Consider the following 72,089-nt stretch of genomic DNA (forward strand, 5'->3'; position numbering starts at 1 on the left):
ACGAAAGCTTGACACACGTGTCTAAAGAATCCACTCTGGTAGAAGGGACTGTTCTTATTCCCTTTTTTTTGTTAAATGAACAATTGTTCAAGTGAGCCGTTCCACATTGTTGATTTGCTTGGACTCGGATGTCACGCAGGTAGCTATAATCTCCCACGTGTTAAGGTCAATTGCTGCTGTAACCACAAATGGACGGCTGACTTCTGTTGTTGATTTCATTTCTTTGTTATTTCCTTCAATGTTTCTCACTCTAACACTTTTTATCGTATAGCAGAGGCACGAAAGCTTGACACACGTGTCTAAGGAAACCACATTGGTATAAAGGACTGTTCTTATTCCCTTCTTTTTGTTTAATGAACAATTATCCAAGTAAGCCATTCGACATTGTTGATTTTCACGGACTGGGATGTCACGCAGGTAGCTATAATCTCCCACGTTGTGAGGACAATTGCTGCTGTAACCACAATTGGACGGCTGACTTCTGTTGTTGATTTCATTTGTTTGTTATTTCCTTCAATGTTTCTCACACTAACACTTTTTGTCGTATTGCAGAGGGACGAAAGCTTGACACACGTGTCTAAGGAAACCACATTGGTATGAGGGACTGTTCTTATTCCCTTCTTCTTGTTTAATGAACAATTATCCAAGTAAGTCATTCCACATTGTTGTTTTTCTTGGACTCGGATGTCACGCAGGTAGCTAGAATCTCCCACGTGTTAAGGTCAATTGCTGCTGTAACCACAAATGGACGGCTGACTTCTGTTGTTGATTTCATTTGTTTGTTATTTCCTTCAATGTTGCTTATTTTAACACTTTTCATCGTAATGCACAGGGACGAAAGCTTGACACACGTGTCTAAGGAAACAACATTGGTATAAGGGAATGTTCTTATTCCCTTCTTTTTGTTTAATGATCAATTATCCAAGTAAGCCATTCGACATTGTTGTCTTTCTTGGACTTGGATGTCACGCAGGTAGCTATAGCTCCCACGTGGTAAGGTCAATTGCTGCTGTAACCACAATTGGACGGCTGACTTCTGTTGTTGATTTCATTTGTTTGTTATTTCCTTCAATGTTTCTCACACTAACACTTTTTGTCGTATTGCAGAGGGACGAAAGCTTGACACACGTGTCTAAGGAAACCACATTGGTATAAGGGACTGTTCTTATTCCCTTCTTCTTGTTTAATGAACAATTATCCAAGTAAGCCATTCCACATTGTTGTTTTTCTTGGACTCGGATATCACGCAGGTAGCTATAATCTCCCACGTGTTAAGGTCAATTGCTACTGTAACCACAAATGGACGGCTCTGACTTCTGTTGTTGATTTCATTTGTTTGTTATTTCCTTCAATGTTTCTCACACTAACACTTTTTGTCGTATTGCAGAGGGACGAAAGCTTGACACACGTGTCTAAGGAAACCACATTGGTATGAGGGACTGTTCTTATTCCCTTCTTCTTGTTTAATGAACAATTATCCAAGTAAGCCATTCCACATTGTTGTTTTTCTTGGACTTGGATGTCACGCAGGTAGCTATAGCTCCCACGTGGTAAGGTCAATTGCTGCTGTAACCACAATTGGACGGCTGACTTCTGTTGTTGATTTCATTTGTTTGTTATTTCCTTCAATGTTTCTCACACTAAAACTTTTTGTCGTATTGCAGAGGGACGAAAGCTTGACACACGTGTCTAAGGAAACCACATTGGTATGAGGGACTGTTCTTATTCCCTTCTTCTTGTTTAATGAACAATTATCCAAGTAAGCCATTCCACATTGTTGTTTTTCTTGGACTTGGATGTCACGCAGGTAGCTATAGCTCCCACGTGGTAAGGTCAATTGCTGCTGTAACCACAATTGGACGGCTGACTTCTGTTGTTGATTTCATTTGTTTGTTATTTCCTTCAATGTTTCTCACACTAACACTTTTTGTCGTATTGCAGAGGGACGAAAGCTTGACACACGTGTCTAAGGAAACCACATTGGTATGAGGGACTGTTCTTATTCCCTTCTTCTTGTTTAATGAACAATTATCCAAGTAAGCCATTCCACATCGTTGTTTTTATTGGAGTCGGATGTCACGCAGGTAGCTATAATCTCCCACGTGTTAAGGTCAATTGCTGCTGTAACCACAAATGGACGGCTCTGACTTCTGTTGTTGATTTCATTTGTTTGTTATTTCCTTCATATTGCTCATTCTAACACTTTTTATCTCATTGCACAGGGACGAAAGCTTGACACACGTGTCTAAGGAAACAACATTGGTATGAGGGACTGTTCTTATTACATTCTTCTTGTTTAATGAACAATTATCCAAGTAAGCCATTCCACATTGTTGTTTTTCTTGGACTCGGATGTCACGCAGGTAGCTAGAATCTCCCACGTGTTAAGGTCAATTGCTGCTGTAACCACAAATGGACGGCTGTCTTCTGTTGTTGATTTCATTTGTTTGTTATTTCCTTCAATGTTGCTTATTTTAACACTTTTCATCGTAATGCACAGGGACGAAAGCTTGACACACGTGTCTAAGGAAACAACATTGGTATAAGGGAATGTTCTTATTCCCTTCTTTTTGTTTAATGATCAATTATCCAAGTAAGCCATTCGACATTGTTGTTTTTCTTGGACTTGGATGTCACGCAGGTAGCTATAGCTTCCACGTGGTAAGGTCAATTGCTGCTGTAACCACAATTGGACGGCTGACTTCTGTTGTTGATTTCATTTGTTTGTTATTTCCTTCATATTGCTTATTCTTACACTTTTTATCTTATTGCACAGGGACGAAAGCTTGACACACGTGTCTAAGGAAACAACATTGGTACGAGGGACTGTTCTTATTCCCTTCTTCTTGTTTAATGAACAATTATCCAAGTAAGCCATTCCACATTGTTGTTTTTCTTGGACTTGGATGTCACGCAGGTAGCTATAGCTCCCACGTGGTAAGGTCAATCGCTGCTGTAACCACAATTGGACGGCTGACTTCTGTTGTTGATTTCATTTGTTTGTTATTTCCTTCAATGTTTCTCACACTAACACTTTTTGTCGTATTGCAGAGGGACGAAAGCTTGACACACGTGTCTAAGGAAACCACATTGGTATGAGGGACTGTTCTTATTCCCTTCTTCTTGTTTAATGAACAATTATCCAAGTAAGTCATTCCACATTGTTGTTTTTCTTGGACTCGGATGTCACGCAGGTAGCTATAGCTCCCACGTGGTAAGGTCAATTGCTGCTGTAACCACAATTGGACGGCTGACTTCTGTTGTTGATTTCATTTGTTTGTTATTTCCCTCAATGTTTCTTACTCTAACACTTTTTATCGTATTGCAGAGGGACGAAAGCTTGACACACGTGTCTAAAGAATCCACTCTGGTAGAAGGGACTGTTCTTATTCCCTTTTTTTTGTTAAATGAACATTTGTTCAAGTAAGCCGTTCCACATTGTTGATTTGCTTGGACTCGGATGTCACGCAGGTAGCTATAATCTCCCACGTGTTAAGGTCAATTGCTGCTGTAACCACAAATGGACGGCTGACTTCTGTTGTTGATTTCATTTGTTTGTTATTTCCTTCAATGTTTCTCACTCTAACACTTTTTATCGTATAGCAGAGGCACGAAAGCTTGACACACGTGTCTAAGGAAACCACATTGGTATAAAGGACTGTTCTTATTCCCTTCTTTTTGTTTAATGAACAATTATCCAAGTAAGCCATTCGACATTGTTGATTTTCACGGACTCGGATGTCACGCAGGTAGCTATAATCTCCCACGTTGTGAGGTCAATTGCTGCTGTAACCACAATTGGACGGCTGACTTCTGTTGTTGATTTCATTTGTTTGTTATTTCCTTCAATGTTTCTCACACTAACACTTTTTGTCGTATTGCAGAGGGACGAAAGCTTGACACACGTGTCTAAGGAAACCACATTGGTATGAGGGACTGTTCTTATTCCCTTCTTCTTGTTTAATGAACAATTATCCAAGTAAGTCATTCCACATTGTTGTTTTTCTTGGACTCGGATGTCACGCAGGTAGCTAGAATCTCCCACGTGTTAAGGTCAATTGCTGCTGTAACCACAAATGGACGGCTGACTTCTGTTGTTGATTTCATTTGTTTGTTATTTCCTTCAATGTTGCTTATTTTAACACTTTTCATCGTTATGCACAGGGACGAAAGCTTGACACACGTGTCTAAGGAAACAACATTGGTATAAGGGAATGTTCTTATTCCCTTCTTTTTGTTTAATGATCAATTATCCAAGTAAGCCATTCGACATTGTTGTTTTTCTTGGACTTGGATGTCACGCAGGTAGCTATAGCTCCCACGTGGTAAGGTCAATTGCTGCTGTAACCACAATTGGACGGCTGACTTCTGTTGTTGATTTCATTTGTTTGTTATTTCCTTCAATGTTTCTCACACTAACACTTTTTGTCGTATTGCAGAGGGACGAAAGCTTGACACACGTGTCTAAGGAAACCACATTGGTATGAGGGACTGTTCTTATTCCCTTCTTCTTGTTCAATGAACAATTATCCAAGTAAGCCATTCCACATTGTTGTTTTTATTGGACTCGGATGTCACGCAGGTAGCTATAATCTCCCACGTGTTAAGGTCAATTGCTGCTGTAACCACAAATGGACGGCTCTGACTTATGTTGTTGATTTCATTTGTTTGTTATTTCCTTCAATGTTTCTCACCCTAACACTCTTTATCGTATAGCAGAATCACGAAAGCTTGACACACGTGTCTAAGGAAACCACATTGGTATAAAGGACTGTTCTTATTCCCTTCTTTTTGTTTAATGAACAATTATCCAAGTAAGCCATTCGACATTGTTGTTTTCCTTGGACTTGGATGTCACGCAGGTAGCTATAGCTCCTACGTGGTAAGGTCAATTGCTGATGTAACCACAATTGGACGGCTGACTTCTGTTGTTGATTTCATTTGTTTGTTATTTCCCTTAATGTTTCTTACTCTAACACTTTTTATCGTATTGCAGAGGGACGAAAGCTTGACACACGTGTCTAAAGAATCCACTCTGGTAGAAGGGACTGTTCTTATTCCCTTTTTTTTTGTTAAATGAACAATTGTTCAAGTAAGCCATTCCACATTGTTGATTTGCTTGGACTCGGTTGTCACGCAGGTAGCTATAATCTCCCACGTTGTAAGGTCAATTGCTGCTGTAACCACAATTGGACGGCTGACTTCTGTTGTTGATTTCATTTGTTTGTTATTTCCTTCAATGTTTCTCACACTAACACTTTTTGTCGTATTGCAGAGGGACGAAAGCTTGACACACGTGTCTAAGGACACCACATTGGTGTTAGGGACTGTTCTTATTCCATTCTTCTTGTTTAATGAACAATAATCCAAGTAAGCCATTCCACATTGTTGTTTTTCTTGGACTCGGATGTCACGCAGGTAGCTAGAATCTCCCACGTGTTAAGGTCAATTGCTGCTGTAACCACAAATGGACGGCTGACTTCTGTTGTTGATTTCATTTGTTTGTTATTTCCTTCAATGTTTCTCACACTAACACTTTTTGTCGTATTGCAGAGGGACGAAAGCTTGACACACGTGTCTAAGGAAACCACATTGGTATGAGGGACTGTTCTTATTCCCTTCTTCTTGTTTAATGAACAATTATCCAAGTAAGCCATTCCACATTGTTGTTTTTCTTGGACTTGGATGTCACGCAGGTAGCTATAGCTCCCACGTGGTAAGGTCAATTGCTGCTGTAACCACAATTGGACGGCTGACTTCTGTTGTTGATTTCATTTGTTTGTTATTTCCTTCAATGTTTCTCACACTAAAACTTTTTGTCGTATTGCAGAGGGACGAAAGCTTGACACACGTGTCTAAGGAAACCACATTGGTATGAGGGACTGTTCTTATTCCCTTCTTCTTGTTTAATGAACAATTATCCAAGTAAGCCATTCCACATTGTTGTTTTTCTTGGACTCGGATGTCACGCAGGTAGCTATAATCTCCCACGTGTTAAGGTCAATTGCTGCTGTAACCACAAATGGACGGCTCTGACTTCTGTTGTTGATTTCATTTGTTTGTTATTTCCTTCAATGTTTCACACTCTAACACTCTTTATCGTATAGCAGAGGCACGAAAGCTTGACACACGTGTCTAAGGAAACCACATTTGTATAAAGGACTGTTCTTATTCCCTTCTTTTTGTTTAATGAACAATTATCTAAGTCAGCCATTCCACATTGTTGATTTTCTTTGACTCGGATGTCACGCAGGTAGCTATAGCTCCCACGTGGTAAGGTCAATTGCTGGTGTAACCACAATTGGACGGCTGACTTCTGTTGTTGATTTCATTTGTTTGTTATTTCCCTCAATGTTTCTTACTCTAACACTTTTCATCGTATTGCAGAGGGACGAAAGCTTGACACACGTGTCTAAAGAAACCACTTTGGTAGAAGGGACTGTTCTTATTCTCTTTTTTTTTGTTTAATGAACAATTGTTCAAGTAAGCCATTCCACATTGTTGATTTTCTTAGACTCGGATGTCACGCAGGTAGCTATAATCTCCCACGTTGTAAGGTCAATTGCTGCTGTAACCACAATTGGACGGCTGACTTCTGTTGTTGATTTCATTTGTTTGTTATTTCCTTCAATGTTTCTCACACTAACACTTTTTGTCGTATCGCAGAGAGACGAAAGCTTGACACACGTGTCTTAGGAAACCACATTGGTGGAGGGACTGTTCTTATTCCCTTCTTCTTGTTTAATGAACAATTATCCAAGTAAGCCATTCCACATTGTTGTTTTTCTTGGACTCGGATGTCACGTAGGTAGCTAGAATCTCCCACGTGTTAAGGTCAATTGCTGCTGTAACCACAATTGGACGGCTGACTTCTGTTGTTGATTTCATTTGTTTGTTATTTCCTTCAATGTTTCTCACACTAACACTTTTTGTCGTATTGCAGAGAGACGAAAGCTTGACACACGTGTCTAAGGAAACCACATTGGTGTGAGGGACTGTTCTTATTCCCTTCTTTTTGTTCAATGATCAATTATCCAAGTAAGCCATTCGACATTGTTGTTTTTCATGGACTTGGATGTCACGCAGGTAGCTATAGCTCCCACGTGGTAAGGTCAATTGCTGCTGTAACCACAATTGGATGGCTGACTTCTGTTGTTGATTTCATTTGTTTGTTATTTCCTTCATATTGCTTATTCTAACACTTTTTATCTTATTGTACAGGGACGAAAGCTTGACACACGTGTCTAAGGAAACAACATTGGTTTGAGGGACTGTTCTTATTTCCTTCTTCTTGTTTAATGAACAATTATCCAAGTAAGCCATTCCACATTGTTGTTTTTTTTGGACTTGGATGTCACGCAGGTAGCTATAGCTCCCACGTGGTAAGGTCAATCGCTGCTGTAACCACAATTGGACGGCTGACTTCTGTTGTTGATTTCATTTGTTTGTTATTTCCTCCAATGTTTCTTACTCTAACACTTTTTATCGTATTGCAGAGGGACGATATCTTGACACACGTGTCTAAGGAAACCACTTTGGTATAAGGGACTGTTCTTATTCCCTTCTTTTTGTTTAATGAACAATTATCCAAGTAAGCCATTCCACAGTGTTGTTTTTCTTGGACTCGGATGTCACGCAGGTAGCTATAATCTCCCACGTGTTAAGGTCAATTGCTGCTGTAACCACAAATGGACAGCTGACTTCTGTTGTTGATTTCATTTGTTTGTTATTTCCTTCAATATTGCTTATTTTAACACTTTTCATCGTAATGCACAGGGACGAAAGCTTGACACACTTGTCTAAGGAAACAACATTGTTATAAAGGACTGTTCTTATTCCCTTCTTTTTGTTTAATGAACAATTATCCAAGTAAGCCATTCGACATTGTTGATTTTCTTGGACTCGGATGTCACGCAGGTAGCTATAATCTCCCACGTGGTAAGGTCAATTGCTGGTGTAACCACAATTGGACGGCTGACTTCTGTTGTTGATTTTATTTGTTTGTTATTTCCCTCAATGTTTCTCACTCTAACACTTTTTATCGTATTGCAGAGGGACGAAAGCTTGACACACGTGTCTAAAGAAACCACTTTGGTAGAAGGGACTGTTCTTATTCCCTTTTTTTTTGTTTAATGAACAATTGTTCAAGTAAGCCATTCCACATTGTTGATTTTCTTGGACTCGGATGTCACGCAGGTAGCTATAATCTCCCACGTTGTAAGGTCAATTGCTGCTGTAACCACAATTGGACGGCTGACTTCTGTTGTTGATTTCATTTGTTTGTTATTTCCTTCATATTGCTCATTCTAACACTTTGGTATAAAGGACTGTTCTTATTCCCTTCTTTTTGTTTAATGAACAATTATCCAAGTAAGCCATTTGACATTGTTGTTTTCCTTGGACTTGGATGTCACGCAGGTAGCTATAGCTCCCACGTGGTAAGGTCAATTGCTGGTGTAACCACAATTGGACGGCTGACTTCTGTTGTTGATCTCATTTGTTTGTTATTTCCCTCAATGTTTCTTACTCTAACTTTTTTTATCGTATTGCAGAGGGACGAAAGCTTGACACACGTGTCTAAGGAAACAACATTGGTATGAGGGACTGTTCTTATTCCCTTCTTCTTGTTTAATGAACAATTATCCAAGTAAGCCATTCCACATTGTTGTTTTTCTTGGACTTGGATGTCACGCAGGTAGCTATAGCTCCCACGTGGTAAGGTCAATCGCTGCTGTAACCACAATTGGACGGCTGACTTCTGTTGTTGATTTCATTTGTTTGTTATTTCCTCCAATGTTTCTCACTCCAACACTTTTTGTCGTATTGCAGAGAGACGAAATCTTGACACACGTGTCTAAGGAAACCACATTGGTATAAGGGACTGTTCTTATTCCCTTCTTTTTGTTTAATGAACAATTATCCAAGTAAGCCATTCCACATTGTTGTTTTTCTTGGACTCGGATGTCACGCAGGTAGCTATAATCTCCCACGTGTTAAGGTCAATTGCTGCTGTAACCACAAATGGACGGCTCTGACTTCTGTTGTTGATTTCATTTGTTTGTTATTTCCTTCAATGTTTCTCACACTAACACTTTTTGTCGTATTGCAGAGGGACGAAAGCTTGACACACGTGTCTAAGGAAACCACATTGGTATGAGGGACTGTTCTTATTCCCTTCTTCTTGTTTAATGAACAATTATCCAAGTAAGCCATTCCACATTGTTGTTTTTCTTGGACTCGGATGTCACGCAGGTAGCTATAGCTCCCACGTGGTAAGGTCAATTGCTGCTGTAACCACAATTGGACGCCTGACTTCTGTTGTTGATTTCATTTGTTTGTTATTTCCCTCAATGTTTCTTACTCTAACACTTTTTATCGTATTGCAGAGGGACGAAAGCTTGACACACGTGTCTAAAGAAACCACTCTGGTAGAAGGGACTGTTCTTATTCCCTTTTTTTTGTTAAATGAACAATTGTTCAAGTAAGCCGTTCCACATTGTTGATTTGCTTGGACTCGGATGTCACGCAGGTAGCTATAATCTCCCACGTTGTAAGGTCAATTGCTGCTGTAACCACAATTGGACGGCTGACTTCTGTTGTTGATTTCATTTGTTTGTTATTTCCTTCATATTGCTTATTCTAACACTTTTTATCTTATTGCACAGGGACGAAAGCTTGACACACGTGTCTAAGGAAACAACATTGGTATGAGGGACTGTTCTTATTCCCTTCTTCTTGTTTAATGAACAATTATCCAAGTAAGCCATTCCACATTGTTGTTTTTCTTGGACTTGGATGTCACGCAGGTAGCTATAGCTCCCACGTGGTAAGGTCAATCGCTGCTGTAACCACAATTGGACGGCTGACTTCTGTTGTTGATTTCATTTGTTTGTTATTTCCTCCAATGTTTCTCACTCCAACACTTTTTGTCGTATTGCAGAGAGACGAAATCTTGACACACGTGTCTAAGGAAACCACATTGGTATAAGGGACTGTTCTTATTCCCTTCTTTTTGTTTAATGAACAATTATCCAAGTAAGCCATTCCACATTGTTGTTTTTCTTGGACTCGGATGTCACGCAGGTAGCTATAATCTCCCACGTGTTAAGGTCAATTGCTGCTGTAACCACAAATGGACGGCTCTGACTTCTGTTGTTGATTTCATTTGTTTGTTATTTCCTTCAATGTTTTTCACACTAACACTTTTTGTCGTATTGCAGAGGGACGAAAGCTTGACACACGTGTCTAAGGAAACCACATTGGTATGAGGGACTGTTCTTATTCCCTTCTTCTTGTTTAATGAACAATTATCCAAGTAAGTCATTCCACATTGTTGTTTTTCTTGGACTCGGATGTCACGCAGGTAGCTAGAATCTCCCACGTGTTAAGGTCAATTGCTGCTGTAACCACAAATGGACGGCTGACTTCTGTTGTTGATTTCATTTGTTTGTTATTTCCTTCAATGTTGCTTATTTTAACACTTTTCATCGTAATGCACAGGGACGAAAGCTTGACACACGTGTCTAAGGAAACAACATTGGTATAAGAGAATGTTCTTATTCCCTTCTTTTTGTTTAATGATCAATTATCCAAGTAAGCCATTCGACATTGTTGTTTTTCTTGGACTTGGATGTCACGCAGGTAGCTATAGCTCCCACGTGGTAAGGTCAATTGCTGCTGTAACCACAATTGGACGGCTGACTTCTGTTGTTGATTTCATTTGTTTGTTATTTCCTTCAATGTTTCTCACACTAACACTTTTTGTCGTATTGCAGAGGGACGAAAGCTTGACACACGTGTCTAAGGAAACCACATTGGTATGAGGGACTGTTCTTATTCCCTTCTTCTTGTTTAATGAACAATTATCCAAGTAAGTCATTCCACATTGTTGTTTTTCTTGGACTCGGATGTCACGCAGGTAGCTAGAATCTCCCACGTGTTAAGGTCAATTGCTGCTGTAACCACAAATGGACGGCTGACTTCTGTTGTTGATTTCATTTGTTTGTTATTTCCTTCAATGTTGCTTATTTTAACACTTTTCATCGTAATGCACAGGGACGAAAGCTTGACACACGTGTCTAAGGAAACAACATTGGTATAAGGGAATGTTCTTATTCCCTTCTTTTTGTTTAATGATCAATTATCCAAGTAAGCCATTCGACATTGTTGTTTTTCTTGGACTTGGATGTCACGCAGGTAGCTATAGCTCCCACGTGGTAAGGTCAATTGCTGCTGTAACCACAATTGGACGGCTGACTTCTGTTGTTGATTTCATTTGTTTGTTATTTCCTTCAATGTTTCTCACACTAACACTTTTTGTCGTATTGCAGAGGGACGAAAGCTTGACACACGTGTCTAAGGAAACCACATTGGTATGAGGGACTGTTCTTATTCCCTTCTTCTTGTTCAATGAACAATTATCCAAGTAAGCCATTCCACATTGTTGTTTTTATTGGACTCGGATGTCACGCAGGTAGCTATAATCTCCCACGTGTTAAGGTCAATTGCTGCTGTAACCACAAATGGACGGCTCTGACTTATGTTGTTGATTTCATTTGTTTGTTATTTCCTTCAATGTTTCTCACCCTAACACTCTTTATCGTATAGCAGAATCACGAAAGCTTGATACACGTGTCTAAGGAAACCACATTGGTATAAAGGACTGTTCTTATTCCCTTCTTTTTGTTTAATGAACAATTATCCAAGTAAGCCATTCGACATTGTTGTTTTCCTTGGACTTGGATGTCACGCAGGTAGCTATAGCTCCCACGTGGTAAGGTCAATTGCTGATGTAACCACAATTGGACGGCTGACTTCTGTTGTTGATTTCATTTGTTTGTTATTTCCCTTAATGTTTCTTACTCTAACACTTTTTATCGTATTGCAGAGGGACGAAAGCTTGACACACGTGTCTAAAGAATCCACTCTGGTAGAAGGGACTGTTCTTATTCCCTTTTTTTTTGTTAAATGAACAATTGTTCAAGTAAGCCATTCCACATTGTTGATTTGCTTGGACTCGGTTGTCACGCAGGTAGCTATAATCTCCCACGTTGTAAGGTCAATTGCTGCTGTAACCACAATTGGACGGCTGACTTCTGTTGTTGATTTCATTTGTTTGTTATTTCCTTCAATGTTTCTCACACTAACACTTTTTGTCGTATTGCAGAGGGACGAAAGCTTGACACACGTGTCTAAGGAAACCACATTGGTGTTAGGGACTGTTCTTATTCCATTCTTCTTGTTCAATGAACAATTATCCAAGTAAGCCATTCCACATTGTTGTTTTTCTTGGACTCGGATGTCACGCAGGTAGCTAGAATCTCCCACGTGTTAAGGTCAATTGCTGCTGTAACCACAAATGGACGGCTGACTTCTGTTGTTGATTTCATTTGTTTGTTATTTCCTTCAATGTTTCTCACACTAACACTTTTTGTCGTATTGCAGAGGGACGAAAGCTTGACACACGTGTCTAAGGAAACCACATTGGTATGAGGGACTGTTCTTATTCCCTTCTTCTTGTTTAATGAACAATTATCCAAGTAAGCCATTCCACATTGTTGTTTTTCTTGGACTTGGATGTCACGCAGGTAGCTATAGCTCCCACGTGGTAAGGTCAATTGCTGCTGTAACCACAATTGGACGGCTGACTTCTGTTGTTGATTTCATTTGTTTGTTATTTCCTTCAATGTTTCTCACACTAAAACTTTTTGTCGTATTGCAGAGGGACGAAAGCTTGACACACGTGTCTAAGGAAACCACATTGGTATGAGGGACTGTTCTTATTCCCTTCTTCTTGTTTAATGAACAATTATCCAAGTAAGCCATTCCACATTGTTGTTTTTCTTGGACTCGGATGTCACGCAGGTAGCTATAATCTCCCACGTGTTAAGGTCAATTGCTGCTGTAACCACAAATGGACGGCTCTGACTTCTGTTGTTGATTTCATTTGTTTGTTATTTCCTTCAATGTTTCACACTCTAACACTCTTTATCGTATAGCAGAGGCACGAAAGCTTGACACACGTGTCTAAGGAAACCACATTTGTATAAAGGACTGTTCTCATTCCCTTCTTTTTGTTTAATGAACAATTATCTAAGTAAGCCATTCCACATTGTTGATTTTCTTTGACTCGGATGTCACGCAGGTAGCTATAGCTCCCACGTGGTAAGGTCAATTGCTGGTGTAACCACAATTGGACGGCTGACTTCTGTTGTTGATTTCATTTGTTTGTTATTTCCCTCAATGTTTCTTACTCTAACACTTTTTATCGTATTGCAGAGGGACGAAAGCTTGACACACGTGTCTAAAGAAACCACTTTGGTAGAAGGGACTGTTCTTATTCCCTTTTTTTTTGTTTAATGAACAATTGTTCAAGTAAGCCATTCCACATTGTTGATTTTCTTAGACTCGGATGTCACGCAGGTAGCTATTATCTCCCACGTTGTAAGGTCAATTGCTGCTGTAACCACAATTGGACGGCTGACTTCTGTTGTTGATTTCATTTGTTTGTTATTTCCTTCAATGTTTCTCACACTAACACTTTTTGTCGTATTGCAGAGAGACGAAAGCTTGACACACGTGTCTAAGGAAACCACATTGGTGGAGGGACTGTTCTTATTCCCTTCTTCTTGTTTAATGAACAATTATCCAAGTAAGCCATTCCACATTGTTGTTTTTCTTGGACTCGGATGTCACGTAGGTAGCTAGAATCTCCCACGTGTTAAGGTCAATTGCTGCTGTAACCACAATTGGACGGCTGACTTCTGTTGTTGATTTCATTTGTTTGTTATTTCCTTCAATGTTTCTCACACTAACACTTTTTGTCGTATTGCAGAGAGACGAAAGCTTGACACACGTGTCTAAGGAAACCACATTGGTGTGAGGGACTGTTCTTATTCCCTTCTTTTTGTTCAATGATCAATTATCCAAGTAAGCCATTCGACATTGTTGTTTTTCATGGACTTGGATGTCACGCAGGTAGCTATAGCTCCCACGTGGTAAGGTCAATTGCTGCTGTAACCACAATTGGATGGCTGACTTCTGTTGTTGATTTCATTTGTTTGTTATTTCCTTCATATTGCTTATTCTAACACTTTTTATCTTATTGTACAGGGACGAAAGCTTGACACACGTGTCTAAGGAAACAACATTGGTATGAGGGACTGTTCTTATTTCCTTCTTCTTGTTTAATGAACAATTATCCAAGTAAGCCATTCCACATTGTTGTTATTTTTGGACTTGGATGTCACGCAGGTAGCTATAGCTCCCACGTGGTAAGGTCAATCGCTGCTGTAACCACAATTGGACGGCTGACTTCTGTTGTTGATTTCATTTGTTTGTTATTTCCTCCAATGTTTCTTACTCTAACACTTTTTATCGTATTGCAGAGGGACGATATCTTGACACACGTGTCTAAGGAAACCACTTTGGTATAAGGGACTGTTCTTATTCCCTTCTTTTTGTTTAATGAACAATTATCCAAGTAAGCCATTCCACAGTGTTGTTTTTCTTGGACTCGGATGTCACGCAGGTAGCTATAATCTCTTACGTGTTAAGGTCAATTGCTGCTGTAACCACAAATGGACAGCTGACTTCTGTTGTTGATTTCATTTGTTTGTTATTTCCTTCAATATTGCTTATTTTAACACTTTTCATCGTAATGCACAGGGACGAAAGTTTGACACACTTGTCTAAGGAAACAACATTGTTATAAAGGACTGTTCTTATTCCCTTCTTTTTGTTTAATGAACAATTATCCAAGTAAGCCATTCGACATTGTTGATTTTCTTGGACTCGGATGTCACGCAGGTAGCTATAATCTCCCACGTGGTAAGGTCAATTGCTGGTGTAACCACAATTGGACGGCTGACTTCTGTTGTTGATTTTATTTGTTTGTTATTTCCCTCAATGTTTCTCACTCTAACACTTTTTATCGTATTGCAGAGGGACGAAAGCTTGACACACGTGTCTAAAGAAACCACTTTGGTAGAAGGGACTGTTCTTATTCCCTTTTTTTTTGTTTACTGAACAATTGTTCAAGTAAGCCATTCCACATTGTTGATTTTCTTGGACTCGGATGTCACGCAGGTAGCTATAATCTCCCACGTTGTAAGGTCAATTGCTGCTGTAACCACAATTGGACGGCTGACTTCTGTTGTTGATTTCATTTGTTTGTTATTTCCTTCATATTGCTCATTCTAACACTTTGGTATAAAGGACTGTTCTTATTCCCTTCTTTTTGTTTAATGAACAATTATCCAAGTAAGCCATTCGACATTGTTGTTTTCCTTGGACTTGGATGTCACGCAGGTAGCTATAGCTCCCACGTGGTAAGGTCAATTGCTGGTGTAACCACAATTGGACGGCTGACTTCTGTTGTTGATCTGAACAAATAACAAACAAATGTTTGTTATTTCCCTCAATGTTTCTTACTCTAACTTTTTTTATCGTATTGCAGAGGGACGAAAGCTTGACACACGTGTCTAAGGAAACAACATTGGTATGAGGGACTGTTCTTATTCCCTTCTTCTTGTTTAATGAACAATTATCCAAGTAAGCCATTCCACATTGTTGTTTTTCTTGGACTTGGATGTCACGCAGGTAGCTATAGCTCCCACGTGGTAAGGTCAATTGCTGCTGTAACCACAATTGGACGGCTGACTTCTGTTGTTGATTTCATTTGTTTGTTATTTCCCTCAATGTTTCTTACTCTAACACTTTTTATCGTATTGCAGAGGGACGAAAGCTTGACACACGTGTCTAAAGAAACCACTCTGGTAGAAGGGACTGTTCTTATTCCCTTTTTTTTGTTAAATGAACAATTGTTCAAGTAAGCCGTTCCACATTGTTGATTTGCTTGGACTCGGATGTCACGCAGGTAGCTATAATCTCCCACGTTGTAAGGTCAATTGCTGCTGTAACCACAATTGGACGGCTGACTTCTGTTGTTGATTTCATTTGTTTGTTATTTCCTTCATATTGCTTATTCTAACACTTTTTATCTTATTGCACAGGGACGAAAGCTTGACACACGTGTCTAAGGAAACAACATTGGTATGAGGGACTGTTCTTATTCCCTTCTTCTTGTTTAATGAACAATTATCCAAGTAAGCCATTCCACATTGTTGTTTTTCTTGGACTTGGATGTCACGCAGGTAGCTATAGCTCCCACGTGGTAAGGTCAATCGCTGCTGTAACCACAATTGGACGGCTGACTTCTGTTGTTGATTTCATTTGTTTGTTATTTCCTCCAATGTTTCTCACTCCAACACTTTTTGTCGTATTGCAGAGAGACGAAATCTTGACACACGTGTCTAAGGAAACCACATTGGTATAAGGGACTGTTCTTATTCCCTTCTTTTTGTTTAATGAACAATTATCCAAGTAAGCCATTCCACATTGTTGTTTTTCTTGGACTCGGATGTCACGCAGGTAGCTATAATCTCCCACGTGTTAAGGTCAATTGCTGCTGTAACCACAAATGGACGGCTCTGACTTCTGTTGTTGATTTCATTTGTTTGTTATTTCCTTCAATGTTTTTCACACTAACACTTTTTGTCGTATTGCAGAGGGACGAAAGCTTGACACACGTGTCTAAGGAAACCACATTGGTATGAGGGACTGTTCTTATTCCCTTCTTCTTGTTTAATGAACAATTATCCAAGTAAGTCATTCCACATTGTTGTTTTTCTTGGACTCGGATGTCACGCAGGTAGCTATAGCTCCCACGTGGTAAGGTCAATTGCTGCTGTAACCACAATTGGACGGCTGACTTCTGTTGTTGATTTCATTTGTTTGTTATTTCCCTCAATGTTTCTTACTCTAACACTTTTTATCGTATTGCAGAGGGACGAAAGCTTGACACACGTGTCTAAAGAAACCACTCTGGTAGAAGGGACTGTTCTTATTCCCTTTTTTTTGTTAAATGAACAATTGTTCAAGTAAGCCGTTCCACATTGTTGATTTGCTTGGACTCGGATGTCACGCAGGTAGCTATAATCTCCCACGTGTTAAGGTCAATTGCTGCTGTAACCACAAATGGACGGCTGACTTCTGTTGTTGATTTCATTTGTTTGTTATTTCCTTCAATGTTTCTCACTCTAACACTTTTTATCGTATAGCAGAGGCACGAAAGCTTGACACACGTGTCTAAGGAAACCACATTGGTATAAAGGACTGTTCTTATTCCCTTCTTTTTGTTTAATGAACAATTATCCAAGTAAGCCATTCGAAATTGTTGATTTTCACGGACTCGGATGTCACACCTGTAACCACAATTGGACGGCTGACTTCTGTTGTTGATTTCATTTGTTTGTTATTTCCTCCAATGTTTCTCACTCCAACACTTTTTGTCGTATTGCAGAGAGACGAAATCTTGACACACGTGTCTAAGGAAACCACATTGGTATAAGGGACTGTTCTTATTCCCTTCTTTTTGTTTAATGAACAATTATCCAAGTAAGCCATTCCACATTGTTGTTTTTCTTGGACTCGGATGTCACGCAGGTAGCTATAATCTCCCACGTGTTAAGGTCAATTGCTGCTGTAACCACAAATGGACGGCTCTGACTTCTGTTGTTGATTTCATTTGTTTGTTATTTCCTTCAATGTTTCTCACACTAACACTTTTTGTCGTATTGCAGAGGGACGAAAGCTTGACACACGTGTCTAAGGAAACCACATTGGTATGAGGGACTGTTCTTATTCCCTTCTTCTTGTTTAATGAACAATTATCCAAGTAAGTCATTCCACATTGTTGTTTTTCTTGGACTCGGATGTCACGCAGGTAGCTATAGCTCCCACGTGGTAAGGTCAATTGCTGCTGTAACCACAATTGGACGGCTGACTTCTGTTGTTGATTTCATTTGTTTGTTATTTCCCTCAATGTTTCTTACTCTAACACTTTTTATCGTATTGCAGAGGGACGAAAGCTTGACACACGTGTCTAAAGAAACCACTCTGGTAGAAGGGACTGTTCTTATTCCCTTTTTTTTGTTAAATGAACAATTGTTCAAGTAAGCCGTTCCACATTGTTGATTTGCTTGGACTCGGATGTCACGCAGGTAGCTATAATCTCCCACGTGTTAAGGTCAATTGCTGCTGTAACCACAATTGGACGGCTGACTTCTGTTGTTGATTTCATTTGTTTGTTATTTCCTTCAATGTTTCTCACTCTAACACTTTTTATCGTATAGCAGAGGCACGAAAGCTTGACACACGTGTCTAAGGAAACCACATTGGTATAAGGGACTGTTCTTATTCCCTTCTTTTTGTTTAATGAACAATTATCCAAGTAAGCCATTCGACATTGTTGATTTTCACGGACTCGGATGTCACGCAGGTAGCTATAATCTTCCACGTTGTGAGGTCAATTGCTGCTGTAACCACAATTGGACGGCTGACTTCTGTTGTTGATTTCATTTGTTTGTTATTTCCTTCAATGTTTCTCACACTAACACTTTTTGTCGTATTGCAGAGGGACGAAAGCTTGACACACGTGTCTAAGGAAACCACATTGGTATGAGGGACTGTTCTTATTCCCTTCTTCTTGTTTAATGAACAATTATCCAAGTAAGTCATTCCACATTGTTGTTTTTCTTGGACTCGGATGTCACGCAGGTAGCTATAGCTCCCACGTGGTAAGGTCAATCGCTGCTGTAACCACAATTGGACGGCTGACTTCTGTTGTTGATTTCATTTGTTTGTTATTTCCTCCAATGTTTCTTACTGTAACACTTTTTATCGTATTGCAGAGGGACGAAATCTTGACACACGTGTCTAAGGAAACCACTTTGGTATAAGGGACTGTTCTAATTCCCTTCTTTTTGTTTGATGAACAATTGTTCAAGTAAGCCATTCCACATTGTTGATTTTCTTTGACTCGGATGTCACGCAGGTAGCTATAGCTTCCACGTGGTAAGGTCAATTGCTGCTAAAACCACAATTGGACGGCTCTGACTTCTGTTGTTGATTTCATTTGTTTGTTATTTCCTCCAATGTTTCTTACTCTAACACTTTTTATCGTATTGCAGAGGGACGAAATCTTGACACACGTGTCTAAGGAAACCACTTTGGTATAAGGGACTGTTCTAATTCCCTTCTTTTTGTTCAATGAACAATTGTTCAAGTAAGCCATTCCACAGTGTTGTTTTTCTTGGACTCGGATGTCACGCAGGTAGCTATAATCTCTTACGTGTTAAGGTCAATTGCTGCTGTAACCACAAATGGACAGCTGACTTCTGTTGTTGATTTCATTTGTTTGTTATTTCCTTCAATATTGCTTATTTTAACACTTTTCATCGTAATGCACAGGGACGAAAGCTTGACACACTTGTCTAAGGAAACAACATTGTTATAAGGGACTGTTCTTATTCCCTTCTTTTTGTTTAATGATCAATTATCCAAGTAAGCCATTCGACATTGTTGTTTTTTTTGGACTTGGATGTCACGCAGGTAGCTATAGCTCCCACGTGGTAAGGTCAATTGCTGCTGTAACCACAATTGGACGGCTGACTTCTGTTGTTGATTTCATTTGTTTGTTATTTCCTTCCATAATGCTTATTCTAACACTTTTTATCGTATTGCAGAGGGACGAAAGCTTGACACACGTGTCTAAAGAAACCACTTTGGTAGAAGGGACTGTTCTTATTCCCTTTTTTTTTGTTTAATGAACAATTGTTCAAGTAAGCCATTCCACATTGTTGATTTTCTTTGACTCGGATGTCACGCAGGTAGCTATAGCTTCCACGTGGTAAGGTCAATTGCTGCTAAAACCACAATTGGACGGCTCTGACTTCTGTTGTTGATTTCATTTGTTTGTTATTTCCTTCATATTGCTCATTCTAACACTTTTTATCTCATTGCACAGGGACGAAAGCTTGACACGCGTGTCTAAGGAAACAACATTGGTATGAGGGACTGTTCTTATTCCCTTCTTCTTGTTTAATGAACAATTATCCAAGTAAGCCATTCCACATTGTTGATTTTCTTGGACTTGGATGTCACGCAGGTAGCTATAGCTCCCACGTGGTAAGGTCAATTGCTGCTGTAACCACAATTGGACGGCTGACTTCTGTTGTTGATTTTATTTGTTTGTTATTTCCCTCAATGTTTCTCACTCTAACACTTTTTATCGTATAGCAGAGGCACGAAAGCTTGACACACGTGTCTAAGGAAACCACATTGGTATAAAGGACTGTTCTTATTCCCTTCTTTTTGTTTAATGAACAATTATCCAAGTAAGCCATTCGACATTGTTGTTTTTCATGGACTTGGATGTCACGCAGGTAGCTATAGCTCCCACGTGGTAAGGTCAATTGCTGCTGTAACCACAATTGGATGGCTGACTTCTGTTGTTGATTTCATTTGTTTGTTATTTCCCTCAATGTTTCTCACTCTAACACTTTTTATCGTATTGCAGAGGGACGAAAGCTTGACACACGTTTCTAAAGAAACCACTTTGGTGTGAGGGACTGTTCTTATTCCCTTCTTTTTGTTTAATGATCAATTATCCAAGTAAGCCATTCGACATTGTTGTTTTTCATGGACTTGGATGTCACGCAGGTAGCTATAGCTCCCACGTGGTAAGGTCAATTGCTGCTGTAACCACAATTGGACGGCTGACTTCTGTTGTTGATTTTATTTGTTTGTTATTTCCCTCAATGTTTCTCACTCTAACACTTTTTATCGTATAGCAGAGGCACGAAAGCTTGACACACGTGTCTAAGGAAACCACATTGGTATAAAGGACTGTTCTTATTCCCTTCTTTTTGTTTAATGAACAATTATCCAAGTAAGCCATTCCACATTGTTGATTTTCTTGGACTCGGATGTCACGTAGGTAGCTATAATCTCCCACGTGGTAAGGTCAATTGCTGGTGTAACCACAATTGGACGGCTGACTTCTGTTGTTGATTTTATTTGTTTGTTATTTCCCTCAATGTTTCTCACTCTAACACTTTTTATCGTATTGCAGAGGGACGAAAGCTTGACACACGTGTCTAAAGAAACCACTTTGGTGTGAGGGACTGTTCTTATTCCCTTCTTTTTGTTTAATGATCAATTATCCAAGTAAGCCATTCGACATTGTTGTTTTTCATGGACTTGGATGTCACGCAGGTAGCTATAGCTCCCACGTGGTAAGGTCAATTGCTGCTGTAACCACAATTGGATGGCTGACTTCTGTTGTTGATTTCATTTGTTTGTTATTTCCTTCATATTGCTTATTCTAACACTTTTTATCTTATTGTACAGGGACGAAAGCTTGACACACGTGTCTAAGGAAACAACATTGGTATGAGGGACTGTTCTTATTCCCTTCTTCTTGTTTAATGAACAATTATCCAAGTGAGCCATTCCACATTGTTGTTTTTTTTGGACTTGGATGTCACGCAGGTAGCTATAGCTCTCACGTGGTAAGGTCAATCGCTGCTGTAACCACAATTGGACGGCTGACTTCTGTTGTTGATTTCATTTGTTTGTTATTTCCTCCAATGTTTCTTACTCTAACACTTTTTATCGTATTGCAGAGGGACGAAATCTTGACACACGTGTCTAAGGAAACCACTTTGGTATAAGGGACTGTTCTAATTCCCTTCTTTTTGTTTAATGAACAATTATCCAAGTAAGCCATTCCACAGTGTTGTTTTTCTTGGACTCGGATGTCACGCAGGTAGCTATAATCTCTTACGTGTTAAGGTCAATTGCTGCTGTAACCACAAATGGACAGCTGACTTCTGTTGTTGATTTCATTTGTTTGTTATTTCCTTCAATATTGCTTATTTTAACACTTTTCATCGTAATGCACAGGGACGAAAGCTTGACACACTTGTCTAAGGAAACAACATTGTTATAAGGGACTGTTCTTATTCCCTTCTTTTTGTTTAATGATCAATTATCCAAGTAAGCCATTCGACATTGTTGTTTTTTTTGGACTTGGATGTCACGCAGGTAGCTATAGCTCCCACGTGGTAAGGTCAATTGCTGCTGTAACCACAATTGGACGGCTGACTTCTGTTGTTGATTTCATTTGTTTGTTATTTCCTTCCATAATGCTTATTCTAACACTTTTTATCGTATTGCAGAGGGACGAAAGCTTGACACACGTGTCTAAAGAAACCACTTTGGTAGAAGGGACTGTTCTTATTCCCTTTTTTTTTGTTTAATGAACAATTGTTCAAGTAAGCCATTCCACATTGTTGATTTTCTTTGACTCGGATGTCACGCAGGTAGCTATAGCTTCCACGTGGTAAGGTCAATTGCTGCTAAAACCACAATTGGACGGCTCTGACTTCTGTTGTTGATTTCATTTGTTTGTTATTTCCTTCATATTGCTCATTCTAACACTTTTTATCTCATTGCACAGGGACGAAAGCTTGACACGTGTGTCTAAGGAAACAACATTGGTATGAGGGACTGTTCTTATTCCCTTCTTCTTGTTTAATGAACAATTATCCAAGTAAGCCATTCCACATTGTTGATTTTCTTGGACTTGGATGTCACGCAGGTAGCTATAGCTCCCACGTGGTAAGGTCAATTGCTGCTGTAACCACAATTGGACGGCTGACTTCTGTTGTTGATTTTATTTGTTTGTTATTTCCCTCAATGTTTCTCACTCTAACACTTTTTATCGTATAGCAGAGGCACGAAAGCTTGACACACGTGTCTAAGGAAACCACATTGGTATAAAGGACTGTTCTTATTCCCTTCTTTTTGTTTGATGAACAATTATCCAAGTAAGCCATTCGACATTGTTGATTTTCTTGGACTCGGATGTCACGTAGGTAGCTATAATCTCCCACGTGGTAAGGTCAATTGCTGGTGTAACCACAATTGGACGGCTGACTTCTGTTGTTGATTTTATTTGTTTGTTATTTCCCTCATTGTTTCTCACTCTAACTCTTTTTATCGTATTGCAGAGGGACGAAAGCTTGACACACGTGTCTAAAGAAACCACTTTGGTAGAAGGGACTGTTCTTATTCCCTTTTTTTTTGTTTAATGAACAATTGTTCAAGTAAGCCATTCCACATTGTTGATTTTCTTGGACTCGGATGTCACGCAGGTAGCTATAATCTCCCACGTTGTAAGGTCAATTGCTGCTGTAACCACAATTGGACGGCTGACTTCTGTTGTTGATTTCATTTGTTTGTTATTTCCTTCATATTGCTCATTCTAACACTTTTTATCTCATTGCACAGGGACGAAAGCTTGACACACGTGTCTAAGGAAACAACATTGGTGTTAGGGACTGTTCTTATTCCCTTCTTCTTGTTTAATGAACAATTATCCAAGCCATTCCACATTGTTGTTTTTCTTGGACTTGGATGTCACGCAGGTAGCTATAGCTCCCACGTGGTAAGGTCAATTGCTGCTGTAACCACAATTGGACGGCTGACTTCTGTTGTTGATTTCATTCGTTTGTTATTTCCTTCAATGTTTCTCACACTAACACTTTTTGTCGTATTGCAGAGGGACGAAAGCTTGACACACGTGTCTAAGGAAACCACATTGGTATGAGGGACTGTTTTTATTCCCTTCTTCTTGTTTAATGAACAATTATCCAAGTAAGCCATTCCACATTGTTGTTTTTATTGGACTCGGATGTCACGCAGGTAGCTATAATCTCCCACGTGTTAAGGTCAATTGCTGCTGTAACCACAAATGGACGGCTCTGACTTCTGTTGTTGATTTCATTTGTTTGTTATTTCCTTCAATGTTTCTCACTCTAACACTCTTTATCGTATAGCAGAGGCACGAAAGCTTGACACACGTGTCTAAGGAAACCACATTGGTATAAAGGACTGTTCTTATTCCCTTCTTTTTGTTTAATGAACAATTATCCAAGTAAGCCATTCGACATTGTTGTTTTCCTTGGACTTGGATGTCACGCAGGTAGCTATAGCTCCCACGTGGTAAGGTCAATTGCTGGTGTAACCACAATTGGACGGCTGACTTCTGTTGTTGATTTCATTTGTTTGTTATTTCCCTCAATGTTTCTTACTCTAACTTTTTTTATCGTATTCCAGAGGGACGAAAGCTTGACACACGTGTCTAAGGAAACCACATTGGTATAAAGGACTGTTCTTATTCCCTTCTTTTTGTTTAATGAACAATTATCCAAGTAAGCCATTCGACATTGTTGTTTTTCTTGGACTTGGATGTCACGCAGGTAGCTATAGCTCCCACGTGGTAAGGTCAATTGCTGCTGTAACCACAATTAGACCGCTGACTTCTGTTATTGATTTCATTTGTTTGTTATTTCCTTCATATTGCTTATTCTAACACTTTTTATCTTATTGCACAGGGACGAAAGCTTGACACACGTGTCTAAGGAAACAACATTGGTATGAGGGACTGTTCTTATTCCCTTCTTCTTGTTTAATGAACAATTATCCAAGTAAGCCATTCCACATTGTTGTTTTTCTTGGACTCGGATGTCACGCAGGTAGCTATAATCTCCCACGTGTTAAGGTAAATTGCTGCTGTAACCACAAATGGACGGCTGACTTCTGTTGTTGATTTCATTTGTTTGTTATTTCCTGCAATGTTGCTTATTCTTACACTTTTTATCGTAATGCACAGGGACGAAAGCTTGACACACGTGTCAAAGGAAACAACATTGGTATGAGCGACTGTTCTTATTCCCTTCTTTTTGTTTAATGAACAATTATCCAAGTAAGCCATTCGACTTTGTTGTTTTTCTTGGACTCGGATGTCACGCAGGTAGCTATAATCTCCCACGTTGTAAGGTCAATTGCTGCTGTAACCACAATTAGACGGCTGAATTCTGTTGTTGATTTCATTTGTTTGTTATTTCCTTCAATGTTTCTCATTCTAACACTTTTCATCGTATTGCACAGGGACGAAAGCTTGACACACGTGTCTAAGGAAGCCACATTGGTATATGGGACTGTTCTTATTCCCATCTTTTTGTTCAATGAAAAATTATCAAAGTAAGCCATTCGACATTGTTGTTTTTCTTGGACTTGGATGTCACGCAGGTAGCTTTAGCTCCCGCTTGGTAAGATCAATTGCTAGTGTAACCACAATTGGACGGCTGACTTCTGTTGTTGATTTCATTTGTTTGTTATTTCTCTCAATGTTTCTTACTGTAACACTATTTATCGTATTGCAGAGGGACGGAAGCTTGACCTACGTGTCTAAAGAAACCACTTTGGTATAAGGGACTACTCTTATTCCCTTTTTTTTTTTTAATGAAAAATTGTTCAAGCAAGCCATTCCACATTGTTGTTTTTCTTGGACACGGATGTCGCGCAGGTAGATATAGCTCCCACGTGGTAAGGTCAATTGCTGCCGTAACCACAATTGGACGCCTGACTTCTGTTGTTGATTTCATTTGTTTGTTATTTTCTTCAATGTTTCTTACTCTAACACTTTTTATCGTATTTCAGAGGGAGGAAAGCTAGACACACGTGTCTAAGGAAACCACTTTGGTATAAGGGACTGTTCTTATTCCCTTTTTTTTCGTTTAATGAATAATTGTTCAAGTAAGCCATTCCACATTGTTGATTTTCTTGGACTCGGATGTCACGCAGGTAGCTTTAGCTTCCACGTGGTAAGGTCAATTGCTGCTAAAACCACAATTGGACGGTTGACTTCTGTTGTTGATTTCATTTGTTTGTTATTTCCTTCAATGTTTCTTACTCTTTTATCGTAATACAGAGGGACGAAAGCTTGACACACGTGTCTAAGGAAACCGCTCTGCTTTGGGAGATTGTGCTTATTCCCTTTTTCTTCGTTTAACGAACAATTCCAAGTAAGCCATTCCTCAATATTGTTTTTCTTGAACTCGGATGTCACGCAGATAGCTATAATCTCCCATCTGTTGAAGTCAATTGCTGCTGTAACCACAAATGGACGGCTGACTTCTGTTGTTGATTTCATTTGATTGTTATTTCCTTCAATGTTGCTTATTCTAACTGTTTTTATCTTATTGCACAGGGACGAAAGCTTGACACACGTGTCTAAGGAAACCACATTGGTATAAGGGACTGTTCTTATTCCCTTCTTCTTGTTTAATGAACAATTATCCAAGTAAGCCATTCCACATTGTTGTTTTTCTTGGACTCGGATATAACGCAGGTAGCTATAGCTCGCACGTGGTAAGGTCAATTGCTGCTGTTACCACAATTGGACGGCTGACTTCTGTTGTTGATTTCATTTGTTTGTTATTTCCTTCAATGTTTCTCACACTAACACTTTTTGTCGTATTGCAGAGATACGAAAGCTTGACACACGTGTCTAAGGAAACCACATTGGTGTGAGGGAATGTTCTTATTCCCTTCTTTTTGTTTAATGATCAATTATCCAATTCGACATTGTTGTTTTTCTTGGACTTGGATGTCACGCAGGTAGCTATAGCTCCCACGTGGTAAGGTCGATTGCTGCTGTAACCACAATTGGACGGCTGACTTCTGTTGTTGATTTCATTTGTTTGTTTTTTCCTTCATATTGCTTATTCTAACACTTTTTATCTTACTGCACAAGGACGAAAGCTTGACACACGTGTCTCAGGAAACAACATTGGTATAAGAGAATGTTCTTATTCCCTTCTTTTTGTTTAATGATCAATTATCCAAGTAGGCCATTCGACATTGTTGTTTTTCTTGGACTTGGATGTCACGCAGGTAGCTATGGCTCCCACGTGGTAAGGTCAATCGCTGCTGTAACCACAATTGGACGGCTGACTTCTGTTGTTGATTTCATTTGTTTGTTATTTCCTCCAATGTTTCTCACTCTAACCCTTTTTGTCGTCTTGCAGAGGGACGAAATTTTGACACACGTGTCTAAGGAAACCACTTTGGTATAAGGGACTGTTCTTATTCCCTTCTTTTTGTTTAATGAACAATTATGCAAGTAAGCCATTCCACATTGTTGTTTTTCTTGGACTCGGATGTCACTCAGGTAGCTATAATCTCCCACGTGTTAAGGTCAATTGCTGCTGTAACCACAAATGGACGGCTAACTTCTGTTGTCGATTTCATTTGTTTGTTATTTCCTTCAATGTTGCTTATTTTAACACTTTTCATTGAATGCACAGGGACGAAAGCTTGACACACGTGTCTAAGGAAACAACATTGGTATAAGGGACTGTTCTCATTCCCTTCTTTTTGTTTAATGATCAATTATCCAAGTAAGCCATTCGACATTGTTGTTTTTTTTGGACTTGGATGTCACGCAGGTAGCTATAGCTCCCACGTGGTAAGGTCAATTGCTGCTGTAACCACAATGGGACGGCTGACTTCTGTTGTTGATTTCATTTGTTTGTTATTTCCTTCCATGTTGCTTATTTTAACACTTTTCATCGTAATGCACAGGGACGAAAGCTTGACACACGTGTCTAAGGAAACCACATTGGTATAAAGGACTGTTCTTATTCCCTTCTTTTTGTTTAATGAACAATTATCCAAGTAAGCCATTCCACATTGTTGATTTTCTTGGACTCGGATGTCACGCAGGAAGCTATAGCTCCCACGTGGTAAGGTCAATTGCTGCTGTAACCACAATTGGACGGCTGACTTCTGTTGTTGATTTCATTTGTTTGTTATTTCCTTCAATGTTTCTCACACTAACACTTTTTGTCGTATTGCAGAGGGACGAAAGCTTGACACACGTGTCTAAGGAAACCACATTGGTGTTAGGGACTGTTCTTATTCCATTCTTCTTGTTTAATGAACAATTATCCAAGTAAGCCATTCCACATTGTTGTTTTTCTTGGACTCGGATGTCACGCAGGTAGCTAGAATCTCCCACGTGTTAAGGTCAATTGCTGCTGTAACCACAAATGGACGGCTGACTTCTGTTGTTGATTTCATTTGTTTGTTATTTCCTTCAATGTTGCTTATTTTAACACTTTTCATCGTAATGCACAGGGACGAAAGCTTGACACACGTGTCTAAGGAAACAACATTGGTATAAGGGAATGTTCTTATTCCCTTTTTTTTGTTTAATGATCAATTATCCAAGTAAGCCATTCGACATTGTTGTTTTTCTTGGACTTGGATGTCACGCAGGTAGCTATAGCTCCCACGTGGTAAGGTCAATTGCTGCTGTAACCACAATTGGACGGCTGACTTCTGTTGTTGATTTCATTTGTTTGTTAATTCCTTCATATTGCTTATTCTAACACTTTTTATCTTATTGCACAGGGACGAAAGCTTGACACACGTGTCTAAGGAAACAACATTGATATGAGGGACTGTTCTTATTCCCTTCTTCTTGTTTAATGAACAATTATCCAAGTAAGCCATTCCACATTGTTTTTTTTCTTGGACTTGGATGTCACGCAGGTAGCTATATCTCCCACGTGGTAAGGTCAATCGCTGCTGTAACCACAATTGGACGGCTGACTTCTGTTGTTGATTTCATTTGTTTGTTATTTCCTCCAATGTTTCTCACTCTAACACTTTTTGTCGTATTGCAGAGAGACGAAATCTTGACACACGTGTCTAAGGAAATCACATTGGTATAAGGGACTGTTCTTATTCCCTTCTTTTTGTTTAATGAACAATTATCCAAGTAAGCCATTCCACATTGTTGTTTTAACTGGACTCGGATGTCACGCAGGTAGCTATAATCTCCCACGTGTTAAGGTCAATTGCTGGTGTAACCACAATTGGACGGCTGACTTCTGTTGTTGAGTTCATTTGTTTGTTATTTCCCTCAATGTTTCTTACTCTAACACTTTTTATCGTATTGCAGAGGGACGAAAGCTTGACACACGTGTCTAAAGAAACCACTCTGGTAGAAGGGACTGTTCTTATTCCTTTTTTTTTTGGTAAATGAACAATTGTTCAAGTAAGCCGTTCCACATTGTTGATTTGCTTGGACTCGGATGTCACGCAGGTAGCTATAATCTCCCACGTGTTAAGGTCAATTGCTGCTGTAACCACAAATGGACGGCTGACTTCTGTTGTTGATTTCATTTGTTTGTTATTTCCTTCAATGTTTCTCACTCTAACACTTTTTATCGTATAGCAGAGGCACGAAAGCTTCTAAGGAAACCACATTGGTATAAAGGACTGTTCTTATTCCCTTCTTTTTGTTTAATGAACAATTATCCAAGTAAGCCATTCGACATTGTTGATTTTCTTGGACTCGGATGTCACGCAGGTAGCTATAATCTCCCACGTGGTAAGGTCAATTGCTGGTGTAACCACAATTGGACGGCTGACTTCTGTTGTTGATTTCATTTGTTTGTTATTTCCCTCAATGTTTCTTACTCAAACACTTTTTATCGTATTGCAGAGGGACGAAAGCTTGACACACGTGTCTAAAGAAACCACTTTGGTATAAGGGACTCTTCTTATTCCCTTCTTTTTGTTTAATGAACAATTGTTCAAGTAAGCCATTCCACATTGTTGATTTTCTTGGACTCGGATGTCACGCAGGTAGCTATAATCTCCCACGTTGTAAGGTCAATTGCTGCTGTAACCACAATTGGACGGCTGACTTCTGTTGTTGATTTCATTTGTTTGTTATTTCCTTCAATGTTTCTCACACTAACACTTTTTGTCGTATTGCAGAGGGACGAAAGCTTGACACACGTGTCTAAGGAAACCACATTGGTATAAAGGACTGTTCTTATTCCCTTCTTTTTGTTTAATGAACAATTATCCAAGTAAGCCATTCGACATTGTTGATTTTCTTGGACTCGGATGTCACGCAGGTAGCTATAATCTCCCACGTGGTAAGGTCAATTGCTGGTGTAACCACAATTGGACGGCTGACTTCTGTTGTTGATTTCATTTGTTTGTTATTTCCCTCAATGTTTCTTACTCAAACACTTTTTATCGTATTGCAGAGGGACGAAAGCTTGACACACGTGTCTAAGGAAACCACATTGGTATGAGGGACTGTTCTTATTCCCTTCTTCTTGTTTAATGAACAATTATCCAAGTAAGCCATTCCACATTGTTGTTTTTCTTGGACTCGGATGTCACGCAGGTAGCTAAAGCTCCCACGTGGTAAGGTCAATTGCTGCTGTAACCACAATTGGACGGCTGACTTCTGTTGTTGATTTCATTTGTTTGTTATTTCCTTCATATTGCTCATTCTAACACTTTTTATCTCATTGCAGAGGGACGAAAGCTTGACACACGTGTCTAAGGAAACCACATTGGTATGAGGGACTGTTCTTATTCCCTTCTTCTTGTTTAATGAACAATTATCCAAGTAAGCCATTCCACATTGTTGTTTTTATTGGACTCGGATGTCACGCAGGTAGCTATAATCTCCCACGTGTTAAGGTCAATTGCTGCTGTAACCACAAATGGACGGCTCTGACTTATGTTGTTGATTTCATTTGTTTGTTATTTCCTTCAATGTTTCTCACTCTAACACTCTTTATCGTATAGCAGAGGCACGAAAGCTTGACACACGTGTCTAAGGAAACCACATTGGTATAAAGGACTGTTCTTATTCCCTTCTTTTTGTTTAATGAACAATTATCCAAGTAAGCCATTCGACATTGTTGTTTTCCTTGGACTTGGATGTCACGCAGGTAGCTATAGCTCCCACGTGGTAAGGTCAATTGCTGGTGTAACCACAATTGGACGGCTGACTTCTGTTGTTGATTTCATTTGTTTGTTATTTCCCTCAATGTTTCTTACTCTAACACTTTTTATCGTATTGCAGAGGGACGAAAGCTTGACACACGTGTCTAAAGAAACCACTCTGGTAGAAGGGACTGTTCTTATTCCCTTTTTTTTTGTTAAATGAACAATTGTTCAAGTAAGCCATTCCACATTGTTGATTTGCTTGGACTCGGATGTCACGCAGGTAGCTATAATCTCTCACGTTGTAAGGTCAATTGCTGCTGTAACCACAATTGGACGGCTGACTTCTGTTGTTGATTTCATTTGTTTGTTATTTCCTTCAATATTTCTCACACTAACACTTTTTGTCGTATTGCAGAGGGACGAAAGCTTGACACACGTGTCTAAGGAAACCACATTGGTGTTAGGGACTGTTCTTATTCCATTCTTCTTGTTTAATGAACAATTATCCAAGTAAGCCATTCCACATTGTTGTTTTTCTTGGACTCGGATGTCACGCAGGTAGCTAGAATCTCCCACGTGTTAAGGTCAATTGCTGCTGTAACCACAAATGGACGGCTGACTTCTGTTGTTGATTTCATTTGTTTGTTATTTCCTTCAATGTTGCTTATTTTAACACTTTTCATCGTAATGCACAGGGACGAAAGCTTGACACACGTGTCTAAGGAAACAACATTGGTATAAGGAAATGTTCTTATTCCCTTCTTTTTGTTTAATGATCAATTATCCAAGTAAGCCATTCGACATTGTTGTTTTTCTTGGACTTGGATGTCACGCAGGTAGCTATAGCTCCCACGTGGTAAGGTCAATTGCTGCTGTAACCACAATTGGACGGCTGACTTCTGTTGTTGATTTCATTTGTTTGTTATTTCCTTCATATTGCTTATTCTAACACTTTTTATCTTATTGCACAGGGACGAAAGCTTGACACACGTGACTAAGGAAACAACATTGGTATGAGGGACTGTTCTTATTCCCTTCTTCTTGTTTAATGATCAATTATCCAAGTAAGCCATTCGACATTGTTGTTTTTTTTGGACTTGGATGTCACGCAGGTAGCTATAGCTCCCACGTGGTAAGGTCAATTGCTGCTGTAACCACAATTGGACGGCTGACTTCTGTTGTTGATTTCATTTGTTTGTTATTTCCTTCCATGTTGCTTATTCTAACACTTTTTATCGTATTGCAGAGGGACGAAAGCTTGACACACGTGTCTAAAGAAACCACTTTGGTAGAAGGGACTGTTCTTATTCCCTTTTTTTTTGTTTAATGAACAATTGTTCAAGTAAGCCATTCCACATTGTTGATTTTCTTGGACTCGGATGTCACGCAGGTAGCTATAATCTCCCACGTTGTAAGGTCAATTGCTGCTGTAACCACAATTGGACGGCTGACTTCTGTTGTTGATTTCATTTGTTTGTTATTTCCTTCCATGTTGCTTATTCTAACACTTTTTATCGTATTGCAGAGGGACGAAAGCTTGACACACGTGTCTAAAGAAACCACTTTGGTAGAAGGGACTGTTCTTATTCCCTTTTTTTTTGTTTAATGAACAATTGTTCAAGTAAGCCATTCCACATTGTTGATTTTCTTGGACTCGGATGTCACGCAGGTAGCTATAATCTCCCACGTTGTAAGGTCAATTGCTGCTGTAACCACAATTGGACGGCTGACTTCTGTTGTTGATTTCATTTGTTTGTTATTTCCTTCAATGTTTCTCACACTAACACTTTTTGTCGTATTGCAGAGATACGAAAGCTTGACACACGTGTCTAAGGAAACCACATTGGTGTGAGGGACTGTTCTTATTCCCTTCTTCTTGTTTAATGAACAATTATCCAAGTAAGCCATTCCACATTGTTGTTTTTCTTGGACTCGGATGTCACGTAGGTAGCTAGAATCTCCCACGTGTTAAGGTAAATTGCTGCTGTAACCACAAATGGACGGCTGACTTCTGTTGTTGATTTCATTTGTTTGTTATTTCCTTCAATGTTGCTTATTTCAACACTTTTCATCGTAATGCACAGGGACGAAAGCTTGACACACGTGTCTAAGGAAACAACATTGGTATGAGGGACTGTTCTTATTCCCTTCTTCTTGTTTAATGAACAATTATCCAAGTAAGCCATTCCACATTGTTGTTTTTCTTGGACTTGGATGTCACGCAGGTAGCTATGGCTCCCACGTGGTAAGGTCAATCGCTGCTGTAACCACAATTGGACGGCTGACTTCTGTTGTTGATTTCATTTGTTTGTTATTTCCACCAATGTTTCTCACTCTAACCCTTTTTGTCGTATTGCAGAGGAACGAAATCTTGACACACGTGTCTAAGGAAACCACTTTGGTATAAGGGACTGTTCTTATTCCCTTCTTTTTGTTTAATGAACAATTATCCAAGTAAGCCATTCCACATTGTTGTTTTAACTGGACTCGGATGTCACGCAGGTAGCTATAATCTCCCACGTGTTAAGGTCAATTGCTGGTGTAACCACAATTGGACGGCTGACTTCTGTTGTTGATTTCATTTGTTTGTTATTTCCCTCAATGTTTCTTACTCTAACACTTTTTATCGTATTGCAGAGGGACGAAAGCTTGACACACGTGTCTAAAGAAACCACTCTGGTAGAAGGGACTGTTCTTATTCCTTTTTTTTTTGGTAAATGAACAATTGTTCAAGTAAGCCGTTCCACATTGTTGATTTGCTTGGACTCGGATGTCACGCAGGTAGCTATAATCTCCCACGTGTTAAGGTCAATTGCTGCTGTAACCACAAATGGACGGCTGACTTCTGTTGTTGATTTCATTTGTTTGTTATTTCCTTCAATGTTTCTCACTCTAACACTTTTTATCGTATAGCAGAGGCACGAAAGCTTCTAAGGAAACCACATTGGTATAAAGGACTGTTCTTATTCCCTTCTTTTTGTTTAATGAACAATTATCCAAGTAAGCCATTCGACATTGTTGATTTTCTTGGACTCGGATGTCACGCAGGTAGCTATAATCTCCCACGTGGTAAGGTCAATTGCTGGTGTAACCACATTTGGACGGCTGACTTCTGTTGTTGATTTCATTTGTTTGTTATTTCCCTCAATGTTTCTTACTCAAACACTTTTTATCGTATTGCAGAGGGACGAAAGCTTGACACACGTGTCTAAAGAAACCACTTTGGTATAAGGGACTCTTCTTATTCCCTTCTTTTTGTTTAATGAACAATTGTTCAAGTAAGCCATTCCACATTGTTGATTTTCTTGGACTCGGATGTCACGCAGGTAGCTATAATCTCCCACGTTGTAAGGTCAATTGCTGCTGTAACCACAATTGGACGGCTGACTTCTGTTGTTGATTTCATTTGTTTGTTATTTCCTTCAATGTTTCTCACACTAACACTTTTTGTCGTATTGCAGAGGGACGAAAGCTTGACACACGTGTCTAAGGAAACCACATTGGTATAAAGGACTGTTCTTATTCCCTTCTTTTTGTTTAATGAACAATTATCCAAGTAAGCCATTCGACATTGTTGATTTTCTTGGACTCGGATGTCACGCAGGTAGCTATAATCTCCCACGTGGTAAGGTCAATTGCTGGTGTAACCACAATTGGACGGCTGACTTCTGTTGTTGATTTCATTTGTTTGTTATTTCCCTCAATGTTTCTTACTCAAACACTTTTTATCGTATTGCAGAGGGACGAAAGCTTGACACACGTGTCTAAGGAAACCACATTGGTATGAGGGACTGTTCTTATTCCCTTCTTCTTGTTTAATGAACAATTATCCAAGTAAGCCATTACACATTGTTGTTTTTCTTGGACTCGGATGTCACGCAGGTAGCTAAAGCTCCCACGTGGTAAGGTCAATTGCTGCTGTAACCACAATTGGACGGCTGACTTCTGTTGTTGATTTCATTTGTTTGTTATTTCCTTCATATTGCTCATTCTAACACTTTTTATCTCATTGCAGAGGGACGAAAGCTTGACACACGTGTCTAAGGAAACCACATTGGTATGAGGGACTGTTCTTATTCCCTTCTTCTTGTTTAATGAACAATTATCCAAGTAAGCCATTCCACATTGTTGTTTTTATTGGACTCGGATGTCACGCAGGTAGCTATAATCTCCCACGTGTTAAGGTCAATTGCTGCTGTAACCACAAATGGACGGCTCTGACTTATGTTGTTGATTTCATTTGTTTGTTATTTCCTTCAATGTTTCTCACTCTAACACTCTTTATCGTATAGCAGAGGCACGAAAGCTTGACACACGTGTCTAAGGAAACCACATTGGTATAAAGGACTGTTCTTATTCCCTTCTTTTTGTTTAATGAACAATTATCCAAGTAAGCCATTCGACATTGTTGTTTTCCTTGGACTTGGATGTCACGCAGGTAGCTATAGCTCCCACGTGATAAGGTCAATTGCTGCTGTAACCACAATTGGACGGCTGACTTCTGTTGTTGATTTCATTTGTTTGTTATTTCCTTCATATTGCTCATTCTAACACTTTTTATCTCATTGCACAGGGACGAAAGCTTGACACACGTGTCTAAGGAAACAACATTGGTATGAGGGACTGTTCTTATTCCCTTCTTCTTGTTTAATGAACAATTATCCAAGTAAGCCATTCCACATTGTTGTTTTTCTTGGACTTGGATGTCACGCAGGTAGCTATAGCTCCCACGTGGTAAGGTCAATTGCTGCTGTAACCACAATTGGACGGCTGACTTCTGTTGTTGATTTCATTTGTTTGTTATTTCCTTCAATGTTTCTCACACTAACACTTTTTGTCGTATTGCAGAGGGACGAAAGCTTGACACACGTGTCTAAGGAAACCACATTGGTATGAGGGACTGTTCTTATTCCCTTCTTCTTGTTTAATGAACAATTATCCAAGTAAGCCATTCCACATTGTTGTTTTTATTGGACTCGGATGTCACCCAGGTAGCTATAATCTCCCACGTGTTAAGGTCAATTGCTGCTGTAACCACAAATGGACGGCTCTGACTTATGTTGTTGATTTCATTTGTTTGTTATTTCCTTCAATGTTTCTCACTCTAACACTCTTTATCGTATAGCAGAGGCACGAAAGCTTGACACACGTGTCTAAGGAAACCACATTGGTATAAAGGACTGTTCTTATTCCCTTCTTTTTGTTTAATGAACAATTATCCAAGTAAGCCATTCGACATTGTTGTTTTCCTTGGACTTGGATGTCACGCAGGTAGCTATAGCTCCCACGTGGTAAGGTCAATTGCTGGTGTAACCACAATTGGACGGCTGACTTCTGTTGTTGATTTCATTTGTTTGTTATTTCCCTCAATGTTTCTTACTCTAACACTTTTTATCGTATTGCAGAGGGACGAAAGCTTGACACACGTGTCTAAAGAAACCACTCTGGTAGAAGGGACTGTTCTTATTCCCTTTTTTTTTGTTAAATGAACAATTGTTCAAGTAAGCCATTCCACATTGTTGATTTGCTTGGACTCGGATGTCACGCAGGTAGCTATAATCTCTCACGTTGTAAGGTCAATTGCTGCTGTAACCACAATTGGACGGCTGACTTCTGTTGTTGATTTCATTTGTTTGTTATTTCCTTCAATGTTTCTCACACTAACACTTTTTGTCGTATTGCAGAGGGACGAAAGCTTGACACACGTGTCTAAGGAAACCACATTGGTGTTAGGGACTGTTCTTATTCCATTCTTCTTGTTTAATGAACAATTATCCAAGTAAGCCATTCCACATTGTTGTTTTTCTTGGACTCGGATGTCACGCAGGTAGCTAGAATCTCCCACGTGTTAAGGTCAATTGCTGCTGTAACCACAAATGGACGGCTGACTTCTGTTGTTGATTTCATTTATTGTTATTTCCTTCAATGTTGCTTATTTTAACACTTTTCATCGTAATGCACAGGGACGAAAGCTTGACACACGTGTCTAAGGAAACAACATTGGTATAAGGGAATGTTCTTATTCCCTTCTTTTTGTTTAATGATCAATTATCCAAGTAAGCCATTCGACATTGTTGTTTTTCTTGGACTTGGATGTCACGCAGGTAGCTATAGCTCCCACGTGGTAAGGTCAATTGCTGCTGTAACCACAATTGGACGGCTGACTTCTGTTGTTGATTTCATTTGTTTGTTATTTCCTTCATATTGCTTATTCTAACACTTTTTATCTTATTGCACAGGGACGAAAGCTTGACACACGTGACTAAGGAAACAACATTGGTATGAGGGACTGTTCTTATTCCCTTCTTCTTGTTTAATGATCAATTATCCAAGTAAGCCATTCGACATTGTTGTTTTTTTTGGACTTGGATGTCACGCAGGTAGCTATAGCTCCCACGTGGTAAGGTCAATTGCTGCTGTAACCACAATTGGACGGCTGACTTCTGTTGTTGATTTCATTTGTTTGTTATTTCCTTCCATGTTGCTTATTCTAACACTTTTTATCGTATTGCAGAGGGACGAAAGCTTGACACACGTGTCTAAAGAAACCACTTTGGTAGAAGAGACTGTTCTTATTCCCTTTTTTTTTGTTTAATGAACAATTGTTCAAGTAAGCCATTCCACATTGTTGATTTTCTTGGACTCGGATGTCACGCAGGTAGCTATAATCTCCCACGTTGTAAGGTCAATTGCTGCTGTAACCACAATTGGACGGCTGACTTCTGTTGTTGATTTCATTTGTTTGTTATTTCCTTCCATGTTGCTTATTCTAACACTTTTTATCGTATTGCAGAGGGACGAAAGCTTGACACACGTGTCTAAAGAAACCACTTTGGTAGAAGGGACTGTTCTTATTCCCTTTTTTTTTGTTTAATGAACAATTGTTCAAGTAAGCCATTCCACATTGTTGATTTTCTTGGACTCGGATGTCACGCAGGTAGCTATAATCTCCCACGTTGTAAGGTCAATTGCTGCTGTAACCACAATTGGACGGCTGACTTCTGTTGTTGATTTCATTTGTTTGTTATTTCCTTCAATGTTTCTCACACTAACACTTTTTGTCGTATTGCAGAGATACGAAAGCTTGACACACGTGTCTAAGGAAACCACATTGGTGTGAGGGACTGTTCTTATTCCCTTCTTCTTGTTTAATGAACAATTATCCAAGTAAGCCATTCCACATTGTTGTTTTTCTTGGACTCGGATGTCACGTAGGTAGCTAGAATCTCCCACGTGTTAAGGTAAATTGCTGCTGTAACCACAAATGGACGGCTGACTTCTGTTGTTGATTTCATTTGTTTGTTATTTCCTTCAATGTTGCTTATTTTAACACTTTTCATCGTAATGCACAGGGACGAAAGCTTGACACACGTGTCTAAGGAAACAACATTGGTATGAGGGACTGTTCTTATTCCCTTCTTCTTGTTTAATGAACAATTATCCAAGTAAGCCATTCCACATTGTTGTTTTTCTTGGACTTGGATGTCACGCAGGTAGCTATGGCTCCCACGTGGTAAGGTCAATCGCTGCTGTAACCACAATTGGACGGCTGACTTGTGTTGTTGATTTCATTTGTTTGTTATTTCCTAAAATGTTTCTCACTCTAACCCTTTTTGTCGTATTGCAGAGGAACGAAATCTTGACACACGTGTCTAAGGAAACCACTTTGGTATAAGGGACTGTTCTTATTCCCTTCTTTTTGTTTAATGAACAATTATCCAAGTAAGCCATTCCACATTGTTGTTTTTCTTGGACTCGGATGTCACTCAGGTAGCTATAATCTCCCACGTGTTAAGGTCAATTGCTGCTGTAACCACAAATGGACGGCTGACTTCTGTTGTTGATTTCATTTGTTTGTTATTTCCTTCAATGTTGCTTATTTTAACACTTTTCATCGTAATGCACAGGGACGAAAGCTTGACACACGTGTCTAAGGAAACAACATTGGTATAAGGGACTGTTCTCATTCCCTTCTTTTTGTTTAATGATCAATTATCCAAGTAAGCGCCATTCGACATTGTTGTTTTTTTTTGGACTTGGATGTCACGCAGGTAGCTATAGCTCCCACGTGGTAAGGTCAATTGCTGCTGTAACCACAATTGGACGGCTGACTTCTGTTGTTGATTTCATTTGTTTGTTTTTTCCTTCATATTGCTTATTCTTACACTTTTTATCTTACTGCACAAGGACGAAAGCTTGACACACGTGTCTCAGGAAACAACATTGGTATGAGGGACTGTTCTTATTCCCTTCTTCTTGTTTAATGAACAATTATCCAAGTAAGCCATTCCACATTGTTGTTTTTCTTGGACTTGGATGTCACGCAGGTAGCTATGGCTCCCACGTGGTAAGGTCAATCGCTGCTGTAACCACAATTGGACGGCTGACTTCTGTTGTTGATTTCATTTGTTTGTTATTTCCTCCAATGTTTCTCACTCTAACCCTTCTTGTCGTATTGCAGAGGAACGAAATCTTGACACACGTGTCTAAGGAAACCACTTTGGTATAAGGGACTGTTCTTATTCCCTTCTTTTTGTTTAATGAACAATTATCCAAGTAAGCCATTCCACATTGTTGTTTTTCTTGGACTCGGATGTCACTCAGGTAGCTATAATCTCCCACGTGTTAAGGTCAATTGCTGCTGTAACCACAAATGGACGGCTGACTTCTGTTGTTGATTTCATTTGTTTGTTATTTCCTTCAATGTTGCTTATTTTAACACTTTTCATCGTAATGCACAGGGACGAAAGCTTGACACACGTGTCCAAGGAAACAACATTGGTATAATGGACTGTTCTCATTCCCTTCTTTTTGTTTAATGATCAATTATCCAAGTAAGCCATTCGACATTGTTGTTTTTTTTTGGACTTGGATGTCACGCAGGTAGCTATAGCTCCCACGTGGTAAGGTCAATTGCTGCTGTAACCACAATGGGACGGCTGACTTCTGTTGTTGATTTCATTTGTTTGTTATTTCCTTCCATGTTGCTTATTCTAACACTTTTTATCTTATTGCAGAGGGACGAAAGCTTGACACACGTGTCTAATGAAACCACTTTGGTAGAAGGGACTGTTCTTATTCCCTTTTTTTTTGTTTAATGAACAATTGTTCAAGTAAGCCATTCCACATTGTTGATTTTCTTGGACTCGGATGTCACGCAGGTAGCTATAGCTTCCACGTGGTAAGGTCAATTGCTGCTAAAACCACAATTGGACGGCTCTGACTTCTGTTGTTGATTTCATTTGTTTGTTATTTCCTTCAATGTTTCTCACACTAACACTTTTTGTCGTATTGCAGAGATACGAAAGCTTGACACACGTGTCTAAGGAAACCACATTGGTGTGAGGGAATGTTCTTATTCCCTTCTTTTTGTTTAATGATCAATTATCCAATTCGACATTGTTGTTTTTTTTTGGACTTGGATGTCACGCAGGTAGCTATAATCTCCCACGTGTTAAGGTCAATTGCTGCTGTAACCACAAATGGACGGCTGACTTCTGTTGTTGATTTCATTTGTTTGTTATTTCCTTCAATGTTGCTTATTTTAACACTTTTCATCGTAATGCACAGGAACGAAAGCTTGACACACTCGTCTAAAGAAACAACATTGGTATAAGGGACTGTTCTTATTCCCTTCTTTTTGTTTAATGATCAATTATCCAAGTAAGCCATTCGACATTGTTGTTTTTTTTGGACTTGGATGTCACGCAGGTAGCTATAATCTCCCACGTGTTAAGGTCAATTGCTGCTGTAACCACAAATGGACGGCTGACTTCTGTTGTTGATTTCATTTGTTTGTTATTTCCTTCAATGTAGCTTATTTTAACACTTTTCATCGTAATGCACAGGAACGAAAGCTTGACACACTTGTCTAAGGAAACAACATTGGTATAAGGGACTGTTCTTATTCCCTTCTTTTTGTTAAATGATCAATTATCCAAGTAAGCCATTCCACATTGTTGATTTTCTTGGACTCGGTAGCAATAGCAGGTAGCTATAACTTCCACGTGGTAAGGTCAATTGCTGCTAAAACCACAATTGGACGGCTCTGACTTCTGTTGTTGATTTCATTTGTTTGTTATTTACTTCAATGTTTCTCACTCTAACACTTTTTATCGTATGGCAGAGGCACGAAAGCTTGACACACGTGTCTAAGGAAACCACATTGGTATAAAGGACTGTTCTTATTCCCTTCTTTTTGTTTAATGAACAATTATCCAAGTAAGCCATTCGACATTGTTGATTTTCTTGGACTCGGATGTCACGCAGGTAGCTATAATCTCCCACGTGGTAAGGTCAATTGCTGGTGTAACCACAATTGGACGGCTGACTTCTGTTGTTGATTTCATTTGTTTGTTATTTCCCTCAATGTTTCTTACTCTAACACTTTTTATCGTATTGCAGAGGGACGAAAGCTTGACACACGTGTCTAAAGAAACCACTTTGGTAGAAGGGACTGTTCTTATTCCCTTTTTTTTTGTTTGATGAACAATTGTTCAAGTAAGCCATTCCACATTGTTGATTTTCTTGGACTCGGATGTCACGCAGGTAGCTATAATCTCCCACGTTGTAAGGTCAATTGCTGCTGTTACCACAATTGGACGGCTGACTTCTGTTGTTGATTTCATTTGTTTGTTATTTCCTTCAATGTTTCTCACACTAACACTTTTTGTCGTATTGCAGAAGGACGAAAGCTTGACACACGTGTCTAAGGAAACCACATTGGTATAAAGGACTGTTCTTATTCCCTTCTTTTTGTTTAATGAACAATTATCCAAGTAAGCCATTCGACATTGTTGATTTTCTTGGACTCGGATCTCACGCAGGTAGCCATAATCTCCCACGTGTTGAGGTCAATTGCTGCTGTAACCACAAATGGACGGCTGACTTCTGTTGTTGATTTCATTTGTTTGTTATTTCCTTCAATGTTGCTTATTTTAACACTTTTCATCGTAATGCACAGGGACGAAAGCTTGACACACTTGTCTAAGGAAACAACATTGGTATAAGGGACTGTTCTTATTCCCTTCTTTTTGTTTAATGATCAATTATCCAAGTAAGCCATTCGACATTGTTGTTTTTTTTGGACTTGGATGTCACGCAGGTAGCTATAGCTCCCACGTGGTAAGGTCAATTGCTGCTGGAACCACAATTGGACGGCTGACTTCTGTTGTTGATTTCATTTGTTTGTTATTTCCTTCCATGTTGCTTATTCTAACACTTTTTATCGTATTGCAGAGGGACGAAAGCTTGACACACGTGTCTAAAGAAACCACTTTGGTAGAAGGGACTGTTCTTATTCCCTTTTTTTTTGTTTAATGAACAATTGTTCAAGTAAGCCATTCCACATTGTTGATTTTCTTGGACTCGGATGTCACGCAGGTAGCTATAGCTTCCACGTGGTAAGGTCAATTGCTGCTAAAACCACAATTGGACGGCTCTGACTTCTGTTGTTGATTTCATTTGTTTGTTATTTCCTTCAATGTTTCTCACTCCAACACTTTTTATCGTATGGCAAAGGCACGAAAGCTTGACACACGTGTCTAAGGAAACCACATTGGTATAAAGGACTGTTCTTATTCCCTTCTTTTTGTTTAATGAACAATTATCCAAGTAAGTCATTCGACATTGTTTATTTTCTTGAACTCGGATGTCACGCAGGTAGCTATAATCTCCCACGTGGTAAGGTCAATTGCTGGTGTAACCACAATTGGACGGCTGACTTCTGTTGTTGATATCATTTGTTTGTTATTTCCCTCAATGTTTCTTACTCTAACACTTTTTATCGTATTGCAGAGGGACGAAAGCTTGACACACGTGTCTAAAGAAACCACTTTGGTAGAAGGGACTGTTCTTATTCCCTTTTTTTTTGTTTAATGAACAATTGTTCAAGTAAGCCATTCCACATTGTTGATTTTCTTGGACTCGGATGTCACGCAGGTAGCTATAATCTCCCACGTTGTAAGGTCAATTGCTGGTGTAACCACAATTGGACGGCTGACTTCTGTTGTTGATTTAATTTGTTTGTTATTTCCTTCAATGTTTCTCACACTAATACTTTTTGTCGTATTGCAGAGGGACGAAAGCTTGACACACGTGTCTAAGGAAACCACATTGGTATGAGGAACTGTTCTTATTCCCTTCTTCTTGTTTAATGAACAATTATCTAAGTAAGCCATTCCACATTGTTGTTTTTCTTGGACTCGGATGTCACGCAGGTAGCTATAATCTCCCACGTGTTAAGGTCAATTGCTGCTGTAACCACAAATGGACGGCTCTGACTTCTGTTGTTGATTTCATTTGTTTGTTATTTCCTTCAATATTTCTCACTCTAACACTCTTTATCGTATAGCAGAGGCACGAAAGCTTGACACACGTGTCTAAGGAAACCACATTGGTATAAAGGACTGTTCTTATTCCCTTCTTTTTATTTAATAAACAATTATCCAAGTAAGCCATTCGACATTGTTGTTTTCCTTGGACTTGGATGTCACGCAGGTAGCTATAGCTCCCACGTGGTAAGGTCAATCGCTGCTGTAACCACAATTGGACGGCTGACTTCTGTTGTTGATTTCATTTGTTTGTTATTTCCTCCAATGTTTCTCACTCTAACACTTTTTGTCGTATTGCAGAGGGACGAAATCTTGACACACATGTCTAAGGAAACCACTTTGGTATAAGGGACTGTTCTTATTCCCTTCTTCTTGTTTAATGAACAATTATCCAAGTAAGCCATTCGACATTGTTGTTTTTTTTTGGACTTGGATGTCACGCAGGTAGCTATAATCTCCCACGTGTTAAGGTCAATTGCTGCTGTAACTACAAATGGACGGCTGACTTCTGTTGTTGATTTCATTTGTTTGTTATTTCCTTCAATGTAGCTTATTTTAACACTTTTCAACGTAATGCACAGGAACGAAAGCTTGACACACTTGTCTAAGGAAACAACATTGGTATAAGGGACTGTTCTTATTCCCTTCTTTTTGTTTAATGATCAATTATCCAAGTAAGCCATTCCACATTGTTGATTTTCTTGGACTCAGATGTCACGCAGGTAGCTATAACTTCCACGTGGTAAGGTCAATTGCTGCTAAAACCACAATTGGACGGCTCTGACTTCTGTTGTTGATTTCATTTGTTTGTTATTTCCTTCAATGTTTCTCACTCTAACACTTTTTATCGTATGGCAGAGGCACGAAAGCTTGACACACGTGTCTAAGGAAACCACATTGGTATAAAGGACTGTTCTTATTCCCTTCTTTTTGTTAAAAGAACAATTATCCAAGTAAGCCATTCGACATTGTTGATTTTCTTGGACTCGGATGTCACGCAGGTAGCTATAATCTCCCACGTGGTGAGGTCAATTGCTGGTGTAACCACAATTGGACGGCTGACTTCTGTTGTTGATTTCATTTGTTTGTTATTTCCCTCAATGTTTCTTACTCCAACACTTTTTATCGTATTGCAGAGGGACGAAATCTTGACACACGTGTCTAAGGAAACCACTTTGGTATAAGGGACTGTTCTTATTCCCTTCTTTTTGTTTGATGAACAATTATCCAAGTAAGCCATTCCACATTGTTGTTTTTCTTGGACTCGGATGTCACGCAGGTAGCCATAATCTCCCACGTGTTGAGGTCAATTGCTGCTGTAGCCACAAATGGACGGCTGACTTCTGTTGTTGATTTCATTTGTTTGTTATTTCCTTCAATGTTGCTTATTTTAACACTTTTCATCGTAATGCACAGGGACGAAAGCTTGACACACTTGTCTAAGGAAACAACATTGGTATAAGGGACTGTTCTTATTCCCTTCTTCTTGTTTAATGAACAATTATCCAAGTAAGCCATTCCACATTGTTGTTTTTCTTGGACTCGGATATAACGCAGGTAGCTATAGCTCGCACGTGGTAAGGTCAATTGCTGCTGTTACCACAATTGGACGGCTGACTTCTGTTGTTGATTTCATTTGTTTGTTATTTCCTTCAATGTTTCTCACACTAACACTTTTTGTCGTATTGCAGAGATACGAAAGCTTGACACACGTGTCTAAGGAAACCACATTGGTGTGAGGGAATGTTCTTATTCCCTTCTTTTTGTTTAATGATCAATTATCCAATTCGACATTGTTGTTTTTCTTGGACTTGGATGTCACGCAGGTAGCTATAGCTCCCACGTGGTAAGGTCGATTGCTGCTGTAACCACAATTGGACGGCTGACTTCTGTTGTTGATTTCATTTGTTTGTTTTTTCCTTCATATTGCTTATTCTAACACTTTTTATCTTACTGCACAAGGACGAAAGCTTGACACACGTGTCTCAGGAAACAACATTGGTATAAGGGAATGTTCTTTTTCCCTTCTTTTTGTTTAATGATCAATTATCCAAGTAGGCCATTCGACATTGTTGTTTTTCTTGGACTTGGATGTCACGCAGGTAGCTATGGCTCCCACGTGGTAAGGTCAATCGCTGCTGTAACCACAATTGGACGGCTGACTTCTGTTGTTGATTTCATTTGTTTGTTATTTCCTCCAATGTTTCTCACTCTAACCCTTTTTGTCGTCTTGCAGAGGGACGAAATTTTGACACACGTGTCTAAGGAAACCACTTTGGTATAAGGGACTGTTCTTATTCCCTTCTTTTTGTTTAATGAACAATTATGCAAGTAAGCCATTCCACATTGTTGTTTTTCTTGGACTCGGATGTCACTCAGGTAGCTATAATCTCCCACGTGTTAAGGTCAATTGCTGCTGTAACCACAAATGGACGGCTAACTTCTGTTGTTGATTTCATTTGTTTGTTATTTCCTTCAATGTTGCTTATTTTAACACTTTTCATCGTAATGCACAGGGACGAAAGCTTGACACACGTGTCTAAGGAAACAACATTTATATAAGGGACTGTTCTCATTCCCTTCTTTTTGTTTAATGATCAATTATCCAAGTAAGCCATTCGACATTGTTGTTTTTTTTGGACTTGGATGTCACGCAGGTAGCTATAGCTCCCACGTGGTAAGGTCAATTGCTGCTGTAACCACAATGGGACGGCTGACTTCTGTTGTTGATTTCATTTGTTTGTTATTTCCTTCCATGTTGCTTATTCTAACACTTTTTATCGTATTGCAGAGGGACGAAAGCTTGACACACGTGTCTAATGAAACCACTTTGGTAGAAGGGACTGTTCTTATTCCCTTTTTTTTTGTTTAATGAACAATTGTTCAAGTAAGCCATTCCACATTGTTGATTTTCTTGGACTCGGATGTCACGCAGGTAGCTATAGCTCCCACGTGGTAAGGTCAATTGCTGCTGTAACCACAATGGGACGGCTGACTTCTGTTGTTGATTTCATTTGTTTGTTATTTCCTTCCATGTTGCTTATTCTAACACTTTTTATCGTATTGCAGAGGGACGAAAGCTTGACACACGTGTCTAATGAAACCACTTTGGTATAAGGGACTGTTCTTATTCCCTTCTTTTTGTTTAATGATCAATTATCCAAATAAGCAATTCCACATTGTTGATTTTCTTGGACTCGAATGTCACGCCGGTAGCTATAATCTCCCACGTGGTAAGGTCAATTGCTGCTGTAACCACAAATGCACGACTGACATCTGTTGTTGATTTCATTTGTTTGTTATTTCCTTTAATGTTTCTCATTCTAACACTTTTCATCGTATTGCACAGGGACGAAAGCTTGACACACGTGTCTAAGGAAACCACTTTGGTATAAGGAACTGTTCTTATTCCCTTCTTTTTGTTTAATGAACAATTATCCAAGTAAGCCGTTCCACATTGTTGATTTTCTTGGGATCGGATGTCACGCAGGTAGCTGTAATCTCCCACGTGGTAAGGTCAATTGCTGCTGTTACCACGAATGCACGACTGACTTCTGTTGTTGATTTCATTCGTTTGTTATTTTCTTCAATGTTTCTCATTCTAACATTTTTCATCGTATTGCACAGTGACGAAAGCTTGACACACGTGTCTAAGGAAACCACTTTGGTATGAGGGACTGCTCTTCTTCCCTTTTTTCTTTTTGATGAACAATTATCCAAGTAAGCCATTCCACATTGTTGATTTTCTTGGACTAGGATGTCATGCAGCTATCTATAATCTCCCACGTGGAAAGGTCAATTGCTGCTGTAACCACAAATGCACGACTGACTTCTGTTGTTGATTTCATTTGTTTGTTATTTTCTTCAATGTTTCTCATTCTAACACTTTTCATCGTATTGCACAGGGACGAAAGCTTGACACACATGTCTGAGAAAACCACTTCGGTATGAGGGACTGTTCTTATTCCCTTTTTTTTTGTTTAATCAACAATTATCCAAGTAAGCCATTCCACATTGTTGATTTTCTTGGACTCGGATGTCACGCATGTAGCTACAATCTCTCAATTGGTAAGGTCAATTGCTGCTGTAACCAAAACTGGACGACTGACTTCTGTTGTTGATTTCATTTGTTTGTTATTTCCTTCTATGTTTCTCATTCTAACACTTTTCATCGTATTGCACAGGGACGAAAGCTTGACACACGTGTCTAAGGAAACCAATTTTTTTTTGTTTAATCAACAATTATCCAAGTAGGCCATTCCACATTGTTGATTTTCTTGGACTCGGATGTCACGCAGGTAGCTATAATCTCCCACGTGGTAAGGTCAATTGCTGATGTAACCACAAATGCACGACTGACTTCTGAATGAACAATTATCCAAGTAAGCCATTCCACATTGTTGATTTTCTTGGACTCGGATGTCACGCAGGTAGCTATAATCTCCCACGTGGTAAGGTTAATTGCTGCTGTAACCACAAATGCACGACTGACTTCTGTTGTTGATTTCATTTGTTTGTGATTTCCTTCTATGTTTCTCATTCTAACACTTTTCATCGTATTGCACAGGGACGAAAGCTTGACGCACGTGTCTAAGGAAACCACTCTGGTATAAGAGACTGTTCTTATTCCCTTTTTTTTATTTAATCAACAATTATCCAAGTAGGCCATTCCATATTGTTGATTTTCTTGGACTCGGATGTCACGCAGGTAGCTATAATCTCCCACGTGGTAAGGTCAATTGCTGCTGTAACCACAAATGCACGACTGACTTCTGTTGTTGATTTCATTCGTTTGTTATTTTCTTCAATGTTTCTCATTCTAACACTTTTCATCGTATTGCACAGGGACGAAAGCTTGACACACGTGTCTAAGGAAACAACTTTGGTATAAGGACTGTTCTTATTCCCTTCTTTTTGTTTAATGAACAATTATCCAAGTAAGCCATTCCACATTGTTGATTTTCTTGGACTCGGATGTAACGCAGGTAGCTATAATCTCCCACGTGGTAAGGTCAATTGCTGCTGTAACCACAAATGCACGACTGACTTCTGTTGTTGATTTCATTTGTTTGTTTTTTCCTTCTATGTTTCTCATTCTAACACTTTTTATCGTATTGCACAGGGACGAAAGCTTGACACACGTCTCTAAGGAAACCACATTGGTATAAGGGACTGTTCTTATTCCCTTTTTTCTTTTTGATGAACAATTATCCAAATAAGCCATTCCACATTGTTGATTTTCTTGGACTCGGATGTCACGCAGGTAGCTATAATCTCCCACGTGGTAAGGTTAATTGCTGCTGTAACCACAAATGCACGACTGACTTCTGTTGTTGATTTCATTTGTTTGTTATTTCCTTCTATGTTTCTCATTCTAACACTTTTCATCGTATTGCACAGGGACGAAAGCTTGACGCACGTGTCTAAGGAAACCACTCTGGTATAAGAGACTGTTCTTATTCCCTTTTTTTTATTTAATCAACAATTATCCAAGTAGGCCATTCCACATTGTTGATTTTCTTGGACTCGGATGTCACGCAGGTAGCTATAATCTCCCACGTGGTAAGGTCAATTGCTGCTGTAACCACAAATGCACGACTGACTTCTGTTGTTGATTTCATTCGTTTGTTATTTTCTTCAATGTTTCTCATTCTAACACTTTTCATCGTTTTGCACAGGGACGAAAGCTTGACACACGTGTCTAAGGAAACCACTTTGGTATAAGGGACTGTTCTTATTCCCTTCTTTTGTTTAATGAACAATTATCCAAGTAAGCCATTCCACATTGTTGATTTTCTTGGACTCGGATGTCACGCAGGTAGCTATAATCTCCCACGTGGTAAGGTCAATTGCTGCTGTAACCACAAATGCACGACTGACTTCTGTTGTTGATTTCATTTGTTTGTTATTTCCTTCTATGTTTCTCATTCTAACACTTTTCATCGTATTGCACAGGGACGAAAGCTTGACACGCGTGTCTAAGGAAACCACTTTGGTATAAGGGACTGTTCTTATTCCCTTCTTTTTGTTTAATGAACAATCAACTCTAAATCAACTCGAAATCGACTCTAAATCAACTCGAAATCAACTCTAAATCGACTCTAAATCAACTCTAAATCGACTCTAAATCGACTCTAAATCAACTCGAAATCGACTCTAAATCAACTCGAAATCGACTCTAAATCAACTCGAAATCGACTCTAAATCAACTCGAAATCGACTCTAAATCAACTCTAAATCAACTCAAGATCAACTCTAAATCGACTCTAAATCAACTCAAACTCAACTCCAAATCAACTCTAAATCGACTCTAAATCGACTCTAAATCGACTCTAAATCAACTCTAAATCGACTCTAAATCGACTCTAAATCGACTCTGAATCGACTCTAAATCGACTCTGAATCAACTCTAAATCGACTCAAACTCAACTCTAAATCGACTCTAAATCAACTCTAAATCGACTCTAAATCAACTCTAAATCGACCCTAAATCGACTCTACATCAACTCTAAATCGACTCTAAATCAACTCAAACTCAACTCCAAATCAACTCTAAATCGACTCTAAATCAACTCTAAATCGACTCTAAATCAACTCGAAATCGACTCTAAATCAACTCTAAATCAACTCTTAATCAACTCAAGATCAACTCTAAATCAACTCAAACTCAACTCCAAATCAACTCTAAATCGACTCTAAATCGACTCTAAATTGACTCTAAATCAACTCAAGATCAACTCTAAATCAACTCAAGATCAACTCTAAATCAACTCTAAATCAACTCTAAATCGACTCTAAATCAACTCAAGATCAACTCTAAATCAACTCAAGATCAACTCTAAATCAACTCTAAATCGACTCTAAATCAACTCTAAATCAACTCAAGATCGACTCTAAATCAACTCTAAATCGACTCTAAATCGACTCTAAATCAACTCAAACTCAACTCGAAATCAACTCTAAATCGACTCTAAATCGACTCTAAATCAACTCGAAATCGACTCTGAATCAACTCTAAATCAACTCGAAATCAACTCTAAATCAACTCTAAATCGACTCTAAATCGACTCTAAATCAACTCTAAATCAACTCGAAATCGACTCTAAATCAACTCTAAATCGACTCTAAATCAACTCTAAATCAACTCCGAATCAACACAAACTCAACTCGAAATCAACTCTAAATCAACTCTAAATCGACTCTAAATCGACTCTAAATCAACTCTAAATCAACTCTAAATCAACTCGAAATCGACTCTAAATCAACTCTAAATCGACTCTAAATCGACTCTAAATCAACTCTAAATCGACTCTAAATCAACTCTAAATCGACTCTAAATCAACTCAAGATCAACTCCAAATCAACTCTAAATCGACTCTAAATCGACTCTAAATCAACTCTAAATCAACTCTAAATCGACTCTAAATCAACTCTAAATCAACTCGAAATCGACTCTAAATCAACTCTAAATAAACTCTAAATCGACTCCCTTCCTTCTGTATAATGATTAATCATCCAAGTGAGCCATTCCACATTGTTGATTTTCTTGGACTCGGATGACACGCAGGTAGCTATAATCTCCCACGTGGTAAGGTCAATTGCTGCTGTAACCACAAATGCACGACTGACTTCTGTTGTTGATTTAATTTGTTTGTTATTTCCTTCTAACTGATTTAGAGTGTTAGAATGAGAAACATTCTAACACTTTTCATCGTATTGCACAGGGACGAAAGCTTGACACACGTGTCTAAGGAAACCACTTTGGTATAAGGGACTGTTCTTATTCCCTTCTTTTTGTTTAATGAACAATTATCCAAATAAGCCATTCCACATTGTTGATTTTTTTGGACTCGGATGTCACGCAGGTAGCTATAATCTCCCACGTGGTAAGGTCAATTGCTGCTGTAACCACAAATGCACGACTGACTTCTGTTGTTGATTTCATTCGTTTGTTATTTTCTTCAATGTTTTTCATTCTAACACTTTTCATCGTATTGCACAGGGACGAAAGCTTAACACACGTGTCTAAGGAAACAACTTTGGTGTAAGAACTGTTCTTATTCCCTTCTTTTTGTTTAATGAACAATTATCCAAGTAAGTCATTCCACATTGTTGATTTTCTTGGACTCGGTTGTCACGCAGGTAGCTATAATCTATCACGTGGTAAGGTCAATTGCTGCTGTAACCACAAATGCACGACTGACTTCTGTTGTTGATTTCATTTGTTTGTTTTTTCCTTCTATGTTTCTCATTCTAACACTTTTTATCGTATTGCACAGGGACGAAAGCTTGACACACGAGTCTAAGGAAACCACATTGGTATAAGGGACTGTTATTATTCCCTCTTTTCTTTTTGATGAACAATTATCCAAATAAGCCATTCCACATTGTTGATTTTCTTGGACTCGGATGTCACGCAGGTAGCTATAATCTCCCACGTGGTAAGGTTAATTGCTGCTGTAACCACAAATGCACGACTGACTTCTGTTGTTGATTTCATTCGTTTGTTATTTTCTTCAATGTTTCTCATATTAACACTTTTCATCGTATTGCACAGGGACGAAAGCTTGACACACGTGTCTAAGGAAACCACTTCGGTATAAGGGACTGTTCTTATTCCCTTCTCTTTGTTTAATGAACAATTATACAAGTAAGCCATTCCACATTGTTGATTTTCTTGGACTCGGATGTCACGCAGGTAGCTATAATCTCCCACGTGGTAAGGTCAATTGCTGCTGTAACCACAAATGCACGACTGACTTCTGTTGTTGATTTCATTTGTTTGTGATTTCCTTCTATGTTTCTCATTCTAACTCTTTTCATCGTATTACACAGGGACGAAAGCTTGACTTACGTGTCTAAGGAAGCCACATTGGTATGAGGGACTGTTCTTATTCCCTTTTTTCTTTTTGATGAACAATTATCCAAGTAAGCCATTCCGCATTGTTGATTTCTTGGACTCGGATGTCACGCAGGTAGCTATAATCTCCCACGTGGTAAGGTTAATTGCTGCTGTAACCACAAATGCACGACTGACTTCTGTTGTTGATTTCATTTGTTTGTTATTTCCTTCTATGTTTCTCATTCTAACACTTTTCATCGTATTGCACAGGGACGAAAGCTTGACGCACGTGTCTAAGGAAACCACTCTGGTATAAGAGACTGTTCTTATTCCCTTTTTTTTATTTAATCAACAATTATCCAAGTAGGCCATTCCACATTGTTGATTTTCTTGGACTCGGATGTCACGCAGGTAGCTATAATCTCCCACGTGGTAAGGTCAATTGCTGCTGTAACCACAAATGCACGACTGACTTCTGTTGTTGATTTCATTCGTTTGTTATTTTCTTCAATGTTTCTCATTCTAACACTTTTCATCGTATTGCACAGGGACGAAAGCTTGACACACGTGTCTAAGGAAACCACATTGGTATAAGGGACTGTTCATATTCCCTTCTTTCTGTATAATGATCAATTATCCAAGTGAGCCATTCCACATTGTTGATTTTCTTGGACTCGGATGACACGCAGGTAGCTATTATCTTTTACGTGGTAAGGTCAATTGCTGCTGTAATCACAAATGCACGACTGACTTCTGTTGTTGATTTGATTTGTTTGTTATTTCCTTCAATGTTTCTCGTTCTAACACTTCTCATCGTATTGCACAGGGACGAAAGCTTGACACACGTGTCTATGGAAACCACATTGGTATAAGGGACTGTTCTTATTCCCTTCTTTCTGTATAATGATCAATTATCCAAGTAAGCCATTCCACATTGTTGATTTTCTTGGACTCGGATGTCACGCAGGTAGCTATAATCTCCCACGTGGTAAGGTCAATTGCTGCTGTAACCACAAATCCACGACTGACTTCTAATGTTGATTTCATTTGTTTGTTATTTCCTTCAATGTTTCTCATTCTTACACTTTTCGTCGTATTGCACAGGGACGAAAGCTTGACACGCGTGTCTAAGGAAACCACATTGGTATAAGGGACTGTTCTTATTCCCTTCTTTCTGTATAATGATCAATTATCCAAGTGAGCCATTCCACATTGTTGATTTTCTTGGACTCGGATGACACGCAGGTAGCTATTATCTTTTACGTGGTAAGGTCAATTGCTGCTGTAACCACAAATGCACGACTGACATCTGTTGTTGATTTCAGTTGTTTGTTATTTCCCCTTATGTTTCTCATTCTAACATTTTTCATCGTATTGCACAGGGACGAAAGCTTGACACGCGTGTCTAAGGAAACCACTTTGGTATAAGGGACTGTTCTCATTCCCTTCGTTTTGTTCAATCAACAATTCTCCAAGTAAGCCATTCCACATTGTTGATTTTCTTGGACTCGGATGTCACGCAGGTAGCTATAATCTCCCACGTGGTAAGGTCAATTGCTGCTGTAACCACAAATGCACGACTGACTTCTAATGTTGATTTCATTTGTTTGTTATTTCCTTCAATGTTTCTCATTCTAACACTTTTCATCGTATTGCACAGGGACGAAAGCTTGACACGCGTGTCTAAAGAAACCACTTTGGTATAAGGGACTGTTCTTATTTCCTTCGTTTTGTTTAATGAACAATTATCCAAGTAAGCCATTCCACATTGTTGATTTTCTTGGACTCGGATGTCACGCAGGTAGCTATAATCTCCCACGTGGTAAGGTCAATTGCTGCTGTAACCACAAATGCACGACTGACTTCTGTTGTTGATTTCATTTGTTTGTTATTTCCTTCTATGTTTCTCATTCTAACACTTTTCATCGTATTGCACAGGAACGAAAGCTTGACACAGGTGTCTAAGGAAACCACTTTGGTATGAGGGACTGTTCTTATTCCCTTCTTTTTGTTTAATGAACAATTATCCAAGTAAGCCATTCCACATTGTTGATTTTCTTGGACTCGGATGTCACGCAGGTAGCTATAATCTCCCACGTGGTAAGGTCAATTGCTGCTGTAACCACAAATGCACGACTGACTTCTGTTGTTGATTTCATTTGTTTGTTATTTCCTTCTATGTTTCTCATTCTAACACTTTTCATCGTATTGCACAGGAACGAAAGCTTGACACAGGTGTCTAAGGAAACCACTTTGGTATAAGGGACTGTTCTTATTCCCTTCTTTTTGTTTAATGAACAATTATCCAAGTAAGCCATTCCACATTGTTGATTATCTTGGACTCGGATGTCACGCAGGTAGCTATAATCTCCCACGTGGTAAGGTCAATTGCTGCTGTAACCACAAATGCACGACTGACTTCTGTTGTTGATTTCATTTGTTTGTTATTTCCTTCTATGTTTCTCATTCTAACACTTTTCATCGTATTGCACAGGGACGAAAGCTTGACACGCGTGTCTAAGGAAACCACTTTGGTATAAGGGACTGTTCTTGTTCCCTTCGTTTTGTTTAATGAACAATTATCCAAGTAAGCCATTCCACATTGTTGATTTTCTTGGACTCGGATGACACGCAGGTAGCTATTATCTTTTACGTGGTAAGGTCAATTGCTGCTGTAACCACAAATGCACGACTGACTTCTGTTGTTGATTTCATTTGTTTGTTATTTCCCCTTATGTTTCTCATTCTAACATTTTTCATCGTATTGCACAGGAACGAAAGCTTGACACAGGTGTCTAAAGAAACCACTTTGGTATAAGGGACTTTTCTTATTCAATTCTTTTTGTTTAATAAACAATTATCCAAGTAAGCCGTTCCACATTGTTGATTTTCTTGGACTCGGATGTCACGCAGGTAGCTATAATCTCCCACGTGGTAAGGTCAATTGCTGCTGTAACCACAAATGCACGACTGACTTTTGTTGTTGATTTCATTCGTTTGTTATTTTCTTCAATGTTTCTCATTCTAACACTTTTCATCGTATTGCACAGGGACGAAAGCTTGACACACGTGTCTATGGAAACCACATTCGTATAAGGGACTGTTCTTACTTCATTCTTTCTGTATAATGATCAATTATCCAAGTAAGCCATTCCACATTGTTGATTTTCTTGGACTCGGATGTCACGCAGGTAGCTATAATCTCCCACGTGGTAAGGTCAATTGCTGCTGTAATCACAAATGCGCGACTGACTTCTGTTGTTGATTTGATTTGTTTGTTATTTCCTTCAATGTTTCTCATTCTAACACTTCTCATCGTATTGCACAGGGACGAAAGCTTGACACACTTGTCTATGGAAACCACATTGGTATAAGGGACTGTTCTTATTCCCTTCTTTCTGTATAATGATCAATTATCCAAGTAAGCCATTCCACATTGTTGATTTTCTTGGACTCGGATGACACGCAGGTAGCTATTATCTTTTACGTGGTAAGGTCAATTGCTGCTGTAACCACAAATGCACGACTGACTTCTGTTGTTGATTTCATTTGTTTGTTATTTCCTTCTATGTTTCTCATTCTTACACTTTTCATCGTATTGCACAGGGACGAAAGCTTGACACGCGTGTCTAAGGAAACCACTTTGGTATAAGGGACTGTTCTTATTCCCTTCTTTCTGTATATTGATCAATTATCCAAGTAAGCCATTCCACATTGTTGATTTTCTTGGACTCGGATGACACGCAGGTAGCTATTATCTTTTACGTGGTAAGGTCAATTGCTGCTGTAACCACAAATGCACGACTGACTTCTGTTGTTGATTTCATTTGTTTGTTATTTCCTTCTATGTTTCTCATTCTTACACTTTTCATCGTATTGCACAGGGACGAAAGCTTGACACGCGTGTCTAAGGAAACCACTTTGGTATGAGGGACTGTTCTTATTCCCTTCTTTTTGTTTAATGAACAATTATCCAAGTAAGCCATTCCACATTGTTGATTTTCTTGGACTCGGATGTCACGCAGGTAGCTATAATCTCCCACGTGGTAAGGTCAATTGCTGCTGTAACCACAAATGCACGACTGACTTCTGTTGTTGATTTCATTCGTTTGTTATTTTCTTCAATGTTTCTCATTCTAACACTTTTCATCGTATTGCACAGGGACGAAAGCTTGACACACGTGTCTATGGAAACCACATTCGTATAAGGGACTGTTCTTACTTCATTCTTTCTGTATAATGATCAATTATCCAAGTAAGCCATTCCACATTGTTGATTTTCTTGGACTCGGATGTCACGCAGGTAGCTATAATCTCCCACGTGGTAAGGTCAATTGCTGCTGTAACCACAAATGCACGACTGACTTCTGTTGTTGATTTTATTCGTTTCTTATTTTCTTCAATGTTTCTCATTCTAACACTTTTCATCGTATTGCACAGGAACGAAAGCTTGACACAGGTGTCTAAGGAAACCACTTTGGTATAAGGGACTGTTCTTATTCCCTTCTTTTTGTTCAATGAACAGTTATCCAAGTAAGCCATTCCTCATTGTTGATTATCTTGGACTTATACTTTGGTATAAGGGACTGTTCTTATTCAATTCTTTTTGTTTAATAAACAATTATCCAAGTAAGCCGTTCCACATTGTTGATTTTCTCGGACTCGGATGTCACGCAGGTAGCTATAATCTCCCACGTGGTAAGGTCAATTGCTGCTGTAACCACAAATGCACGACTGAATTCTGTTGTTGATTTCATTTGTTTGTTATTTCCTTCTATGTTTCTCATTCTAACACTTTTCATCGTATTGCACAGGAACGAAAGCTTGAAACAGGTGTCTAAGGAAACCACTTTGGTATAAGAGACTGTTCTTATCCCCTTCTTTTTGTTTAATGAACAATTATCCAAGTAAGCCATTCCACATTGTTGATTATCTTGGACTCGGATGTCACGCAGGTAGCTATAATCTCCCACGTGGTAAGGTCAATTGCTGCTGTAACCACAAATGCACGACTGACTTCTAATGTTGATTTCATTTGTTTGTTATTTCCTTCAATGTTTCTCATTCTAACACTTTTCATCGTATTGCACAGGGACGAAAGCTTGACACGCGTGTCTAAAGAAACCACTTTGGTATAAGGGACTGTTCTTATTCCCTTCGTTTTGTTTAATGAACAATTATCCAAGTAGGCCATTCCACATTGTTGATTTTCTTGGACTCGGATGTCACGCAGGTAGCTATAATCTCCCACGTGGTAAGGTCAATTGCTGCTGTAACCACAAATGCACGACTGACTTCTGTTGTTGATTTCATTTGTTTGTTATTTCCTTCTATGTTTCTCATTCTAACACTTTTCATCGTACTGCACAGGAACGAAAGCTTGACACAGGTGTCTAAGGAAACCACTTTGGTATGAGGGACTGTTCTTATTCCCTTCTTTTTGTTTAATGAACAATTATCCAAGTAAGCCATTCCACATTGTTGATTTTCTTGGACTCGGATGTCACGCAGGTAGCTATAATCTCTCACGTGGTAAGGTCAATTGCTGCTGTAACCACAAATGCACGACTGACTTCTGTTGTTGATTTCATTTGTTTGTTATTTCCTTCTATGTTTCTCATTCTAACACTTTTCATAGTATTGCACAGGAACGAAAGCTTGACACAGGTGTCTAAGGAAACCACTTTGGTATAAGGGACTGTTCTTATTTCCTTCTTTTTGTTTAATGAACAATTATCCAAGTAAGCCATTCCACATTGTTGATTATCGTGGACTCGGATGTCACGCAGGTAGCTATAATCTCCCACGTGGTAAGGTCAATTGCTGCTGTAACCACAAATGCACGACTGACTTCTGTTGTTGATTTCATTTGTTTGTTATTTCCTTCAATGTTTCTCATTCTAACACTTTTCATCGTATTGCACAGGGACGAAAGCTTGACACGCGTGTCTAAGGAAACCACTTTGGTATAAGGGACTGTTCTTGTTCCCTTCGTTTTGTTTAATGAACAATTATCCAAGAAAGCCATTCCACATTGTTGATTTTCTTGGACTCGGATGTCACGCAGGTAGCTATAATCTCCCACGTGGTAAGGTCAATTGCTGCTGTAACCACAAATGCACGACTGACTTCTGTTGTTGATTTCATTTGTTTGTTATTTCCTTCTATGTTTCTCATTCTAACACTTTCCATCGTATTGCACAGGAACGAAAGCTTGACACAGGTGTCTAAGGAAACCACTTTGTATAAGGGACTGTTCTTATTCCCTTCTTTTTGTTTGATGAACAATTATCCAAGTAAGCCATTCCTCATTGTTGATTATCTTGGACTCGGATGTCACGCAGGTAGCTATAATCTCCCACGTGGTAAGGTCAATTGCTGCTGTAACCACAAATGCACGACTGACTTCTGTTGTTGATTTCATTTGTTTGTTATTTCCTTCTATGTTTCTCATTCTAACACTTTTCATCGTATTGCACAGGGACGAAAGCTTGACACGCGTGTCTAAGGAAACCACTTTGGTATAAGGGACTGTTCTTATTCAATTCTTTTTGTTTAATAAACAATTATCCAAGTAAGCCGTTCCACATTGTTGATTTTCTTGGACTCGGATGTCACGCAGGTAGCTATAATCTCCCACGTGGTAAGGTCAATTGCTGCTGTAACTACAAATGCACGACTGACTTCTGTTGTTGATTTCATTCGTTTGTTATTTTCTTCAATGTTTCTCATTCTAACACTTTTCATCGTATTGCACAGGGACGAAAGCTTGACACACGTGTCTATGGAAACCACATTCGTATAAGGGACTGTTCTTACTTCATTCTTTCTGTATAATGATCAATTATCCAAGTAAGCCATTCCACATTGTTGATTTTCTTGGACACGGATGTCACGCAGGTAGCTATAATCTCCCACGTGGTAAGGTCAATTGCTGCTGTAATCACAAATGCACGACTGACTTCTGTTGTTGATTTGATTTGTTTGTTATTTCCTTCAATGTTTCTCATTCTAACACTTCTCATCGTATTGCACAGGGACGAAAGCTTGACACACGTGTCTATGGAAACCACATTGGTATAAGGGACTGTTCTTATTCCCTTCTTTCTGTATAATGATCAATTATCCAAGTAAGCCATTCCACATTGTTGATTTTCTTGGACTCGGATGACACGCAGGTAGCTATTATCTTTTACGTGGTAAGGTCAATTGCTGCTGTAACCACAAATGCACGACTGACTTCTGTTGTTGATTTCATTTGGTTGTTATTTCCTTCTATGTTTCTCATTCTTACACTTTTCATCGTATTGCACAGGGACAAAAGCTTGACACGCGTGTCTATGGAAACCACTTTGGTATAAGGGACTGTTCTCATTCCCTTCGTTTTGTTCAATCAACAATTCTCCAAGTAAGCCATTCCACATTGTTGATTTTCTTGGACTCGAATGTCACGCAGGTAGCTTTAATCTCCCACGTGGTAAGGTCAATTGCTGCTGTAACCACAAATGCACGACTGACTTCTGTTGTTGATTTCATTCGTTTGTTATTTTCTTCAATGTTTCTCATTCTAACACTTTTCATCGTATTGCACAGGGACGAAAGCTTGACACGCGTGTCTATGGAAACCACTTTGGTATAAGGGACTGTTCCCATTCCCTTCGTTTTGTTCAATCAACAATTCTCCAAGTAAGCCATTCCACATTGTTGATTTTCTTGGACTCGAATGTCACGCAGGTAGCTTTAATCTCCCACGTGGTAAGGTCAATTGCTGCTGTAACCACAAATGCACGACTGACTTCTGTTGTTGATTTCATTTGTTTGTTATTTCCCCTTATGTTTCTCATTCTAACATTTTTCATCGTATTGCACAGGGACGAAAGCTTGACACACGTGTCTGAGGAAACCACTTTGGTATAAGGGACTGTACTTATTCCCTTCTTTTTGTTTAATGAACAATTATCCAAGTAAGCCGTTCCACATTGTTCATTTTCTTGGACTCGGATGTCACGCAGGTAGCTGTAATCTCCCACGTGGTAAGGTCAATCGCTGCTGTAACCACAAATGCACGACTGACTTCTGTTGTTGATTTCATTCGTTTGTTATTCTCTTCAATGTTTCTCATTCTAATACTTTTCATCGTATTGCACAGAGACGAAAGCTTGACACGCGTGTCTAAGGAAACCACTTTGGTATAAGGGACTGTTCTTATTCCCTTCTTTTTGTTTAATGAACAATTATCCAAATAAGCCATTCCACATTGTTGATTTTCTTGGACTCGGATGTCACGCAGGTAGCTATAATCTCCCACGTGGTAAGGTCAATTGCTGCTGTAACCACAAATGCACGACTGACTTCTGTTGTTGATTTCATTCGTTTGTTATTTTCTTCAATGTTTCTCATTCTAACACTTTTCATCGTATTGCACAGGGACGAAAGCTTGACACACGTGTCTAAGGAAACCACTTTGGTATAAGGAACTGTTCTTACTTCATTCTTTCTGTATAATGATCAATTATCCAAGTAAGCCATTCCACATTGTTGATTTTCTTGGACTCGGATGTCACGCAGGTAGCTATAATCTCCCACGTGGTAAGGTCAATTGCTGCTTCAACCACAAATGCACGACTGACTTCTAATGTTGATTTCATTTGTTTGTTATTTCCTTCAATGTTTCTCATTCTAACACTTTTCATCGTATTGCACAGGGACGAAAGCTTGACACACGTGTCTATGGAAACCACATCGGTATAAGGGACTGTTCTTATTCCCTTCTTTCTGTATGATGATCAATTATCCAAGTAAGCCATTCCACATTGTTGATTTTCTTGGACTCGGATGACACGCAGGTAGCTATAATCTGTAACGTGGTGAGGTCAATTGCTGCTGTAACCACAAATGCAAGACTGACTTCTGTTGTTGATTTCATTTGTTTGTTATTTCCTTCAATGTTTCTCGTTCTAACACTTTTCATCGTATTGCACAGGTACGAAAGCTTGACACACGTGTCTAAGGATACGACTTTGGTATAAGGGACTGTTCTTATTCAATTCTTTTTGTTTAATGAACAATTATCCAAGTAAGCCGTTCCACATTGTTGTTTTTCTTGGACTCGGATGTCACGCAGGTAGCTATAATCTCCCACGTGGTAAGGTCAATTGCTGCTGTAACCACAAATGCACGACTGACTTCTGTTGTTGATTTGATTTGTTTGTTATTTCCTTCAATGTTTCTCATTCTAACACTTCTCATCGTATTGCACAGGGACGAAAGCTTGACACACGTGTCTGAGGAAACCACTTTGGTATAAGGAACTGTTCTTACTTCATTCTTTCTGTATAATGATCAATTATCCAAGTAAGCCATTCCACATTGTTGATTTTCTTGGACTCGGATGTCACGCAGGTAGCTATAATCTCCCACGTGGTAAGGTCAATTGCTGCTGTAACGACAAATGCACGACTGACTTCTGTTGTTGATTTGATTTGTTTGTTATTTCCTTCAATGTTTCTCATTCTAACACTTCTCATCGTATTGCACAGGGACGAAAGCTTGACACACGTGTCTATGGAAACCACATCGGTATAAGGGACTGTTCTTATTCCCTTCTTTCTGTATAATGATCAATTATCCAAGTAAGCCATTCCACATTGTTGATTTTTTTGGACTCGGATGACACGCAGGTAGCTATTATCTTTTACGTGGTAAGGTCAATTGCTGCTGTAACCACAAATGCACGACTGACTTCTGTTGTTGATTTCATTTGTTTGTTATTTCCTTCTATGTTTCTCATTCTTACACTTTTCATCGTATTGCACAGGGACGAAAGCTTGACACGCGTGTCTAAGGATACGACTTTGGTATAAGGGACTGTTCTTATTCCCTTCTTCTTGTTTAATGAACAATTATCCAAGTAAGCCATTCCACATTGTTGTTTTTCTTGGACTCGGATGTCACGCAGGTAGCTATAATCTCCCACGTGTTAAGGTCAATTGCTGCTGTAACCACAAATGGACGGCTGACTTCTGTTGTTGATTTCATTTGTTTGTTATTTCCTTCAATGTTGCTTATTTATCACTTTTCATCTAAATGCACAGGGACGAAAGCTTGACACACGTGTCTAAGGAAACAACATTGGTATAAGGGACTGTTCTTATTCCCTTCTTTTTGTTTGATGAACAATTATCCAAGTAAGCCATTCCACATTGTTGTTCTTCTTGGACTCGGATGTCACGCAGGTAGCTATAGCTTCCAAGTGGTAAGGTCAATTGCTGCTAAAACCACAATTGGACGGCTGACTTCTGTTGTTGATTTCATTTGTTTGTTATTTCCCTCAATGTTTCTTACTCTAACACTTTTTATCGTATTCCAGAGGGACGAAAGCTTGACACACGTGTCTGAGGAAACAACTTTGGTATAAGGGACTACTCTTATTCCTTTTTTTTTTGTTTAATGAACAATTGTTCAAGTAAGCCATTCGACATTGTTGTTTTCCTTGGACTTGGATGTCACGCAGGTAGCTATAGCTCCCACGTGGTAAGGTCAATTGCAGCTGGAACCACAATTGGACGGCTGACTTCTGTTGTTGATTTCATTTGTTTGTTATTTCCTCCAATGTTTCTCACACTAACACTTTTTGTCGTATTGCACAGGGACGAAAGCTTGACACACGTGTCTAAGGAAACAACATTGGTAGGGACTGTTCTTTTTCCCTTCTTCTTGTTTAATGAACAATTATCCAAGTAAGCCATTCCACATTGTTGTTTTTCTTGGACTCGGATGTCACGCAGGTAGCTATAATCTCCCACGTGTTAAGGTCAATTGCTGCTGTAACCACAAATGGACGGCTGACTTCTGTTGTTGATTTCATTTGTTTGTTATTTCCTTCAATGTTGCTTATTTTAACACATTTCATCGTAATGCACAAGGACGAAAGCTTGACACACGTGTCTGAGGAAATAACATTGGTATGAGGGACTGTTCTTATTCCCTTTTTTTTTGTTTAATGAACAATTGTTCAAGTAAGCCATCCCACATTGTTGATTTTCTTGGACTCGGAGGTCACGCAGGTAGCTAGAATCTCCCACGTGTTAAGGTCAATTGCTGCTGTAACCACAAATGGACGGCTGACTTCTGTTGTTGATTTCATTTGTTTGTTATTTCCTTCAATGTTGCTTATTTTAACACTTTTTATCTTATTGCACAGGGACGAAAGCTTGACACACGTGTCTAAGGAAACAACATTGGTATGAGGGACTGTTCTTATTCCCTTCTTCTTGTTCAATTAATGAACAATTATCCAAGTAAGCCATTCCACATAATTGTTTTTCTTGGACTCGGATGTCACGCAGGTAGCTATAATCTCCCACGTGTTAAGGTCAATTGCTGCTGTAACCACAAATGGACGGCTGACTTCTGTTGTTGATTTCATTTGTTTGTTATTTCCTTCATATTGCTTATTCTAACACTTTTTATCTTATTGCACAGGGACGAAAGCTTGACACACGTGTCTAAGGAAACAACATTGGTAGGGACTGTTCTCATTCCCTTCTTCTTGTTTAATGAACAATTATCCTATCCACATTGTTGTTTTTCTTGGGCTCGGATGTCACGCAGGTAGCTGTAATCTCCCACGTGTTAAGGTCAATTGCTGCTGTAACCACAAATGGACGGCTGACTTCTGTTGTTGATTTCATTTGTTTGTTATTTCCTTCATATTGCTTATTCTAACACTTTTTATCTTATTGCACAGGGACGAAAGCTTGACACACGTGTCTAAGCAAACAACATTGCTAGGGACTGTTCTCATTCCCTTCTTCTTGTTTAATGAACAATTATCCAAGTAAGCCATTCCACATTGTTGTTTTTCTTGGGCTCGGATGTCACGCAGGTAGCTATAATCTCCCACGTGATGAGGTCAATTGCTGCTGTAACCACAAATGGACGGCTGACTTCTGTTGTTGATATCATTTGTTTGTTATTTCCTTCAATGTTGCTTATTCTAACACTTTTTATCTTATTGCACAGGGACGAAAGCTTGACACACCTGTCTAAGCAAACAACATTGCTAGGGACTGTTCTCATTCCCTTCTTCTTGTTTAATGAACAATTATCCAAGTAAGCCATTCCACATTGTTGTTTTTCTTGGGCTCGGATGTCACGCAGGTAGCTATAATCTCCCACGTGATGAGGTCAATTGCTGCTAAAACCACAATTGGAAGGCTGACTTCTGTTGTTGATTTCCTTCAATGTTTCTCACTCTAACACTCTTTATTGTATTGCAGAGGCACGAAAGCTTGACACACGTGTCTAAGGAAACCACATTGGTATAAAGGAATGTTCTTATTCCCTTCTTTTTGTTTAATGAACAATTTTCCAAGTAAGCCGTTTCACATTGTTGATTTTCTTGGACTCTGATGTCACGCAGGTAGCTATAATCTCCCACATGGTAAGGTCAATTGCAGCTGTAACCACAATTGGACGGCTGACTTCTGTTGTTGATTTCATTTGTTTGTTATTTCCTTCAATGTTTCTTACTCTAACACTCTTCATCGTATTGCAGAGGGACGAAAGCTTGACACACGTGTCTAAGGGACTGTTCTTATTCCGTTTTTTTTTGTTTAATGAACAATTATCCAAGTAAGCCATTCCACATTGTTGTTCTTCTTGGACTCGGATGTCACGCAGGTAGCTATAGCTTCCACGTGGTAAGGTCAATTGCTGCTTAAAACACAATTGGACGGCTCTGACTTCTGTTGTTGATTTCATTTGTTTGTTATTTCCTCTAATGTTTCTCACTCTAACACTCTTTATCGTATATCAGAGGCACGAAAGCTTGACACACGTGTCTAAGGAAACCACATTGGTATACAGGACTGTTCTTATTCCCTTCTTTTTGTTTAATGAACAATTATCCAAGTAAGCCATTCGACATTGTTGTTTTTCTTGGACTTGGATGTCACGCAGGTAGCTATAGCTCCCACGTGGTAAGGTCAATTGCTGGTGTAACCACAATTGGACGGCTGACTTCTGTTGTTGATTTCATTTGTTTGTTATTTCCCTCAATGTTTCTTACTCTAACACTTTTTATCGTATTGCAGAGGGACGAAAGCTTGACACACGTGTCTAAAGAAACCACTTTGGAAGAAGGGACTGTGCTTGTTCCCTTTTTTTTTGTTTAATGATCAATTGTTCAAGTAAGCCATTCCACATTGTTGATTTTCTTGGACTCGGATGTCACGCAGGTAGCTATAATCTCCCACGTTTTAAGGTCAATTGCTGCTGTAACCACAAATGGACGGCTGACTTCTGTTGTTGATTTCATTTGTTTGTTATTTCCTTCAATGTTTCTCATTCTTACACTTTTCATCGTATTGCACAGAGACGAAAGCTTGACACACGTGTCTAAGGAAACCACATTGGTATAAGGAATGTTCTTATTCCCTTTTTCTTTGATTAACGAACAATTATCCAAGTAAGCCATTCCACATTGTTGATTTTCTTGGACTCGGATGTCACGCAGGTAGCTATAAACTCCCACGTTGTAAGGTCAATTGCTGCTGTAACCACAATTGGACGGCTGAATTCTGTTGTTGATTTCATTTGTTTGTTATTTCCTTCAATGTTTCTCATTCTAACACTTTTCATCGTATTGCACAGGGACGAAAGCTTGACACACGTGTCTAAGGAAACCACATTGGTATAAGGGACTGTTCTTATTCCCTTCTTTTTGTTTAATGAACAATTATCCAAGTAAGCCATTCCACATTGTTGTTTCTCTTGGACTCGGATGTCACGCAGGTAGCTATAATCTTCCACGTGTTGAGGTCAATTGCTGCTGTAACCACAAATGGACGGCTGACTTCTGTTGTTGATTTCATTTGTTTGTTATTTCCTTCATATTGCTTATTCTAACACTTTTCATCGTATTGCACAGGGACGAAAGCTTGACACACGTGTCTAAGGAAACCACATTGGTATAAGGGACTGTTCTCATTCCCTTCTTCTTGTTTAATGAACAATTATCCAAGTAAGCCATTCCACATTGTTGTTTTTCTTGGGCTCGGATGTCACGCAGGTAGCTATAATCTCCCACGTGATGAGGTCAATTGCTGCTAAAACCACAATTGGAAGGCTGACTTCTGTTGTTGATTTCCTTCAATGTTTCTCACTCTAACACTCTTTATTGTATTGCAGAGGCACGAAAGCTTGACACACGTGTCTAAGGAAACCACATTGGTATAAAGGAATGTTCTTATTCCCTTCTTTTTGTTTAATGAACAATTTTCCAAGTAAGCCGTTTCACATTGTTGATTTTCTTGGACTCTGATGTCACGCAGGTAGCTATAATCTCCCACATGGTAAGGTCAATTGCAGCTGTAACCACAATTGGACGGCTGACTTCTGTTGTTGATTTCATTTGTTTGTTATTTCCTTCAATGTTTCTTACTCTAACACTCTTCATCGTATTGCAGAGGGACGAAAGCTTGACACACGTGTCTAAGGGACTGTTCTTATTCCGTTTTTTTTTGTTTAATGAACAATTATCCAAGTAAGCCATTCCACATTGTTGTTCTTCTTGGACTCGGATGTCACGCAGGTAGCTATAGCTTCCACGTGGTAAGGTCAATTGCTGCTTAAAACACAATTGGACGGCTCTGACTTCTGTTGTTGATTTCATTTGTTTGTTATTTCCTCTAATGTTTCTCACTCTAACACTCTTTATCGTATATCAGAGGCACGAAAGCTTGACACACGTGTCTAAGGAAACCACATTGGTATACAGGACTGTTCTTATTCCCTTCTTTTTGTTTAATGAACAATTATCCAAGTAAGCCATTCGACATTGTTGTTTTTCTTGGACTTGGATGTCACGCAGGTAGCTATAGCTCCCACGTGGTAAGGTCAATTGCTGGTGTAACCACAATTGGACGGCTGACTTCTGTTGTTGATTTAATTTGTTTGTTATTTCCTCTAATGTTTCTCACTCTAACACTCTTTATCGTATATCAGAGGCACGAAAGCTTGACACATGTGTCTAAAGAAACCACTTTGGAAGAAGGGACTGTTCTTGTTCCCTTTTTTTTTGTTTAATGATCAATTGTTCAAGTAAGCCATTCCACATTGTTGATTTTCTTGGACACGGATGTCACGCAGGTAGCTATAATCTCCCACGTTGTAAGGACAATTGCTGCTGTAACCACAATTGGACGGCTGAATTTTGTTGTTGATTTCATTTGTTTGTTATTTCCTTCAATGTTTCTCATTCTTACACTTTTCATCGTATTGCACAGAGACGAAAGCTTGACACACGTGTCTAAGGAAACCACATTGGTATAAGGAATGTTCTTATTCCCTTTTTCTTTGATTAACGAACAATTATCCAAGTAAGCCATTCCACATTGTTGATTTTCTTGGACTCGGATGTCACGCAGGTAGCTATAAACTCCCACGTTGTAAGGTCAATTGCTGCTGTAACCACAATTGGACGGCTGAATTCTGTTGTTGATTTCATTTGTTTGTTATTTCCTTCAATGTTTCTCATTCTAACACTTTTCATCGTATTGCACAGGGACGAAAGCTTGACACACGTGTCTAAGGAAACCACATTGGTATAAGGGACTGTTCTTATTCCCTTCTTTTTGTTTAATGAACAATTATCCAAGTAAGCCATTCCACATTGTTGTTTCTCTTGGACTCGGATGTCACGCAGGTAGCTATAATCTTCCACGTGTTGAGGTCAATTGCTGCTGTAACCACAAATGGACGGCTGACTTCTGTTGTTGATTTCATTTGTTTGTTATTTCCTTCATATTGCTTATTCTAACACTTTTCATCGTATTGCACAGGGACGAAAGCTTGACACACGTGTCTAAGGAAACCACATTGGTATAAGGGACTGTTCTTATTCTCTTCTTTTTGTTTAATGAACAATTATCCAAGTAAGCCATTCCACATTGTTGTTCTTCTTGGACTCGGATGTCACGCAGGTAGCTATAGCTTCCACGTGGTAAGGTCAATTGCTGCTAAAACCACAATTGGACGGCTGACTTCTGTTGTTGATTTCATTTGTTTGTTATTTCCTTCAATGTTTCTCATTCTAACACTTCTCATCGTATTGCACAGGGACGAAAGCTTGACACACGTGTCTAAGGAAACCACATTGGTATAAGGGACTGTTCTTATTCTCTTCTTTTTGTTTAATGAACAATTATCCAAGTAAGCCATTCCACATTGTTGTTTTTCTTGGACTCGGATGTCACGCAGGTAGCTATAATCTCCCACGTGTTAAGGTCAATTGCTGCTGTAACCACAAATGGACGACTGATTTCTGTTGTTGATTTCATTTGTTTGTTATTTCCTTCATATTGCTCATTCTAACACTTTTCATCGTATTGCACAGGGACGAAAGCTTGACACACGTGTCTAAGGAAACAACATTGGTATAAGGGACTGTTCTTATTCCCTTCTTTTTGTTCAATGATCAATTATCCAAGTAAGCCATTCCACATTGTTGTTCTTCTTGGACTCGGATGTCACGCAGGTAGCTATAGCTTCCACGTGGTAAGGTCAATTGCTGCTAAAACCACAATTGGACGGCAATTGAACTGTGGTTACACCAGCAATTGACCTTACCACGTGGGAGCTATTGCTACCTGCGTGACATCCAAGTCCAAGAAAAACAACAATGTCGAATGGCTTACTTGAACAAATGTTCATTAAACAAAAAAAAAAGGAATAAGAGTAGTCCCTTATACCAAAGTTGTTTCCTTAGACGCGTGTGTCAAGCTTTCGTCCCTTTGGAATACGATAAAAAGTGTTAGAGTAAGAAACATTGAGGGAAATAACAAACAAATGGAATCAACAACAGAAGTCAGCCGTCCAATTGTGGTTACAGCTGCAATTGACCTTACCACGTGGGAGCTATAGCTACCTGCGTGACATCCAAGTCCAAGAAAAACAACAATGTCGAATGGCTTACTTGGATAATTGATCATTAAACAAAAAGAAGGGAATGAGAACAGTCCCTTATACCAATGTTGTTTCCTTAGACACGTGTGTCAAGCTTTCGTCCCTGTGCATTACGATGAAAAGTGTTAAAATAAGCAACATTGAAGGAAATAACGAACAAATGAAATCAACAACCGTAGTCAGCCGTCCATTTGTGGTTACAGCAGCAATTGACCTGATCACGTGGGAGATTATAGCTACGTGCGTGACATCCGAGTCCAAGAAAAACAACAATGTGGAATGGCTTACTTGGATAATTGTTCATTAAACAAGAAAGAGGGAATAAGAACAGTCCCTACCAATGTTGTTTCCTTAGACACGTGTGTCAAGCTTTCGTCCCTGTGCAATAAGATAAAAAGTGTTAGAATAAGCAATATGAAGGAAATAACAAACAAATGAAATCAACAACAGAAGTCAGCAGTCCATTTGTGGTTACAGCAGCAATTGACCTTAACACGTGGGAGATTATAGCTACCTGCGTGACATCCGAATCCAAGAAAAACAACAATGTGGAATGGCTTACTTGGATAATTGTTCATTAAACAAAAAGAAGGGAATAAGAACAGTCCCTTATACCAATGTGGTTTCCTTAGACACGTGTGTCAAGCTTTCGTCCCTGTGCAATACGATGAAAAGTGTTAGAATGAGAAACATTGAAGGAAATAACAAACAAATGAAATCAACAACAAAATTCAGCCGTCCAATTGTGGTTACAGCAGCAATTGACCTTACAACGTGGGAGATTATAGCTACCTGCGTGACATCCGTGTCCAAGAAGAACAACAATGTGGAATGGCTCACTTGGATAATTGTTCATTAAACAAGAAGAAGGGAATAAGAACAGTCCCTCATACCAATGTTGTTTCCTTAGACACGTGTGTCAAGCTTTCGTCCCTGTGCATTACGATGAAAAGTGTTAGAATAAGCAACATTGAAGGAAATAACAAACCAATGAAATCAACAACAGAAGTCAGCCGTCCATTTGTGGTTACAGCAGCAATTGACCTTAACACGAGGGAGATTGCTACCTGCGTGACATCCGAGTCCAAGAAAAACAACAATGTGGAATGGCTTACTTGGATAATTGTTCATTAAACAAGAAGAAGGAAATAAGAACAGTCCCTCAAACCAATGTTGTTTCCTTAGACACGTGTGTCAAGCTTTCGTCCCTGTGCAATAAGATAAAAAGTGTTAGAATGAGCAATATGAAGGAAATAACAAACAAATGAAATCAACAACAGAAGTCAGTCGTCCATTTGTGGTTACAGCAGCAATTAACCTTAACACGTGGGAGATTATAGCTACCTGCGTGACATCCGAGTCCAAGAAAAACAACAATGTGGAATGGCTTACTTGGATAATTGTTCGTTAATCAAAGAAAAGGGGAATAAGAACATTCCTTATACCAATGTGGTTTCCTTAGACACGTGTGTCAAGCTTTCGTCTCTGTGCAATACGATGAAAAGTGTAAGAATGAGAAACATTGAAGGAAATAACAAACAACAAGATTCAGCCGTCCAATTGTGGTTACAGCAGTAATTGACCTTACAACGTGGGAGATTATAGCTACCTGCGTGACATCCGAGTTCAAGAAAATCAACAATGTGGAATGGCTTACTTGAACAATTGTTCATTAAACAAAAAAAAAGGGAATAAGAACAGTCCCTTCTACCAAAGTGGTTTCTTTAGACACGTGTGTCAAGCTTTCGTCCCTCTGCAATACGATAAAAAGTGTTAGAGTAAGAAACATTGGGGGAAATAACAAACAAATGAAATCAACAACAGAAGTCAGCCGTCCAATTGTGGTTACACCAGCAATTGACCTTACCACGTGGGAGCTATTGCTACCTGCGTGACATCCAAGTCCAAGAAAAACAACAATGTCGAATGGCTTACTTGAACAAATGTTCATTAAACAAAAAAAAAAGGAATAAGAGTAGTCCCTTATACCAAAGTTGTTTCCTTAGACGCGTGTGTCAAGCTTTCGTCCCTTTGGAATACGATAAAAAGTGTTAGAGTAAGAAACATTGAGGGAAATAACAAACAAATGGAATCAACAACAGAAGTCAGCCGTCCAATTGTGGTTACAGCAGCAATTGACCTTACCACGTGGGAGCTATAGCTACCTGCGTGACATCCAAGTCCAAGAAAAACAACAATATCGAATGGCTTACTTGAATAATTGATCATTAAACAAAAAGAAGGGAATGAGAACAGTCCCTTATACCAATGTTGTTTCCTTAGACACGTGTGTCAAGCTTTCGTCCCTGTGCATTACGATGAAAAGTGTTAAAATAAGCAACATTGAAGGAAATAACAAACAAATGAAATCAACAACCGAAGTCAGCCGTCCATTTGTGGTTACAGCAGCAATTGACCTGATCACGTGGGAGATTATAGCTACGTGCGTGACATCCGAGTCCAAGAAAAACAACAATGTGGAATGGCTTACTTGGATAATTGTTCATTAAACAAGAAGAAGGGAATAAGAACAGTCCCTACCAATGTTGTTTCCTTAGACACGTGTGTCAAGCTTTCGTCCCTGTGCAATACGATGAAAAGTGTTAGAATGAGAAACATGGAAGGAAATAACAAACAGCCAACAATTATCCAAGTAAGCCATTCCACATTGTTGATTTTCTTGGACTCGGATGTCACGCTGGTAGCTATCATCTCCCACGTGGTAAGGTCAATTGCTGCTGTAACCACAAATGCACGACTGACTTCTGTTGTTGATTTCATTCGTTTGTTATTTCCTTCTATGTTTCTCATTCTAACACTTTTCATCGTATTGCACAGGGACGAAAGCTTGACACACGTGTCTAAGGAAACCACTTTGGTATAAGGGACTGTTCTTATTTTTTTTTTTGTTTAATCAACAATTATCCAAGTAGGCCATTCCACATTGTTGATTTTCTTGGACTCGGATGTCACGCAGGTAGCTATGATCTCCCACGTGGTAAGGTCAATTGCTGCTGTAACCACAAATGCACGACTGACTTCTAATGTTGATTTCATTTGTTTGTTATTTCCTTCAATGTTTCTCATTCTAACACTTCTCATCGTATTGCACAGGGACGAAAGCTTGACACACGTGTCTAAGGAAACCACTTTGGTAGAAGGGAATGTTCTTATTCTCTTTTTTTTGTTTAATCAACAATTATCCAAGTAGGCCATTCCACATTGTTGATTATCTTGGACTCGGATGTCACGCAGGTAGCTATAATCTCCCACGTGGTAAGGTCAATTGCTGCTGTAACCACAAATGCACGACTGACTTCTAATGTTGATTTCATTTGTTTGTTATTTCCTTCAATGTTTCTCATTCTAACACTTTTCATCGTATTGCACAGGGACGAAAGCTGGACACACGTGTCTATGGAAACCAC

The sequence above is a fragment of the Harmonia axyridis genome, chromosome 2 (assembly GCF_914767665.1).
Source record: "Harmonia axyridis chromosome 2, icHarAxyr1.1, whole genome shotgun sequence".
Lineage (NCBI taxonomy): Eukaryota > Metazoa > Arthropoda > Insecta > Coleoptera > Coccinellidae > Harmonia > Harmonia axyridis.